Below are 72089 nucleotides of genomic sequence, written 5' to 3'. Positions count from 1 at the left end.
CAAATAGAATTTTGATTTGAGATAGCACCTTTTTTTCTAAGAGTATACCTTACTGGTGGTAACAAACCCCCAAATATGTAGAATTTGGCCAATGTGGTTTTCAATTACCCCTTCACAGTTCCATAGGAGCTGAGGTCCAGGGTTGGAGAGGGACACTGTCACACTGTAAAACTAATCTCCCAAACTGAATAATAATTGATGCTGGCCATGGGGATACTGAATAGTAATTGATACTTTTTACAGACAGTTCCAGCATACCTTAAATCCTGTGTTGACACTGGTGAGAAGATATAATTGTTTCTGAGGCTCATGGTAGCCTGTGTCATGCAAGGACATGCACACTAAAACCGTCCATTCGGTACGGCACATATTTTAAATAGCCATTAGACCAACTGACACCAGCTTGATTAATGGGCGCTAATGGGCTCATCCATCCCGAACAAATCAAAACCACAAAATGAAAATGATGTGAATCTATATGAAATCATAATTAGTAAATATTAGTAATATAGTAATATACTTGTGCTGCCAAACATACCCTCGTAAAACTGACTATCCTACCGATCCTTGAATTCGGTGATGTAATTTACAAAATAGCCTCCAACACCCTACTCAGCAAACTGGATGTAGTCTATCACAGTGCCATTTGTTTTGTCACCAAAGCCCCATATACTACCCACCACTGCGACCAGTATGCTCTCGTTGGCTGGCCCTCGCTACATATTTTTCGCCAAACCCACTGGCTCCAGGTCATCTATAAGTCTTTGCTAGGTAAAGCCCCACCTTATCTCAGCTCACTGGTCACCATAGCAACACCCACCCGTAACCCGTGCTATTGCAGGTATATTTCACTGGTCATCCCCAAAGCCAACACCTCATTTGGCCGCCTTTCCTTCCAGTTCTCTGCTGCCAATGACTGGAACGAATTGCAAAAATCACTGAAGCTGGAGACTTATATCTCCCTCTTTAACTTTAAGCATCAGCTGTCTTAGAAGCTTACCAATCACTGCACAGGCAATCTGTAAGTAGCACACCCAACTACCTCATCCCCATATTGTTATTTATATTTTTGCTGTTTTGCACCCCAGTATCTCTACTTGCACATCATCATCTGCACATCTATCACTCCAGTGTTAATGCTAAATTGTAATTATTTCACTATGGCCTATTTATTGCCTTACCTCCCTAATATTCTACATTTGCACACACTGTACATATAATTTTCTATTGTGTTATTGACTGTACGTTTGTTTATGTGTAACTCTGTGTTGTTGTTTTTGTCGCACTGCTTTGCTTTATCTTGGCCAGGTCGCAGTTGTAAATGAGAACTCAACTGGCCTACCTGGTTAAATAAAGGTGAAATAAAAAAAAAGTAAAACAAATATTATGAGAAACATCTAGTTCATAGTAGATCAGCAGGGCCAGTTTAAGGGACAGACAATATATAGCTGTGTACTCCTTAATTACACCATTATGTCATGTCCCAGTAGCTGAACTGTCTTGTTGATGTAGCTGTCTGTGTATCCTCCTCTACAGTGTACTGGCCCATAGGGACACATAGCTTCCACTCAATGAATTATTACTGATACATCAACACATACACACACACACACACACACACACACACACACACACACACACACACACACACACACACACACACACACACACACACACACACACACACACACACACACACACACACACCCCCGCACACAATTGTACATCTAGCTCCATAGCCCATCCCCATGAGGCCATTTAGAATGCTCTATCAGTCAGAAGCCATGAGCCCAGTGATGTGGAGCTGGGAATGTGTCAGACTAACTGAGAGGAGTGTAACTGCACCACTCAGACTACTAACCATCCTTAGGATTAGGATCTTACTTTCTGTAATTAACCACACACACAAACACATACTCTTCCTACTTCCGGGTTAAGTTTGCACGCACGCATGCATGCACACGTACACACACAAACACACACACAGTGGGTGGCAGGTAGCTTAGCGGTTAGAGCAATGGGCCAGTAACCGAAAGGTTAGTAGATTAAATCCCCGAGCCGACTAAGTGAAAAATCTGTCCATCTCCCCCTTGAGCAAGGCGTTCAATCCTAATTGCTCCAGGGTAGCCTAATTGTTTCAGGGTCGCCATCAATAATGGCTGATCGCTAGCTGTGTTCCCATTCTCAGGGATATGCGATGTTCATTTCACACCACACACTTGTAAAGGTTACCTTTACTGACTTTATTGTCCCCATGGGGAAATTTTGTTGCAGTGTCATGTACAAGTTTAAAGTGGCATTTTAAATACAAAAACAATTGACAATACAACTTTCATAACAGATACATACCAATAAAAATAGACTAGCCTGCTGGCATTACTGGGTTGATAGGAACATTAGCCCGAGCTATTTAGGAGGGATATCATACCTGGCACAAATTTTTGTCTAGTTCTGTTTTTCCTGCCGAGGGGTACCCTGTATCTGCACCCAGAAGGGAGTAGTTCAAAGTCCGGGTACAGGGGGTGGCTTGGGCCTGAAATGATTTTATGAGCCTTGTAGTCTGACATGATTAAAAAAATCGGAGCAACAGGTAACTCCTCCAAATCGATCCATCCTTCAAATCGATGCATCCCCCAAACCTTCCCACCACCTCATCTACAAAGGGCCAATGTGATACTTCAATAAGTGATGAGGCCTTTATGAATGATGCATTCATTTGTTCAATAAAATATAGATAGGCAGAACAGTTTTGTTTACTGTTGCATTTTAGCCCTGAAGAAAATGACTAGGTTGACATCCTGAATTTGTTCCAGTCTCATGCTCTCTAAATGGTTCTGCTTTTAGAGAACAGTAAATAATACATCTATAGAACTAGAGACCATGAGCTTCTAGTGCTTTCTATCAAACCTAGCTGATAATTAGCTACAAATGTGTCCAACATAATGGTCTGTTTTTGACTAAATGTTTCTATCATGGACAATGATCATAGCTAGGGTTGCAAAAATCCGGTTACTTTCCCAAAATTACAAGGTTTTCCAGAAATCCTAGTTAGAAGATTTCCAGAATCAGGAGGGAACAAGAAGGGAATCCAACATTTTTGGAAAACCTGAAGATTTTGGGAAATGTATTGAATTTTTGCAACCCTAATCATAGCCGTTGGTTGTTGGTGGGAATCAGCTAACTATGTAATCTATACATAAAACTCTGGCAACATTATCACCCAAATCAAAAGTAACATTGAAAAATAGTCATCAATATATAGAAAACCCAGAATCCCAAACACCAAGCATGATGTTCATAAATCTGAGTGTTGTGTAGTGTATACACTTATTATGTGTCATTTGAACATGTTTATTTGCTAATTGCAGTTGTACACAATGAGAGAATGAGACAGATCTGGGTGTCTGCTGTAGACATGAAACTGTCAGTAATTTGCATGTTTCATCATAGAGATACAATGTAATATATTGAACTATGTGGTTTTCATAGTAAAGTGCAGTGCAATAATGATCAGTAATGCTGGCTTGTTCCCAAGGGCTGAGGGAGGGAAAAACGAGAACATCAGGCACTGCAGAAACCCCTCCCACTTCCATTCACATTCAAATTTCAGTTATTGTCCACAAATAAGTGACTTCATTTTCACAGCTTGAGGAAAACAATGAGACGCATGAGAAATAACAACCGGCAATTTTCCCACAAGGCATTTCAGAATTCCAAGTAGAAGCAAACAATAATGTTCCAAATGATTCACTGCAGTTGATCTAAAATTCCTACGTGGGCCATATTGCATCAGAGATATGCATATTAAACCAATAGCATAGACTAGAAACATGTCTTCTAGCTAGGGTGAGACACTGATTTATGTTGTCATCTGGTATCCCAGTCTGTATCCAGTGTCAAGGATTACTTTTGTATTGACATGTCGAGGTTCAGAGATCCACAGTTAAGACACTGAAGCCTCCAGCCAGCAACTCCTGGCTTTACAGGCTAAACCACTCCACTGCAGCCTTAGGTACCCCCACAGCGAGACTAAGACCTGAGTCAATGTGAAGAGATACAGTAAACAATTGGCAAAACGAGTGAAGTGGAAGATGAGGTGTGAGCAGAATAACCTTAACTGCAATATTTCCTCACTCTGTAAGAGAAGATTTCGTGCTGTTTGTAATCTGCTCTTTGTAGAGATGCCATCAATCGGGGGAGGTGATTTCTCTGAGACAGAGAATTGTTGCTTAATGCTTTGAGGTAGGGTATAGCAAAAACCTACTCACGTATACACACGCACAACTACCTCTCCCCCCACACACACACTCCCCCAACACAGCTTTATCCTGTATCCTCCCATGAGGGCCCAGGTTGCTGCAGGTCTAACAGGTGTGCACCAGTATCAGCAGGGTTCCCTAACCCCCGTCAAGGCTGCTTCCCCCTGGGGTAACACCTAGCCTAGCGGAGTACCAGGTCTCATCCCCTCAGCAGCTCTCGTTCTGTCAATCACCCAGATGGAGCCAGGAGACAGGCAGAGGGATAGGAGATAGGGGGGTCTTCCTCTCTCAGTATGAAAGCTGTGGGACTCCCAGAGTGGATGGGAGGTAAGCCAGTGGAAGAGCATAAGTTTCAGCTCCTACTCAGGCCTTTTCATTAGCATACTCCCAAGCCAATACTGACAACCACACACACACCATGTGGGCTAGCAAGTATAAAGAGAGTACATAGTCATTATGGGTACGAAGATGCTAAATGTTTTAGTACAACTCCATATGAGTGCTGAACAACTCATGTCTGTATAACTCACATGACCCTCAATCTGCTGGAACATGTGTACTTGTTGTCCATAGAGACAGGACAGCATCAAGGTTGGTTATTTTGATCTCTATGCAGATGCATTCGTTTTTGTATTACGCACTGCGGACGTGACCAAACTCATGAATACAGACACATTAACAATGTGAATGTGAACACGAGCAAAGTGACTTTAGCTAACATGAACATGATTTCCCTCCATTCAGCCTCATGTGTCTCCTTTTCATGTGCACATTACACGTCTGCATTCGTCGCTGTAATATGGATGGACACTTTCAAAAGGTTTGGGCCAGAGCCGAGGAAAGGAAAGTAAAATCATCCCCAGGGATAGGTTTCCATTGTCCTGTCTGCTGTTATGATATAGAGTTGAGTCCAGTACAGTAGAGTTATGACATAGAGTTGAGTCCAGTACAGTTATGAATAAAGTTGAGTCGAGTTATGATGTAGAGTTGAGTCCAGTACAGTAATGAATAAAGTTGAGTAAGGTACAGTTATAGAGTTGAGTCCAGTACACTACAGTTATGATATAGAGTTGAGTCCAGTTATGATATAGATTTGAGTCCAGTACATTATTTATCTGTTATTTTACCAGGTAAGTTGACTGAGGAAGGGGATGAATGAGCCAATTGTAAACTAGGGATTATTAGGTGACTGTGATGGTTTGAGGGCCAGATTGGGAATTTAGCCAGGACACCAGGGTTAACACCCCTACTCTTACGATAAGTGCCATGGGATCTTTAATGACTTCAGAGAGTCAGGAAACCCGTTTAACATCCTATCCGAAAGACAGCAGCCTACACAGGGCAGTGTCACTGCCCCTATTTTTTTAGACCAGTGGCCACCTCTAGCAGCATCTGGTCTCCCATCGAGGGACTGACCAGGACCAACCCTGCTTAGCTTCAGAAGCAACCCAGCAGTGGTATGCAGGGTGGTATGCTGGGTGGTATGCTGCAGGATGGTATGATATAGAGTTGAGTCCAGTACATTACAGTTATGATATAGAGTTGAGTCCAGTACATTACAGTTATGATATAGAGTTGAGTCCAGTACATTACAGTTATGATATAGAGTTGAGTCCTGTACAGTACAGTTATGATATAGAGTTGAGTCCTGTACAGTACAGTTATGATATAGAGTTGAGTCCAGTAGATTACAGTTATGATATAGAGTTGAGTCCAGTACAGTACAGTTATGATATAGAGTTGAGTCCAGTACAGTACAGTTATGATATAGAGTTGAGTCCAGTACAGTACAGTTATGATATAGAGTTGAGTCCAGTACATTACAGTTATGATATAGAGTTGAGTCCAGTACAGTACAGTTATGATATAGAGTTGAGTCCAGTACAGTACAGTTCAGTAGCGGATGTAATAATAGTGGCCTGGACTTCCTGCTATGTCCCCTGGCTTGTTCACTCAATTATTTAAGAGAGATCTCTATCTGTGTTTTGTCAAAGGGTCAGAGGACACACAGCAGCCTGACTACAGCCTGTTAATAGTGCCAGTCTCCTATTTCACATTAGTCAGACAGACGGCAGAGTGGACACACACATGCCCATATGCAGATAGGCAATCAGACTGACAGGATGCACACACTCACACAGACACATACACACACACACACACACACACACACACACACACACACACACACACACACACACACACACACACACACACACACACACACACACACACACACACACACACACACACTGAAACCATTATACAGGGGTAACATTTGTTAGACTGATGGATGTTTATAATTCTCTTATCACGAGGGGGATGAAATATGCCATAAAACTTAGTCTTTCAATTCCACCGTGGAACGCTATTTAGCTCCATTCATCACAGGCCCATTGATACTGTGTGGAGGTATCTTCCACCAAAGTACAGTGGAAATGGAGAGGCATCTAAATGGTGTCTATCGCTATCAGGTAATGGCATTGAAAGGAGCGATCTAAAGGAGATAGTGTGTAATATCAAATTCTATCTAATTATCTCTGCTTGTTACACAGAGAATAAAAGATGCTGGGTCTATTTTTAGCATCATTCAGTCCCTTTCCTCCACGCTGCGCCCTGAAGACACTACTACCATGTGTGAGAATGCATCCATTCAATTAGCATTGGGTTTTTCAGGGTTGACGGCTGTTCACGGCAAGTTAAAATTGCTTATTTTTAATTTGCGTCTTTGGTGCTTCCACGTTCCCGTGTTCCCAAACATCCCCTCCCTCTACCAACCCCATTCTCCTGAAAATCTGATAATGAGGTTTTCATTTTAATTTTTTAAGTGGCCTAGTTTTTAGCAGAGAGCCGAGGAAATGGGGATGCATTGTGTTGCTCGCTCTAACACAAAACTACAGTATGAGAATGGTGGGGGAGGGATTCTGTGTGTGTAACTGTGTCTGTAACACTGGTGTATATCCACATACTTTCTTAGTATTTAGTGTGGGTAGTGTGGGTCCAACAAATCCCGGTCTGTTATGAGGGTATTGTGTCTGGTAAATGGCCAGGAGAGGAGCTGGCCTGGGGGACTCATAGATTAAACCTTACAATACAGTGGTGGTCATCTCAGAATATAAATGAGGCAGTTTTCACTCAAGGGACGCGCTCTGTTCACAGAGAGTCTCTTCTCTGATTTCTCAGCTCTTGTACAGGGTAGTGAAATGCCTGTTGGATATTTCAAGATGGTTGTGTGTGTATAAGCATGTTATGATGCATTTAATATACACATTTCACAATAGATATCTTCCTTGTTTTACTATACATTATTAATAAATGTGTTATACATCCATACTGTATTGAGAGGTATGTATACCTGGTGTAGAAGCGTAAGTATTATATACAATGGAGTAAACACATAAGCTACTGTGAATAGTGAAGGTTGTGAGATGAGAGAGTGTACCAATCGGCCACACCTCAGGAAGATGGGATAATGAGTGGGCTACAGGAAAGCTCAGGCCAGCCAGATGATTACCGATAGATCACAGGAGGCTCAGAGTGCTTTACTGTAGAACACAAGGGAGCCATTTTACATCTCTCAGTCTCCTGCTAGCTAAAAAGCCTAGCGCTGAAGATGTGAGTGAAATGCAAACAGGTTTGTTAAGACATGAGGTGAGATGCTAGATAATGTTTTATAGAGAAATAGTCATCAGTTTCCACCAATGGAGGAACGACTCATACATGGAGGAATGTGATGGTGATGTTTGGTTTGCTGGAAGTAATAGAGGTTTCATTCCAGATATGAACTCTAAAGTGAAAAGGTTAGCTAAAGCTTTCAGCGATGCAGGTCTCTGTCATGCATACTAACTACAGACAATACAGCACAGTTATCACAAGCCAAATCAGTAACAAACAGAAACAGCTCTTGATGAAGTCTCAATGAGACAACAGTGTCTTTCTTTAGGGCTGAGACACAGAGAGAGGTATCTGCCTACTCATTTGCTTCAGATGTAAATGAAATGCACGATTGTCTGACACACGTGTTCGGATTGCCTCAGAGAAGTCGATGTAGTGTTTTACACAAGGGGATTCAGGCAACCACAGAGAGAGAGGAGGAAGTAGAGCCTGCAGTGCAATGCTCTCTCCTCTGGAGAAGATTGTGTTCCTCATCGCAGCTTCGCTACTCCTTCTCTCGGTCTCTCCAGGGAATACGTTGATGAAAAAAATAAATATGTTTACGGCTAAAGCTCTTTGGTTGCGTGCGTGTATTCCCTGGGGTTCCCGCTTTAGCGTGCTGGTCTTCTGGAGGGAGAGAACAGACAAGGTGGGTGGCGCCAACACGTGTTGTCAAAACACCCTCAGGGCGACCTCTTAGTCCTAAACCACAATGCATGTTTCATAAATCCATACGCACACATACATACATACACGTAAAGACAAACAAACATGCCTTTTGAAATGTATTGCCATATAAAAAGGGCATTAGCACCTCGGAAGCTGGCATGTCCTGAAGCCTACTGTGTCTTTGTCCTTTATCAATGTAACTGATAACAGGTGTTTGCATGCTGGCCCTATGCATGTGGCTAGCATAGAGTGAAGGCTCTGAGACCAGCAGGAATCAATGGTAGACAGTATTTGTATAATTTTGCATTCCGAGCTATGGAGATAGCCAGGTGCAATGTCGGCCAAATACTCTGAATGGTGATTGGGAGCAAATCACTCAAATTAACTGCAATTACGGCACTGGCACTGCCAGGTGAAGGTCTCATCTCCCTAGTTAATCAGGCAAGGGGGTTGTGGCGAAATTACCATAATGCCTCTAGCCAGTGGGCTCTAAGCATGGACATTGTCATGACCAGCTGTGGTCAATGGTTAATGACTGCCTGCTGCCAGATCAGTGGTCCTTGGCTAAGCAGAACAGGTTACCTGTGGAATTCTTCTTCACATATAATTATTGTGATAGAGAACCTGCTGGTTGTGTAACACCAGCCTTTGTTTAAGACATGGAGTTAAGAGGCTTGGGCACCGCTTGTGCGCTTCTGCTCCCAATAAACAGCAATGAATCATTTGAGTGATGAGATGCAGAACCTTCTCTCTCTCTCTCTCCTCACTCATCCCCCTCTCCCTCTCTCCTCCCTGCCTGCTGCAGATAGACCCTCTGCCAATGGGAGGCTTCTAATCCATCCTCTCTTTTTTAGAATGAAAGAGAAGAGGAAAGCCTAGTCAGGCTCTGACATCGACACCTTTTCATGGCATCCAAAGATGCTTCTCTTAGTCACTGCCATCCAAAACATTTCAATTTCTCCATTTGACATTTCAGAATCCCCTCACTCCGTCCTACCTTCTGACAGTGATGGCTTAATTGTGTACTGCACAGAACAGCACAGCCATTTTGGTTAAAGTTTGTATTTGGAGGGAATTTCTTTTATGTATAATTATCCTCTTTCTGCAATTTGCATATGGGTTACATCAAAGGGATATTTGTCATCAACTTTATTACTCTTATGTTTATTTGATGCGATGATGCATCAGAGTATTTAAGATTGAACACTTAAAACCATACACACCAACTGCAGTAGAAAAGAGCCAGAAGCACAATTCAGCCTAGCTTCCTAGCATAACACACCTTGAAACGGTTATAGTGCTCAATAGTGCTTAAACCCTATACACCACAAGCCCACAGGAGAGAAGGAAATAGAAAAGGAGTGAGATCCATAAAACAAGACAAAAAGAGAGAGATCCATAAAACAATATTAAGCACTCATTACAGAACGTCGCCATCACAGCAGAATCAATCAGAAAGTGTTTAGAGAGGGGCCTGGGGAGCCAGTCTATTGGATTAATGTTACAATAATCAAAACACATGGTCAAAACACAACAGAAAGAGCCATATATCCTGGTTGTATTGTGGCACTGATTAGTTTTGAATTGATCATGCCATATGCTTTGTTTTAATAAACAAACACCAATTGAACTGCACAATCTGTACATTTATATAATGTATACAGTAGGCATTTTAATAATGTCTTCTTGGTTTCCCCTCATATGATTACAGCTTAGATCATCACTTTCTATATTGGCTGGAGCCATATGCTTTCAGTGCCCAGAGTTAAATGTTCTCTTAAAATAGAAACTTCCGCTATCAGCCGAGCAGGGCTATCTCATAGCCTCTGAGAGACTACAGTATGAATGTGGGTTTGAGGGCTTTCTCCTCTATTACTCCATTTCTCATATCTTCCCCATTGCTGGGGTGGGCTGGAGGAGGTTAAGGGTTAGGGTGAAGCGGCGATGAGGATGGGGATGCAGGCTGTGTGTGCCCGGGGGCTCTGTAATGGGTATTTTGTGTGTGTGTGTGTGTGTGTGTGTGTGTGTGTGTGTGTGTGTGTGTGTGTGTGTGTGTGTGTGTGTGTGTGTGTGTGTGTGTGTGTGTGTGTGTGTGTGTGTGTGTGTGTGTGTGTGTGTGTGTGTGTGTGCGTGCGTGCGTGCGTGTGCGTGTGCGATCGGTAAGGCTCTGTGGGTGCATTCCACCAGCCTTTTATCACTGTGATGCTCTGCCCCATTGAGCTGCTTCTCAGCTACAGCCTGTAACACACTGCCATTACTGGAGCAGGAGAGAGAGGGGTGGAGATTGAGATAGATGAATAGAGATATGGATACAGATGGGATTATGGATAGGAAAGAGTTGATGAGAAGAAAAAGGAGACAATGTGGATGATTGAGCCTTAGAAAAGCTGGAGGGATGATGGGAGAAGGTGCAGAGGGATAGATAGAGTAAAGAGGAAGAGAGAGGAGGCAGGGTAGATATAGAGAGGAGGGAGATATGGGAGTACGGGATCAGGTATAGAATATGCTGTAGAGGAAAAGAAGAGGAGGAGGAGGAAGAGAGGGTAATGGAAGATGAAGAGGTCGATGAGAGGAGGGAAAACAGAAAGTAGAGTGGGAAGAGGAGTGGGAGTGGGAGGGTAATTCCCCACTTGAGCTACCTCATTTCCCTAAACCCAACCATCATATTGGCTGAACAATAAAGGAGGATAAGTAGCTTACTGTAATAGACAGATGAACATACACATATTTTCTATGAAAGAGAGAGAGGAAGAGAGAGAGAGACACTATAGAAGAGACAGACAGATATTCATAGAGAGGCCCTAGTGTCTCTTAGTTGCCATGGACACCAAGAAAGCTGACTTGAGGCTGTGCAGAAAGAATGTCTCACAATTAACACACACCAACACACACACATACACACAGCACCATTGCCACCACCCACTTCTCGCTTCAGCTTTCTCCCCTCCTTCAATGGGGGATGGTGGAGTTTTGACACAGAAAAATGCCTGTATGAGAAAGAAAAAATGGTATACAAATGATGTGCTTTTAACAGAACGACTGCGGTAACCGGCGCACAGTTCTCTGCTGTTCTTGTGTGATAAGTATGCAGTGTAGGATAAAAAAAAATCTTTATTGAATGCAGGAAAGCACAGCACGCCATTGGAGAAGCGGAGGAGGGCAAAAGCGGGAGTGCGAACACAAACTGGTTACAGTTCACTGTGAGTCGTGCATGTCTTTGATGGCATGAACACTGCTGGAATCTGTGTTCTTATTCGAGAGCAGGCAGAAAGCACATGAAGGCTCACTCATCTCTCCTATACTCCCTCAAATTCTTATATATTCTGTGTGTGTGGGGGAGTGGGGTGTGAGTGTGTGTGTGTGCGCACGTGTACGTGTTTGCGGGGTGGGTGTGGTATGTGTGTGTGGGTTGGGTGTATGTTTGTGTGTGTGTCTGTGTGGGGTGTGTGTGTGTGTGTGTGTGTGTGTGTGTCTGTGTGTGTGCGTGCGTGCGTGCGTGCGTGTGTAAAAAACCAATTCAAATGTCACCATATTTGCAAAGCTTATACCTTCACTGTATCTCCTACTCGACAAACGGGGATAGAAAAATCATAATTGAAAGATGATATTGTTTTCTCAATAGTGATACTGCATTTAGTGTGGATACACTGAGATGGAAGGCTCTGATCATGTGTCTCACAGATTAAACTTCATACAGGCTATGAAATGACCCCCTGATCATTCAGTCTGTTCTGATGTAGACTATGAATTGACCCCCTGATCATTCAGTCTGTTCTGATGTAGACTATGAATTGACCCCCTGATCATTCAGTCTGTTCTGATGTAGACTATGAATTGACCCCCTGATTATTCAGTCTGTTCTGATGTAGACTATGATTAGACCCTCTGATCATTCAGTCTGTTCTGATGTAGACTACGATTGGACCCCCTGATCATTCAGTCTGTTCTGATCTAGGCTATGATTGGACCTTCTGATCATTCAGTCTAGTCTGATATAGGCTATGATTGGACCCCCTGATCATTCAGTCTGTTCTGATGTAGGCTATGATTGGATCCCCTGATCATTCAGTCTGTTCTGATCTCGGCCTTGATTGGACCTCCTGATCATTCTGTCTCGTCTGATGTACATGTAGGCTATGATTGGACTCCTTAATCATTCGGTTCAAAGTAACTGACATACCAGATAGTTATTTTTATCCTGTCAACCATGTTTTCATACTGGTGTTCAGACAAATGGTCAGCATAGTTGTTTCTTCGCAGCACATTATGTATAACAAAGCCAACCTACAAAGACACTATGTCAGAAGTGGAAGCCAAATTAGTGCTGTGTCTGCTTCCTATACTGTTTACTGTTTCATCATGTCTTCCTCCATCTCCCAACATCACTAAAAATGTGGTTTCTCTCCCTTCCTGTGATGTAGAAGAATTGTTTGATGTGCTGTTGCATAATAAATTATTGCACATACTGTAGATCATAATTTTTCTATTTATTATCCCTTGTGGTGACCTAGGTTCGAACCAAATTATTACAGTGGCTTAGTATATGGTATGTGCTGTATGTACAGTGCATTCAGAAAGTATTCAGACACTGACTTTTTCCACAATTTGTTACGTTACAGCCTTATTCAAAAATTAATTAAATTGTTTTTTTCCCTTCATCAAGCTACACACAATACCCCATAACGACAATATTTTTTTGATTTATTTACCTTTATTTAACCAGGTAGGCCAGTTGAGAACAAGTTCTCATTTACAACTGCGACCTGGGAAAGATAAAGCAAAGCAGTGCGATAAAAACAACGACACAGAGTTACACATGAGATAAACAAACTTACAGTCAATAATACAATACAAAAATCTGTATACAGTGTGTGCAAATGAAGTAAGGAGATAAGGTAATAAATAGGCCAATAGTGGCAAAGTAATTACAATTTAGCAATGTACACTGGAGTGATAGATGTGCAGATGAGGATGTGCAAGTAGAAATATTGGTGTGCAAAAGAGCAGGAAAACAAAAACAAATATGGGGATGAGGTAGGTAGTTGGTTGGATGGGCTATTTACAGATGGGGTGTGTACAAGTTTTGAGAATGACACAAATATTAATTTTCAAGTCTGCTGCCTCAGTTTGTATGATGGCAATTCGCATATACTCCAGAATGTTATGAAGAGTGATCAGATGAATTGCAATTAATTGCAAAGTCCCTCTTTGCCATGCAAATTAACTGAATCCCCAAAAGACATTTCCTCTGCATTTCAGCCCTGCCACAAAAGGACCAGCTGACATGTCAGTTTCTGCGCGGGGTGCAGAGCTGTTGGCTGGGGTTGTGGTAGACAGGTGGAAAGCTCGGCCAACCGTAGAGAAATGCTTATTGAAATTCTCGATTATCGTGGATTTATCAGTGGTGACACTGTTTCCTAGTCTCGGTGCAGTGGGAAGCTGGGAGGAGGTACTCTTATTCTCCATGGACTTTTCAGTGTCCCAAAACGTTTTGGAATTGGTGCTGCAGGATACACATTTCTGTTTGAAAAAGCTATCCTTTGCTTTCCTAACTGACTCTGTGTATTGGTTCCTGACTTATTGTATGGGGTATTGTATGTAGATTGATGAGGGAAAAAAACTACGTAATATATTTTAAAATAAGGCTGTAACGTAACAAAATGTAGAAAAAGTCAAAGGGTCTGAGTACTTTCCGAATGCACTGTATATGACAATGTTCCATTGAAATACACTTGGATCATGGGAATAACCAAACACTGGTTCCTCTTCAAATGAATCATACGAAACAAAGATGTCTATGAGTTCACTGAATGCCTATTACATACATTTTTTTTGCCCTTTGGTGCAATTTTCACTCTTAGTACAAAACTCAAAACAGATCATCAAAAAGGCAGTTGTTTCAAAACTCTAAGCACAATTTCAATTGACAAAGTACAATACACAAAATCATACAGTTACTTTTTTACCTAGAAATACATGTTTGACGTTCCAATACATGTTAATAGAAAGTAATTGCTTTTCACAATGCAGTGATCACATTACTTTTGATATGATTATATTCTCTTTTGTTAAAATTCATTTTACTATTACTTAATCCGACTGCTCTTAATTGATGGTCACTTAAACGTTTGGTTTAAAATTGCATTACCCATGTCGTCCAAAAAGTTATACTTTTGACTCATCTGTCCATAGAACATTCTTCCAAGTGTCTTGATGATCATCAAGGTGATTTTTTGGCAAACTTGAGTCAACATTTTGGACTAGATAGGTCCCATTATGTCTGGTGAAAACCAAACACTGCATTCCACAGTAAGAACCTCATACCAATGGTCAAGCTTGGTGGTGGTAGTGTGATGGTTTGGGGATGCTTTGCTGCCTCAGGACCTGGACGACTTGCCTGTAGCATATTACATCCAAAGGGCAATTTATCTTAAAAGTTTTGCTGTTGGATGAACTGGTTGTTAAAATAACGACATTGAGAAGATATCATTATGTTGTGTTTTGGTGATTAAACCAATGTACTCATTATATTTTACATTAAACATTAGTTTGGATTGTTAAGTGTTAAGTGAAAAGCTCTTAAGTGAAAATAGTACCAAACCGCCAAAAACAATGTTAACATGTATCCAATGGTGCTAAGCTGTACAGGTCCAATTGTTGCTCTTTATGAGGTAACCATGCCCTTCAGCATGGAAAGGGTTTGCTCTCATTCATTATGGAGTCTGATTCTACTCCTGTATAAGACTCTATGGGGCTGGTAGCTTTAGCTCCATTGTGCTGCTTAAATAACTATTTGGTGCACAGGCTGTTTTCATTCATTTTTACAAAACTGTCTGGACAAGGGTTAGACAGGAATGTATTACATACACCTCAATTCCCCTATAGTTCCATCTTTAGATATATAGATCAAATACATATACTGTACATGCATGCATGCACACACACACACACACACACACACACACACACACACACACACACACACACACACACCACACACACACACACACACACACACACACACACACACACACACACAGGCACACACACGTACACACTCATACAAACACACATTTCCACATGGTTAATACAGTGCCTGTCAATCACTGAAATGGATTGAGAAATTATTAAATTGACTGCACAATAAAAGAGGTGCATACTGATCAATTGTGCAAATCTATAATAGAATTAGTCATCAACCAGCCTCACCATACAGCCCTTAATGGCATTGACATAGTGTATATCCCAAGATAAACAGGTAGAACAACAATCCTACCTGGCCAAAGGATAAACAGAACAGTATAGAATACAACTGAGACAAACAATAGGAATTAATGCAGTAGCAGAAAACATGCACTTAATACTAAACAACGTGCACAATCAACACCACTAATTAGTTCGTTCTCAGGGCCAGTTGTATTGAAAGCCAGTTGGGCGTCACTCTTGACGTGCATTTGGATGACAGCCCTGGGGTCTCGGCGCAAAGAGAGCATTGGGGGTTTAGTGTTGGCGGCGCGGTTAATAAGCGGAGCGCTTTGAACTGTGGAGAGTCGGGATCGCGCTCGCTCATTGCTTGATGGTGAATTGAGCGACTGGCTGCGCGGCGCCGGTCATTCACGCATCGAAAGAGCGCATGCACTTTTTCAGCACCAATTGAGTGTGGACAGCGCACGGTGCCTCATAGCCTCCTGTGAGTGGTCGGACATTCAACCTGTGGCTAAATTGTACGATAGGCTACTTTTGATGGGGAAAACCCCACAATTGAATACTACACACTCGAACAGGGATGCCCGACGTTTGGAAAGAAATAAAGGAATATGATGGGTTTTTTTACCTAGTATACTTACCTGTTCCTCCTCCGCTACCCTGGTTTTCAGACAGCGAGAGTGGTGCTGAGCTGCTGGGTGTTGGTGACTCCGCTTCGGGTGGAGTGGTGCGCTGCTACTGGGGCTTTAGTTGACTCTGTGCCGGGAGGATTAGTGTGATTCTGCGGGGGCTAGTCGACTCTCTGGTGGGCGGGGTGGTGTGGTGGTGCCATAGGAGCCCCTCCATTCAGAAGGATGCTGGTGGGAAATGCCTGGCGACAGAGAGGACGAGATTTGTCAAAAAGCACTAGAACTACTGTCTGATCTGTGCTCTAAAGGGGAAGTACAGAACGAGAACTGTCTGGATTTCATTTACCATTTCCGGGACCTCGCCAGACCACGCTACACGGACTCAGGTACCAGTCAATCCTATCCAATTAATCGGCCCTGAGAGCAGTGTATGTGTATGCAATGCGTGTGCGCTTTTCGGTTTGAATTATACAGATGTAACTTGCTCTGAAACACTTTGATCTGAATATATTTTTTTTACACATTAAGTTTGGAGAGATAGGGTTCCATTTCTGCACAGAACTTGTTGCATGGAGATTAGGAGTGGGGAAAATTATTTTATATAGGGTTTTGCAGGAACAAATGTTTGATAAAAACAAAAAGTCAGTAGGTTATATTCAGCCTTGCCAATAAATGTAGTGTGGGATATGCAGTGCGCACTATGGATTTGTTATATGTGCATTTATTTCTGGTGCACCTGAGGTGGATGGGGTGTTAAGTGGGGGATGGGGACTAGTGCGAGTTTGCGTAATCCTTGGTCGCATTCATTGAAGCTTGAGCTCGCGTGATACCCAATGCTATCTCATTTTTTTGCATTGGCACATGCGATGCAACACTCGGCCACACTAAAGTTCTCAGCGGATTCGTTTTGTAATCCCTTACCCATTTACCAAGGGTTAGTGGTGAGTGCATGCATATACGTGCTAGCCTCAGCAAGAGAGGGCGACAGTGCTAAGGGTGGAGCGGGAATTTTGGGGAACCTAGCACGCCGTGCGAGCGCGCCTGGAGACGAGGGAGGAGTGCATTCTTAGTAATACCGTATCACACTAACCCACGCGAGCTGTTTGTGTGTGTGTTCGTGCGTGCGTGCATGGACGTGTTTTTCACTCTACCCACTGATCCATGGCTGCCTGTTGCAGACCCTTGTGATTACTAGAAGGTTCACAGGAGGTTTCTGGAAGGCATAAAATGTTACATATTGTGAACCCAATGGCCTGAGCTTGATCTAATAACCCAAACTTCTGCATTTCTCACATGCCCCTGATTGCTGAATTGTTCAAGATGTGGCCCGTAACCCCACCCCCATCCTTTCAGTCAAAACCTCTCTTCACTCTCCCATCTCCTTGCTCCCTTCTTCTTTCTCCTCTCCCCTCCCCTTCCCCCTATACCCCCTCTCCTCACCCCTTCTCATTTCTGCATACTATCTGTCCCTGCTCCTCTCCCCTATGCACCATTTCTTCTCCCTTCAGCACTATTCTCTGTGAACTCTCCCTTCTCCTCTCTCCATTCTCCTTTACCTCCATTCTCCCCTCTGCATTGACAGCCAGGTGGAGTGTATGGTGGGGTTATTGAACTGCGATCAGAGGCAGGGTCCCTTGAGTCCACAGTCCCTGGTTTTATTAACATATCCAGCTGAGCCATGTCATCCTGTCCTGGATGACTGGCACCTCAATAAAACCAGAGAGAAATACGGATGAAAGAGAGAAGAGAAAAAGATATAGGAAGATTGACAAGTCTTTTTGCGTTAGTCTCTGGCATTCAAAGATAATATGTGACCCAAACGGAGAAGAGTGTGTGTGTGTGTGTGTGTGTGTGTGTGTGTGTGTGTGTGTGTGTGTGTGTGTGTGTGTGTGTGTGTGTGTGTGTGTGTGTGTGTGTGTGTGTGTGTGTGTGTGTGTGTGTGTGTGTGTGTGTGTGTGTCTGTTTCTGTGTGGAGGGTTAAAAACCAACCATGGCTAACACATTTGCAGTGTTTGTACAGGCCAAGCGACCCCCTCACACCAGATCAGGTCAAAATGAATGTCTGCACCATACTCAATGTTAATGCCCCTGTGAAGCTTATTATTTTAAATCATCTGGAGAATGAAAAAAATATCTTACAATTGATCTCTCACCTTTACCAAAATAACTTCACAGACATCTGCCTGCTGTCTATACATTAATGTAGTGCTGAGCATGTTGCTAAGCACTCAGACCCATTATGCACATGGATGTGATTCTGGGCTATATGTGACGAGCTTGTGTTTAGAGGTAGGTGAAGGAGTGAAGCGCAGGAGAGCAGAGATGTCCGAGATGCGTTATTTAATAGGCAAGTCCACAAACATACAGGTCAGGTACAATACCAAAATAAACGCCCTAGACAACAGAGGAACCAGTACTCACGGAAGGAAGGGGGAAAAACAACGCTCCTAAACTTATACACACTTGGTATAATATGTGAAAACAAATAAGGCACAACCTTAACGAGCAACATCACATGAATAATCCCGCACAAACCTAGGCAGGCAACAGGGGTAATTATACACACAGGAATTATGGAAAATGAAACCAGGTGTGAAAGAACCACAGACAAAACAAACGGAAAAGGAAAAAAGGATCGGTGATGGCTAGTAGGCCGGCGACGCCGACCGCCGAGCGCTGCCCGAACAGGGAGAGGAACCACCTTTGGTGGAAGTCGTGACACTATATGTATAACATATGCCATTTTGAGTCCTCAGTAATAGCAACCCCGGGGGAAATTAAGCTATTCTATCTTAAGCCAGATCATGGCCATACAGCGAGTGGCTGGGGAAAGAGAGTTTTCCAGCAACATGTCCCCCTGCTGTGCTCACCTTGTAGACTTGATATATAGACTGAGAGCCGGACTCCCAGCTACTCAACACTGTTTAGGTGTCATTGCCACAGTATTATCAAACTCTACTTATACAGTTGAAATCGGAAGTTTACATACACTTAGGTTGGAGTCATTCAAAATCTTTTTTCAACCACTCCACAAATGTCTTGTTATCAAACTATAGTTTTGGCCAGTCGGTTAGCAGATCTACTTTGTGCATGACACAAGTCATTTTTCCAACAATTGTTTACAGACAAATTATTTCACTTATAATTCACTGTATCACAATTACAGTGAGTCAGAAGTTTACATACACTAAGTTGACTGTGCCTTTAAACAACTTGGAAAATTCCAGAAAATTATGTAATGGCTTTAGAAGCTTCTGATAGGCTAATTGACATAATTTGAGTCAATTGGAGGTGTACCTGTGGATGTTTTTCAAGGCCTACCTTCAAACTCAATGCCTCTTTGCTTGGCATCATGGGAAAATCAAAAGAAATCAGCCAAGACCTCAGAAAAAAATTGTAGACCTCCACAAGTCTGGTTCAACCTTGGGAGCAATTTCCAAACGCCTGAAGGTACCACATTCATCTGTACAAACAATAGTACGCAAGTATAAACACCATGGGACCACGCAGCCGTCATACCACTCAGGAAGGAGACGCGTTCTGTCTCCTAGAGATGAACGTACTTTGGTGCAAAAAGTGCAAATCAATCCAAGAACAACAACAAAGGACCTTGTGAAGCTGCTGGAGGAAACAGGTACAAAAGTATCTATATGCACAGTAAAACAAGTCCTATATCAACATAACCTGAAAGGCCGCTCAGCAAGGAAGAAGCCACTGCTCCAAAACTGCCATAAAAAAGCCAGACTACTGTTTGCAACTGCACATTGAGACAAAGATCGTACTTTTTGGAGAAATGTCCTCTGGTCTGATGAAACAGAAATAGGACTGTTTGGCCATAATGACCATCGTTATGTTTGGAGGAAAAAGGGGGATGCTTGCATCATGAAGCCTGGGGGTGGCAGCATCATGCTGTGGGGGTGCTTTGCTGCAGGAGGGACTGGTGCACTTCACAAAATAGATGGCATCAGGAGGCAGGAACATTATGCGGATATATTGAAGCAAAATCTCAAAACATCAGTCAGGAAGTTAAAGCTTGGTCGCAAATGGGTCTTCGAAATGGACAATGACCCCAAGCATACTTCCAAAGTTGTGTCAAAATGGCTTTAGGACAATAAAGTCAAGGTATTGCAGTGGCCAACACAAAGCCCTGACCTCAATCCCATAGAAAATGTGTGGGCAGAACTGAAAAGTGTGTGCGAGCAAGGAGGCCTACAAACCTGACTCAGTTACACCAGCTCTGTCAGGAGGAATGGGCCAAAATTTACCCAACTTATTGTGGGAAGCTTGTGAAAGACTAACCAAAACATTTGACCCAAGTTAAACAATTTAAAGGCAATGCTACCAAATACTAATTGAGTGTACAGTATGTAAACTTCTGACCCACTGGGAATGTGATGAAATAAATAAAAGCTGAAATAAATCATTCTCTCTACTATTATTCTGCCATTTCACATTCTTAAAATAAAGTGATGATCCTAACTGACCTAAGACAGTTAATTTTTACTAGGATTAAATGTCAGGAATTGTGAAAGACAATGAGTTTAAATGTATTTGGCTAAGGTGTATGTAAACTTCCGACTTCAACTGTAGATAATGCCTGTGGTAGATAATGCCTGTGAGGTTTTTGGTTGGTAGCAGCTCACTCAGATTCACATACAGTAGCTAATTTACACTGAGTGCACAAAACATTAAGAACACCTTCATAATATTGAGTAAAAAAACATGTCTTGCCCATTCACTCTCTGCATGGCAGACATACACAATCCATGTCTCAATTGTCTCAAAACTTAAAAATAGTTTTTTAACCGGTCTCCTCCCCTTTATCTACACGCATTGAATTGGATTTAACAAGTGACATCAATAAGGATCCTAGCTTTCACCTGGATTCACCCGGTCAGTCAAACTATGTCGTGGAAAGAGCAGGTGTTCCTAATGTTTTGTAAACTCAGTGCATATTGACTGCTGTTGCTGTTGATGAGTTATTGAGGAGAGGTGTAGGTAATGTAGATTATTACATATCAGTTTGCAATAGGGGCACACTAATTAGTGCTTCCTAACTAATCTCTCACTAATTCAACACCGAACAATCTGTAAGGCATCTTAGAGCAACACAAGGGAATACTACTGTAGGTCCAAGGAAATGCTTAAATCGGCAATATCCCCCCTCTCTCTTTCTGTTGGATGTTTTTGTTAGCTATCGGGGTTATTTGAGACTTTTCAGATATACTATGACTCTCTACCTCCTCAGGCAGTACCAGGGCAACCTGCCAAGTAAACCACCACTAGGCCTCTGGATCAATGTGCTCTCAGGCTACAGGGCTGCCCAAGTCAGTCTATCGCCCTCATCTCTGAGCTCAATAGCCACAGTTCGATCAGATGCCACAGTGTGGTCTAAACACAGCTCACCCCTGGTGTACCATGTCTTTGGCTGGTTGTGACATGGCCTGTGGTTTCACTGATTGACTTATTTCATCAGGAATAGTGACTGATTCTATCAGTAGCTTTGTGATTCAGAGAATGGGATTTGTGTGTTCAAATCCTCCATTCATGTTCAATACTCCACTGCTGGTCTGTGACGGTCACATGTGATGTGTGTACAGAGGACATCAGGTGGACATATGGACAATGCTCTCTATCACTCCAGTATCTCTGCACATTATACATATTGTATTGGAACTGTATGTAGCTTACTTACTTCTTGGGTGTTCTACCTTATGTTATTTTCAACATTACTACATTGATATTGATTACTGCATTGTTAGGTTTAGAGCTTGCAAGAAAGGCATTTCACGTGACTTGCAAACTTGAAGATTTAAATGTGTCCTACACAGCTAAAGAGGAGCTTCAGCACAGGTGACAGGAGTGGCATGACATTAATTTTACAACAGCAAAATGGCCACCCTGCTTAGTGGCATTGCAATGGCATTACTGTCATGAAGCACTCAATCAGCTGATAAAAAGAATGCAGGTACATACAGTATATGAACGCGGAGGTACATTTTCACACAGTTGGTTCTCCGTATTGCAGTATTTTGTGATCCTGGATCATGTTAATAACAGCTTGGAGGAGCTTGAAAGGAGGGATCAGCCCAAGAACATTCATGATTGTTTATGAAGGTTTTTTTATCTTCATAATTGCCTAGAAACACAAATTGAGATATTATGTGTGTGGTATGTTGGTATGACATCATCAAAGCAGAGTGGCCTTGTCCCATTTACCCGCCATGTACATTGTCGACTGTACACACGTTTTGATGAAGTGTTTGCAAGTGCTCTGAGAAATGCAAGAGCGGTCAAGGCTCTGAAGATAATATTTTGGGACAGACTTCATCATTCACCTTCTTCACACTATCACAATGTAGGCCAACTCACTGCAATATTTGAAGTGACACAATTAAGGGTGCATTTATTTTAGACTGCTGTGGGCTATAATCTATTATTTTACTCAACTGTTTGATTACTGATTGACGTGAGAGCTATCGGAACAGTATAATTATTGACTTTGATGTGTGAAAGGTGTTCTATCCCTGACATATCAGAGGGGTATGCACAGGTGAGGTTAAGGAGGAAGAGGGGGAGGGTAATAGAAAGTTAGCGAATGAGCATGTGAAGGAGGAGACAGCAATAAGAGGAGGAAGAAGAGGGGTAGGTGGTGTGCAATACTAGGCTCATTAAGGAAGCCCCAGACTCCCAGCTTGCTTTGCCTCAGCATTCTGAGGGAATATGTAATGGAAGGGGCCATGTCAAAAACAACCCTTTTGCTTTTTACTGCAATCAAAGGTGGTCAGCCTGGCCTTTTACCCTGCATGTGATTTCCCTTGGTCCGCCCAGCAGATTCCACATCCATTAGTGCTGAGCGATTACTGCTTTTTGAGGTTGGTTTGGTTTCTGTTCTATTATTTGGGTGGAATGCTGTAACAACACAGAATAAAACAATTAATAAAAGTCCCGTGATGGTAGTGACTGAACATTACTGTTTATCACTTATTAACCATCATTTAATAAAATAATTCAGTTGTGTATACTACATTTGTTTTATTTGATGACTTTATTATTTAATTCCAAGTCATCATCTCATCTCTGTAGAGCTGCTGCCTATGCTGTCTGACAAAATCAGCATTTTAGTCGTTCTTCAAAATAAATAAGGCATACTTTTATGACTGCTGAATACCAACTATCAATCACTTTGGTCATGTATTTTCAGGTAGAGATACCTGGCTAAGCAGCAGCTGCGCTCTATATCACCTCAAGATCACACATTCTTCTCTCTTCCGTAGCAGGAGTAAAAGAAACACAGATTGGCTAAGTAGATTCACAATGGATTATGGTCATTGTAGTTAATTACTACTGTTTATACTGAGCAAAAATGTAAATGCAACATGTTAAGTCTTGGTCTCATTTTTCACGAGCTGCACAAAAAGCTAATTTCTCTCAAATTGTGTGCACAAATTTGTTTACATCACTGTAAGTGAGAATTACTCCTTTGCCAAGTTAATCCATCCACCTGACAGGTGTGGCATATCAAGAAGCTTATTAAACAGCATGATCATTAAACAGGTGCACCTTGTGCTGGGGACAATAAAAGGTCACTAAAATGTGCAGTTTTGTCACACAACAAAATGCCACAGATGTCTCAAGTTTAGAGGGAGCGTGAAATTGGCATGCTGACTGCAGGAATGTCCAACAGAGAACAGATAATTTAATGTTAATTTCTCTACCATATGACGCCTCCAACGTTGTTTTAGAGAATTTCTCTGTACGTTGAACTGGCCTCACCATTTAAAAAAAAAATCATTCTGATTGGCTGGGCCTAGCTCCCCAGTGGTTGGCCTAGCTCCATGGCTGCACCCCTGTCATGTGAAATCTATAGATTGGGTGATAATGAATTTATTTCTATTGACCGATTTCTGTCTATGAACTGTAACTCAGTAAAATGTTTGAAATTGTTGGATGTTGTCTTTATATTTTTGTACAGTATAGAATATTGGCCTGTTGGAAACTACAACTCCATACTACATCGCACAGTTCAGGCTGGATCTGATTTATCTTTAGAGAAATTGTGCAATTTGCGCATTGAGCTCACAGACAAAAAAACAAACTAAATGGAATTAAAATAATTGAATCGATGTTGTTTAAAAAATGAAAAATAACCAACATTTTGATTAATCGCTCAACACTAAAATCCATGAAACAGACGAGGCATCAGGAGCTGCAACTCTCAACCTGAATGGTAATTAAATTTCAAGAGATTTGCCGTGTTTGTAATTTTGTCTTTCCACGGCTGTGCATCATTTTTACTGTTACTGATGATTGCCAAACAGCTGTCTTCACTATTTTCACTTTCACCCCTGTGGAGGTACAGTATGTAAAAGGTCTACGATAAGATTTCATTAAGATGTGGTCAGTGAGATCCAGAGAAACATGGTATCTCACAAACCCAGACCTTGTTTTAGACAAGATAACATCCTGAGTGTTCTCTTGCATAGCCCTATCTGTGCTTAGTCATTTAGCATACATATATAATTAAACAAATAACTAAAAAAAGCTTTCTCCCAGTGGATTAATTACACAAATCATAATTTCATAATTTCCTACGCCTCAGTTGATGTAAACCCACAGGGTTTCATTAACAACAGACAAACAGGGCTGGAGAATGGGACAGCATATGGCAAAATATGGTGAACTACACGGTACAATACTGTATGGTGCAAAACAATTTACAGTTGAGTGGGTCTGTTTTATAAATGCCTCTAGACAATCTGACCATTTAACTCCTATAAAGATAGTTAGGAAAAATGCCCGGCCTCTGCAGGTGTGCCATTATGTGTAGTAGTGATGAGTGGGGGAGTGCTGATTTGCTCTGTAGTTCGGAAGGTGTACGTTAGTTAGGTGTCATGCATTGTGTTACATTGTGTGACACTAATGTCTGAGAGTTTGCCAAGTCCTCCAAGTTCAAGGGGTGACAGCTGTGCCAAAATGATGAATTCCCAATGACACTGATTCATCTCTTTGAAGATCTCTCTTTGGCGGAACTTCATCCTCTTCAGAAGAATTCCCAGAGAGGGATATCTCATCATCACTTCACTTCCTAGGATTGCTTAGGAGGCAAACGCCAAGATGAATCAGAAGGCTCTTCGTGATTGTCTTTCTGTTCTCCCCCTCCCGCGGTGACTGGTGGACCCTGTGCCAGTGTGAATGAGCACACTTTATTATTCATCACAACACTTTGAAATCTTAATCTTTTATTTTGTGATATTTGAGGCTGCCTTGATATGGCCAAAAAGTGCCTGCAACCGATGTTGCATGGAAACATGGGAACACAGTAAACCCTAAACAGTCTCTCTAGCTCTCATTCTGAATGTGAGTAGTACCACGATGCTCTGTAATTATGATGATGTTGACAGCATTGTAAAGACAAATTTCACATTCATAGGACTGTCACTGCTTCCTACAAGACCGTTATGGGGACAACAAAGTGCAACACATCAATAGCATCATCAACATACAACTACACAACATGTTGCAAGTCATGCTGTAAAAGCTGTCACATGAAAATATAATTACAGGATTACTCGCAGCATTTTCACAAGGCTTCTCACACTGTATACATACCTGTAGTATCTCAGTTCAAACTGTGTAGAGGATGAGGACCAGCCTAGATATAGGGAGATTCTCCATTGGGCATAAATCCATCCTCTCCTCGACTCCTCTGTCCTCCTCCCTCCTGACCCGGAAGGAAACCGATAAGTCGTTACTATATGTAGGAGAATGTCATTTTGTTCATTGGTGAACAGAGAAGTTTGCACCTCTCCTCGATAGCCTTTCCCGGCTGAGAATTCTTACGTATATCCTGCCGGAGTCCTACCAGGAAGAGTTTTGTAATCCGCCACACCCCCTTTGAATCAACTGTTTTTTTCTCAGAGGAGAAAAGCACGCACACGTTTTAAAACCCCCACTTTTAGTCTATAAAATGTCTGTTACAACTAGCAAAATGTGTTTGAACCACTTTATACACAGTTTGCCTGATGACAAGCTTGTGGAGGGGAGTCTCATTTCATCAAGCACATTTGTTTCCACATTTCCTCTCCTCGATTACATTGACATTTTTCAAAAGGAGGCAGGAGAGGACGGAGAGAGGATGCATCCTTCCATGATTCACAATTTCTTCAAAAATAAGTTGAAATTGAAAACGTTGGTGTTCACATGTGTATTTGTCTGATTTACAACTACACAGGACCAAACGCTTTCATTAAAATAAGTACTGAAATTGATTCTCAGCATGTCACGTCCTGACCATAGTAAGTTGTTATTTTCTATGGTAGAGTAGGTCAGGGCGTGACAGGGGGTGTTTGTCCGTTTTTGTATTTATATGTTTAGTTTCTAGTTTTGTATTTCTAGGTTAGTTTCTGTTTGGTATGACCTCCAGTTAGAGGAAGCCGGTTGTCATTGTCTCTAATTGGAGGCAATATTTAAGTTGATGTTTGTCCCACTGGTGTTTTGTGGGTGATTATTTTGTGAGTAGTGTATGCCTGCTCTGCGTCACGGCTTTCTTGTTTTTGTATTTGAAGTTTATTGTATATTGCATTCGTTTCATGACTGAATAAAAGATGTGGAACTACGATCACGCTGTGTATTGGTCCTTCCGAAAGCCCTGACACAGCAGGTGTAATTTATCTCACCTGCGGTAATTTGCAGGGCCAACGGGGCAAAAATAGCCATTAAACCAGCCATTCAACCAGTTGGGTTGAAATCTGGTGACAGAGACGGCCATGGCATATGGTTTACATAATTTTTATGCTCATCGAACCTTAATTAACTCAGTTTCCACACCAGTGTGGAAGCTCATGCTTTCAATATACTTTGTATCCCTCATTTACTCAAGTGTTTCCATTTACTTTGGCAGTTACCTGTATGATGTGATTAGTTGGTACGTAAAACACCTATCCAGGCGTAAGATCTGGCATGTGTCAGCAACGCCTGGGCAGAGGAGTGTGCCTTTTACCTGCACCAACAGCTCTCCTTAGATGAGGAAGAACGTTGGGCATCGTAAAAGGACCTGGCATAAACCATTCAAACCTCTAAACAGGTATTCTGTTCACTATGAACATAGCCTTAGTTAGTGTAAACCTTTATACTGTTCATACGGTCCATGTCTATGGCATAAACATTAGAGTTTCCAATACTAAGGCTAAACATTTCAAATGAAATTACATTATAAGAAGACACACTCGCCGTTTGTTATTTTATATTACCCTACAAAGCACAATGTTTTATCTTGAATTAGATATAAAGTTGAAGTTGGAAGTTTACATACACTTAGGTTGGAGTCATTAAAACTTGTTTTTCAACCACTCCACAAATTTCTTGTTAACAAACTATAGTTTTGGCAAGTTGGTTAGGACATCTACTTTGTGCATGACACAAACCATTTTTCCAACAATTATTTACAGAGAGACAATTTCACTTATAATTCACTGTATCACAATTCAAGTTCCAATTCCAGAGTCAGAAGTTTACATACGCTAAGTTGACTGTGCCTTTAAATAGCTTGGAAAATTCCAGGAAATTATGCCATGGCTTTAGAAGCTTCTGATAGGCTAATTTACATAATTTGAGTCAATTGGAGGTGTACCTGTGGATGTTTTTCAAGGCCTACCTTCAAACTCAGTGCCTCTTTGCTTGACATCATGGGAAAATCAAAAGAAATCAGCCAAGACTGGTTCATCCTTGGGAGCAATTTCCAAACGCCTGAAGGTACCACGTTCATCTGTACAAACAATAGTACGCAAGTATAAACACCATGGGACTACGCAGCCTTCATACCGCTCAGGAAGGAGACGCGTTCTGTCTCCTAGAGATGAACGTACTTTGGTGCGAAAAGTGCAAATCAATCCCAGAACAACAACAAAGGACCCTGTGAAGATGCTGGAGGAAGCAGGTACAACATTATCTATATCCACAGTAAAACAAGTCCTATATCGACATAACCTGAAGGGCCGCTCAGCAAGGAAGAAGCCACTGCTCCAAAACCACCATAAAAAAGCCAGACTACGGTTTGCAACTGCACATGGAGACAAAGATCGTACTTTTTGGAGAAATGTCCTCTGGTCTGATGAAACAAAAATAGAACTGTTTGGCCATAATGACCATTGTTACATTTGAAGGAAAAAGGGGGGCTTGCAAGCCAAAGAACACCATCCCAACCATGAAGCACGGGGGTGGCAGCATCATGTTGTGGGGGTGCTTTGCTGCAGGAGGGACTGGTGCACTTCACAAAATAGATGGCTTCATGAGGCAGGAAAATTATGTGGATATATTGAAGCAACATCTCAAGATATCAGTCAGGAAGTTAAAGCTTGGTCGCAAGTGGGTCTTCCAAATGGACAATGACCCCAAGCATACTTCCAAAGTTGTGGCAAAATGGCTTAAGGACAACAAGGTCAAGGTATTGGAGAGGCCATCACAAAGCCCTGACCTCAATCCTATAGAAAATGTGTGGGCAGAACTGAAAAAGCGTGTGCGAGCAAGGAGGCCTACAAACCTGACTCAGTTACACCAGCTCTGTCAGGAGGAATGGGCCAAAATTCACCCACTTATTGTGGGAAGCTTGTGGAAGGCTACCTGAAATTTTTAACCCAAGTTAAATAATTTAAAGGCAATGCTACCAAATACTAATTGAATGTACAGTATGTAAACTTCTGACCCACTGGGAATGTGATGAAAGAAATACAAGCTGAAATAAATAATTCTCTCTACTATTATCTCTCTACATTCTTAAAATAAAGTGGTGATCCTAACTGGCCTAAGACAGGGAATTTTTACTAGGATTAAATGTCAGGAATTGTGGAAAACTGAGTTTAAATGTATTTGGCTAAGTTGTATGTAAACTTTCAACTTGAACTGTAGCTAGTATGTTTGTGGCAAACAATTTAGCAAACAATGAGTTCTGTGAGGAGAAATGAACAGAGAGGTCCGACGTCGTCACACCAATTTAAACTCTTTCAGAGGATCCATCACATACTTTAATCGCTCAAAATGGCTGTTAAATATCACCTGCTCCCCAGGAAAATCTAAATATTGAAGATTTAAGTGTGAAGTTTCTTGGAACTTGTTCAAGTTGGGTAAATTGATTCCCATAGAATGTTTCTCCACAACACATTTTCTTGCTCTATTCCTATCAGTCAAGGTCAGTGGATTACAGCAGCACTAAAATCGGGACCCTGGCCGCATATGGGACTCCAGAGGAGATAATTAAACAACTTTGGATAATTCCTAATTAAGTTTGTCACGCTCTCTCTTTAAGAGAATATTAAGGGAGAATGAGAAAAGTTCCCGCAAAGCACACTTGTAATTAACCAAGCAATGTTTTTTTTTTAATTAGCGCACAGTGATTTAATCAGTCTTAGGCCGTTCCTTATGGTGTGTCTTTAATACACACAGCTAGAGAAGCCCAAAGGCAAATTATAACATACACTACATGACCAAAAGTATGAAGACATCTCATTTCAAAATCATGGGTATTAATATGGAGTTGGTCCCCACTACGCTGCTATAATAGCCTCCACTCTTCTGGGAAGGCTTTCCACTAGATGTTTGAACATTGCTGTGGGGACTTGCTTTCATTCTGCTGAAACAGGAAAGGGCCTTCCCCAAACTGTTGTCATAAAGTCGGAAACACAGAATCGTCTAGAATGTAATTATGTGCTGTAGCTTTAAGATTTCCCTTTATTGGAACTAAGGGACCTAGCCCGAACCATGAAAAAAAACAGACCATTATTCCTCCTCCAATGAACTATGAATTGGGACAGGTAGCATTCACCTGGCATCCGCCAAACCCAGATTTGTCCTTCGAACTGTTAGATGGGGAAGCGTGATTCATCACTCCAGAGAACGTGTTTCCAATGGCGGCGAGTTAAAAATGTTGTTAAATAATGATGTGATGATTCATTCTCTCCCAAGCCTCTGTCTTGTACATGTGTCATTGATCTTTGTTTGTCTCACTGTGCCTCTCACATCCTTGTATAAGTAAAATTACCCTACTAACTCTCTCCCTTTCTTTCCTCCCTCTCTCCCTCTTTCCCCCCCTCCCTGCATTCTGTAGATGTGTCGGTGAGCCTGCTGTCCCTGGTGGTGACAGCCTGTGGCCTGGCCCTGTTCGGGGTCTCAATCTTCGTCTCCTGGAAGCTCTGCTGGATCCCATGGAGGGAGCGTGGCCTCTCCCCCAGCATCAAGGAGCCCACCCACGGGCACCACGATTCCCCCATGGCACCTTTGCAACCCTACGTCCCAGCCAGGGAGCCAGTCTACACGGCCGTCGACCCTCCCGTCCCTGCCCTCGACCGCCGTGAGTCCCATCGCTGCTCCATTGTCCCTGTGGCATCTGGGACCGTGACGGGGCCGGCGACCCCCGTATCGCCACCCCCCATAGCGGCAATCATCCCCATCCCAGAGGCAGCCATGAAGATTAGCCACACGTCTCCAGACATCCCCCTGGAAACCCAGAGTAAAGGCCGGGAAAACGGGGTCCACACCAACCCTCGTACGCAGAGGCAGACCACTGAGCCCTCACCCTCTGTCCGGTCAATGTCTATACACACAGAGATTGGGCGAGTACTATATCACAGTCCTCTACTATGATGAAGTCGCTATTGTGCTATGTACTGTGCTTGTATACTGTAGTTTTTTATTTTTATTTATTTCACCTTTATTTAACCAGGTAGGCAAGTTGAGAACAAGTTCTCATTTACAACTGCGACCTGGCCAAAATAAGGCAAAGCAGTGTGACACAGACAACAACACAGAGTTACACATGGAGTAAACAAACAAGCCAATGAGACAATAAACAAGTCAATGATACAGTAGAAAAAAAGAAAGTCTATATACAGTGTGTGCAAAAGGCATGAGGAGGTAGGCAATAAATAGGCCATAGGAGCAAATAATTACAATTTAGCAGATTAACACTGGAGTGATAAATGAGCATATGAAGATGTGCATGTAGAGATACTGGTGTGCAAAAAGAGCAGAAAAGTAAATAAAATAAAAACAGTAAGGGGATGAGGTAGGTAGATTGGGTGGGCAATGTACAGCTGGGCTATGTACAGCTGCAGCGATCGGTTAGTTGCTCAGATAGCTGATGTTTAACCTGTTAGGGCTAGGGGGCAGTATTGACACGGCTGGATAAAAAACGTACCCGATTTAATCTGGTTACTACTCCTGCCCAGTAACTAGAATATGCATATAATTATTGGCTTTGGATAGAAAACACCCTAAAGTTTCTAAAACTGTTTGAATGGTGTCTGTGAGTATAACAGAACTCCTATGGCAGGCCAAAACCTGAGAAGATTTCAAGCAGGAAGTGGCCTGTCTGAGAAGTAGTGTTTCATCTTGGCTCTTTTTATTGAAGACTCAGGATCTGTGCAATAACATGACACTTCCTACGTCTTCCATAGGGTCTCAGAGCCCGGGAAAAAGTTGAACGATATCGAGGCAGGCTCTGGCTGAAACACTTTATCGCTTTTGGCAAGTGGCCACTCAGAGTACTATGGGCTTAGGCGCGTGCCCGCTTCGACCGAATGCTTTCTTTTCCTTTTTCTGTTTATCTAAACGCAGATTCCCGGTCGGAATATTATCGCTTTTTTATGAGAAAAATGGCATAAAAATTGATTTTAAACAGCGGTTGACATGCTTCGAAGTACGGTAATGGAATATTTAGAATTATTTTGTCACGAATTGCGCCATGCTCGTCACCCTTATTTAGCCTTTAGGATAGTGTCTAGAACGCACGAACAAAACGCCGCTGTTTGGATATAACGATGGATTATTTTGGACCAAACCAACATTTGTTATTGAAGTAGAAGTCCTGGGAGTGCATTCTGACGAAGAACAGCAAAGGTAATAACATTTTTCTTATAGTAAATCTGACTTTGGTGAGTGCTAAACTGGGTGTCTAAATAGCTAGCCCTGTGATGCCGGGCTATCTACTGAGAATATTGCAAAATGTGCTTTCACCGAAAAGCTATTTTAAAATCGGACATATCGAGTGCATAGAGGGGTTCTGTATCTATAATTCTTAAAATAATTGTTATGCTTTTTGTGAACGTTTATCGTGAGTAATTTAGTAAATTCACCGGCAGTGTTCGGTGGGAATGCTAGTCACATGCTAGTCACATGCTAATGTAAAAAGCTGTTTTTTGATATAAATATGAACTTGATTGAACAAAACATGCATGTATTGTATAACATAATGTCCTAGGGTTGTCATCTGATGAAGATCATCAAAGGTTAGTGCTACATTTAGCTGTGGTTTGGGTTTATGTGACATTATATGCTAGCTTGAAAAATGGGTGTCTGATTATTTCTGGCTGGGTATTCTGCTGACATAATCTAATGTTTTGCTTTCGTTGTAAAGCCTTTTTGAAATTGGACAGTGTGGTTAGATTAACGAGAGTATTATCTTTAAAATGGTGTAAAATAGTCATATTTTTTAAAAATTGAAGTAATATCTTATCTAAGGATTTGAATAACGCGCCCATAGAGGTTAAAGTTGGTGAGGGAAATAAAAGTCTCCAACTTCAGCGATTTTTGCAATTCGTTCCAGTCACTGGCAGCAGAGAACTGGAATGAAAGGAGGACAAATGAGGTGTTGGCATTGGGGATGATCAGTGAGATATACCTGCTGGAACGTGTGCTACGGGTGAGTGTTGTTATCGTGACCTGTGAACTGAGATAAGGTGGAGCTTTACCAAGCATAGTCTTATAGATGACCTGGAGCCAGTGGGTCTGGCGACGAATATGTAGCGAGGGCAAGCCGACTAGAGCATACAGGTCGCAGTGGTGAGTGGTATAAGTTATTTGGTAACAAAACGGGTGGCACTGTGATAGACTGCATCCAGTTTGCTGAGTAGAGTATTGGAAGCTATTTTGTAGATGACATCGCCGAAGTCGAGGATCGGTAGGATAGTCAGTTTTACTAGGGTAAGTTTGGCGGCGTGAGTGAAGAAGGGTTTGTTGCGAAATAGAAAGCCGATTCTAGATTTGATTTTGGATTGGAGATGTTTAACCTCTATGGGCTAGGTGGGACGCTTGCGTCCCACCTACTCAACAGCCAGTGTAATCCCGTGGCGCGATATTCAAATACCTCAATAATGCAAAAACGTCAATTTCTCAAACATATGACTATTTTACACCGTTTTAAAGACAAGACTCTCGTTAATCTAACCACACTGTCCGATATCAAAAAGGCTTTAAAACGAAAGCAAAACATTAGATTATGTCAGCAGAGTACGAGCATGGCGCATTTCGTGACAAAAAAATTCGAAATATTCCATTACCGTACTTCGAAGCATGTCAACCGCTGTTTAAAATCAATTTTTATACCATTTTTCTCGTAAAAAAAGCGATAATATTCCGACCGGGAATCTGCGTTTAGGTAAAAAGAGGAAAGAAAACAAAGCACAGGGTCGACTCGTGCACGCGCCTAAGCCCACTGTCCTCTGATTGGCCACTTGCCAAACTCGATAATGTGTTTCAGCCAGAGGCTGCCTCGATATCATTCAGCTTTTTCCCGGGCTCTGAGAGCATATGGGAGCCGTAGGAAGTGTCACGTTACAGCAAAGATCCTCAGTCTTCAATAAAAAGAGCCAAGATGAACAACAACTTGTCAGACAGGCCACTTCCTGTAAGGAATCTTCTCAGGTTTTGACCTGCCGTATGAGTTCTGTTATACTCACAGACACCATTCAAACAGTTTTAGAAACTTTAGGGTGTTTTCTATCCAAAGCCAATAATTATATACATATTCTAGTTACTGGGCAGGAGTAGTAACCAGATTAAATCGGGTACGTTTTTTATCCGGCCGTGTCAATACTGCCCCCGAGCCCTAACAGGTTAATATGAGTCTGGAAGGAGAGTTTACAGTCTAGCCAGACACCTAGCTATTTATAGTGGTCCACATATTCTAGGTCGGAACCGTCCAGGGTGGTGATGCTAGTCGGGCGGGCGGTTGCGGGCAGTGAATGGTTGAAAAGCATGCATTTGGTTTTACTAGTGTTTAAGAGCAGTTGGAGGCCACGGAAGGAGTGGTGTATGGCATTGAAGCTCGTTTGGAGGTTAGTTAGCACAGTGTCCAAGGAAGGGCCAGAGTATACAGAATGGTGTCGTCTGCGTAGAGGTGGATCAGGGAATCGCCCGCAGCAAGAGCGACATCATTGGTATATACAGAGAAAAGAGTCGGCCCGAGAATGGAACCCTGTGGTACCCCCATAGAGACTGCCAGAGGTCCGGACAACATGCCCTCCGTTTTGACACACTGAACTCTGTCTGCAAAGTAGTTGGTGAACAAGGCGAGGCAGTCGTTAGAAAAACCAAGGCTATTGAGTCTGCCGATAAGAATACGGTGATTGACAGAGTTGAAAGCCTTGGCCAGGTCGATGAAGACGGCTGCACAGTACTGTCTTTTATCAATGGCGGTTATGATATCATTTAGTACGTTGAGCGTGGCTGAGGTGCACCCGTGACTGGCTCGGAAACCAGATTGCACAGCGGAGAAGGTACGGTGGGATTCGAAATGGTCAGAGATCTGTTTATTAACTTGGCTTTCGAAGACTTTGGATAGGCAGGGCAGGATGAAAATAGGTCTGTAACAGTTTGGGTCTAGGGTGTCACCCCCTTTGAAGAGGGGGATGACCGCGGCAGCTTTCCAATCTCTAGGGATCTTGGACGATACGAAAGAGAGGTTGAACAGACTGGTAATAGGGTTTGCAACAATGGCAGCGGATAGTTTTAGAAAGAGAGGGTCCAGATTGTGTAACCCAGCTGAATTGTACGGGTCCAGGTTTTGCAGCTCTTTCAGAACATCTGCTATCTGGATTTGGGTGAAGGAGAAGCTGGGGAGGCTAGGGCGAGTAGCTGCGGGGGGTGGGGGGGCGGAGCTGTTGGCCAGAGTTGGAGTAGCCAGGAGGAAGGCATGGCCAGCCGTTGAGAAATGCTTATTGAAATGTTCAATTATCATGGAATTATCGGTGGTGACCATGTTACCTAGCCTCAGTGCAGTGGGCAGCTGGGAGGAGGTGCTCTTGTTCTCCATGGACTTTACAGTGTCCCAAAACCTTTTGGAGTTAGAGCTACAGGATGCAAATTTCTGCATGGCAAAGCTAGCCTTTGCTTTCCTGACTGACTGCATGTATTGGTTCCTGACTTCCCTGAACAGTTGCATATCACAGGGACTATTCGATGCTATTGCAGTCCGCAACAGGATATTTTTGTCCTGGTCAAGTGCAGTCAGGTCTGGAGTGAACCAAGGGCTATATCTGTTCTTAGTTCTGCATTTTTTGAACGGGGCATGCTTATCTAAGATGGTGAGGAATTTACTTTTAAAGAATGACCAGGCATCCTCGACTGACGGGATGAGGTCAATATCCTTCCAGGATACCCGGGCCAGGTCGATTAGAAAGGCCTGCTCGCAGAAGTGTTTTAGGGAGTGTTTGACAGTGATGAGGGGTGGTCGTTTGACCGCGGACCCATAGCGGATACAGGCAATGAGGCAGTGATTGCTGAGATCCTGATTGAAAACAGCGGAGGTGTATTTGGAGGGCAAGTTGGTCAGGATAACGTCTATGAGGGTGCCCATGTTTACGGATTTGGGATTGTACCTGGTGGGTTCCTTGATGATTTGTGTGAGATTGAGGACATCTAGCTTAAATTGTAGGACTGCCGGGGTGTTAAGCATATCCCAGTTTAGGTCACCTAACAGAACGAACTCTGAGGCTAAATGGGGGGCGATCAATTCATAAATGGTGTCCAGGGCACAGCTGGGAGCGGAGGGGGGTCGATAGCAGGCGGCAACAGTGAGAGACTTATTTCTGGAGAGATTAATTTTTAAAATTAGAAGTTTGAACTGTTTGGGTATAGACCTGGAAAGTATGACAGAACTTTGCAGGCTATCTCTGCAGTAGATTGCAACTCCTCCCCCTTTGGCAGTTCTGTCTTGATGAAAAATGTTGTAGTTGGGTATGGAAATCTCAGAATTTTTGGTGGCCTTCCTAAGCCAGGATTCAGACACGGCAAGGACATCAGGGTTGGCCGAGTGTGCTAAAGCAGTGAGTAAAACAAACTTAGGGAGGAATCTTCTGATGTTGACATGCATGAAGTCAAGGCTTTTTCAATCACAGAAGTCAAGAAATGAGGGTGCCTGGGGACACGCAGGGCCTGAGATAACCTCCACATCAACCGAGGAACAAAGGAGGAGTAGGATGAGGGTATGGCTAAAGGCTATCAAAACCGGTCACCTAGAGCGTTGGGGACAAAGAATAAAAGGAGCGGATTTCTGGGCGTGGTAGAATAGATTCAGGGCATAATGTGCAGACAGGGTATGGCGGGGTGCGGGTACAGCAGAGGTAAGCCCAGGCACTGAGTGATGATAAGAGAGGTTGTATCTCTGGACATGCTGGTTATAATGGGTGAGGTCATCGCATGTGTGGGAGGTGGGACAAAGGAGGTAACAGAGGTATGATGAGTGGAACTAGGGGCTCCATTGTAAACTAAAACAATAACTAACATAAGCAACATTATACAAGTCATATTGACATTTGAGAGAGACATACAGCGAGGCATAAAGTAATCACAGGTGTTGATTGGGAGAGCTAGCTAGACAACAACGGGTGAGACAACAGCTGATCACCTAAAACAACAACAACAACAGGTAAAATGGCGATGACTGGACAGAGAGGGTCGGTTAACTACACACACAGCCTGAGTTCGCGGCTGGGGCTGACAGATAAACAAATAATAAACAGAATATAGTACCGTGATTAATGGACAGTTCAGCAGGCATCGGCTATGTAGCCAAGTGATCATAGGGTGATCGTAGCTATGTAGCCAAGTGATCGTAGTAGCAACTATACCAGGGTCCCTTACAATATAAGACTGCTACTTTCTTTTCATAATACATAGTATTTAATTAGTTCACCACAATGGTTATCAAAGTAGGAATAAAGATTTCAATACTGTACATTGCCATTACATGAGTACCACAGTCCACCAGAATTGGAGTTAATTCCACAAATGTAATTCTAATTCAATTCTCTCTCCCTTTAAATTCCATATAATTTGTTCGAATTCCAGGTCAGTCTTTGAATTCAGAGATAATTACATTCCCCTAAATTCCAATGTTAGGTTTAAATTCCAAGAATTCCACAAATTCAAATTCAAATTAAATTCCCTCAGGCTTTCAGGCTGATCATGTCAGACAGCCTAGCTATACTGGAAATATAGGAATGCAGGTTGAAATTATTAGAAATAAATCCCACTGTAAATTTGTTATACTATTTGTGATCATTCCTTTAATTGCATAATGTAATAATACTGAATTCCAATTAAATTCCAGAGGTTATATGTTCTTACAATTCCAATTCCATTCCAATTAAAGAAAGTCCAAACAGTCTAATTCCAATTCCGTAACTTAACATTTTTTCAATTTCAATGTAATTCAATGTCAATTATCCATCATGAGTGAACTTATGAATTGAATTGGAATTTCTAATTAAATTGGAATTTACCCCAACCCTACTGTACAAATATTTATACTGTCCTTCTGAAGTACAGGCATCATAATTGGTTTGCGACTTTGGTTTGCACAATATTTTGCAAGAGTGAAATATACCCCGACAGCCCATTCATTCATTTGAAATAATTTTCTTCCGATTTTTAATTTCACCTTCAGAACATTGTAAACTCTTCCACACTTAGGTAGAAACCATGACTCACTCAATTGTTAAAGCCCTGTGTGACACAAAAGAGGCAGTTGGGAAGTTCTGGCATTAATCAGGTTTAGAGTACTGAACAGAAGCTCAGACATAGCAACCCAGCAGCTGTAGGGCAGCTATCCCATTGAGTCTTGTGGAGTCAAGTCCTCTACAGCAAACAATGTTCTATGAGTAATTCTAACCACAGACACACTCTTTATATCAATGAGTTTCACTTTAGTTTTAAGTAATTTGTTTGTGTTTGACGGAAAGTCTATCCACTGCTCAGCCAAAAACCAAGTACAGTGAATTGTTATTTTTGCCGATTGTTGCTTGAGCCGTAATGGTCATAATTGCAGAAAGCCTTTGTCTATTTTATTCAGGTACTCTGTTGTTGTATCAAATACACATTTGCTGTCTCTCTGTGTGTCTCCTCTCACCTATGCTGACAATGGTAATGTGTCTCTTTCTGTCTGTCCTCTACACAGGTCTGACTCTATTCGTAGATTATCCGTAAACAGGTCCAACCCGGACTTTAACGTGGCCCAGTTCCAGAGACAGGACTCCCTGACTGGGATGGGCCTGGGTCTGGGCCGTCTCAAACCAGAGCTTTACAAGCAGCGCTCCCTGGAAGGGGATGAGGGGGGCCGGCGGGGCGGAGGCTGTGGACGCCTACACTTCATTCTCAAGTTCGACTGTGACCTGGAGCAACTAATCGTCAAAATCCACAAGGCGCAGGATCTCCCCGCCAAGGACTTATTGGGCACCTCGGACCCATACGTCAAGATCTACCTACTACCGGACCGGCAGACCAAGCACCAGACCAAGGTTCACCGCAAGACGCTCAACCCCGTGTTCGATGAGGTATTCCTGTTCCCAGTGGAGTACGCTGAGCTGCCGACGCGCAAGCTGCACTTCAGTGTCTACGATTTTGATCGCTTCTCTCGCCACGATATCATCGGCCAGGTGGTGGTGGACAACTTCCTGGATCTGGTGGACTTCCCTGCAGAGACAAAGCTTTGCCGGGACATCCAGTACGTCTCCACGGTGAGTCAACACGTCCTGTTTGATCACTTCCTGTTTCTGGCTTGTAGGGGAATGATTGTTCTGCTTAAAACCTGTTAGGGCTAGGGGGCAGTATTGACACGGCTGGATAAAAAACATACCCGATTTAATCTGGTTACCACTCCTACCCAGTAACTAGAATATGCATATACTTATTACATATGGATAGAAAACACCCTAAAGTTTCTAAAACTGTTTGAATGGTGTCTGTGAGTATAACAGAACTCAAATGGCAGGTCAAAACCTGAGAGATTCCTTTACAGGAAGTGGCCTGTCTGACCATTTCTTGAACTTCTTTTCCATCTCTATCTTTTACTAAGGATCTCTGCTCTAACGTGACACTTCCCACGTCTTCCATAGGCTCTCAGAGCCCGGGAAAAAACAGAATGTCGTCATTCCAGCCCCAGGCTGAAACACATTATCGCCTTTCTCAAGTGGCCGATCAAGGGACTCTGGGCTTATGCGCGTGACCCGACCGCCCCCGCCTTTGTGATTTTTTCCTCTGTTTGCCGAAAAGGAGATTCCCTGTCGGAATATTATCGCTTTTCTACGAGAAAAATGGCGTAAAAATTGATTTTAAACAGCGGTTGACATGCTTCGAAGTACGGTAATGGAATATTTAGAATTTTATTGTCACGAATTGCGCCATGCGCGCGACACTTCTTTACCATTTCGGATAGTGTCTGGAACGCACGAACAAAACGCCGCTATTCGGATATAACGATGGATTATTTTGGACCAAACCAACATTTGTTATTGAAGTAGGAGTCCTGGGAGTGCATTCTGACGAAGACAACAAAAGGTAATCAAACTTTTATAATAGTAAATATGATTATGGTGAGTGCTAAACTTGCCGGGTGTCTAAATAGCGAGCCCGTGATGCCTGGGCTATGTACTTAGAATATTGCAAAATGTGCTTTCACCAAAAAGCTATTTTAAAATCGGACATATCGAGTGCATAGAGGAGGTCTGTATCTATAATTCTTAAAATAATTGTTATGCTTTTTGTGAACGTTTATCGTGAGTAATTTAGTAAAATGTTAGCGAATTCCCCGGAAGTTTGCGGGGGGTATGCTAGTTCTGAACGTCACATGCTAATGTAAAAAGCTGGTTTTTGATATAAATATGAACTTGATTGAACAAAACATGCATGTATTGTATAACATAATGTCCTAGGGTTGTCATCTGATGAAGATCATCAAAGGTGAGTGCTGCATTTAGCTGTCTTCTGGGTTTTGGTGACATTATATGCTGGCTTGAAAAATGGGTGTCTGATTATTTCTGGCTTGGTACTCTGCTGACATAATCTAATGTTTTGCTTTCGTTGTAAAGCCTTTTTGAAATCGGACAGTGTGGTTAGATTAACGAGAGTCTTGTCTTTAAATAGCTGTAAAATAGTCATATGTTTGAGAAATTGAAGTAATAGGATTTTTAAGGTTTTGAAAATCGCGCCACAGGCTTAAAGTGGCTGTTACGCAAGCGTCCCACCTAGCCCATAGAGGTTGCTGTAGATTTACTAAAATAAATGGTAAATTATAACTATAGCAGGATATTAATTTCAGATTAGCCATTTTTACGGCACTTTCCTCTGGTTGAATGCCTCATATACATTTCTCAAGGTGAGCCACAGTAAGCTCTCAGTGAGTCGCTTCATCTGCAATAGAGAAAATGGGCTCTATTTTCGGCGTCGTTATTAAGGCGGCGCTTGTGTCAAACGTGTGTTAGTTTGCAATTTCGTCATGTAAAAACTGCCGCACTGGCGCACTGGTTCACCAGTGCACAATCACAGCCCGGTGCGCTCGGTGCAAGCTCCTCACCGTTGCCGTGCTAGAGTTGGCCGTCAGCCAGGAAGAAGTGCGCCGGCTCAGCGTATCTGGTCTCCAGTGCGTCTCTACGGCCCAGGTTATCCTGCGCCTGCTCTATGCACGGTACCCCCCGTTCACCAGCGCAGCACAGTCTGTTCTGTACCAGTGCCCCGCCCTTGCTGGGCTACAGTGACCATCCAGCCAGGACGGGGTGTGCCAGCCCTGAGCTCCAGACCTCCGGTGCGCCTCCACGGCCCAGTGTGCCCTGTGCCTGCTCTGCGCACCCAGTCTCCTGTGTGTCTCCCCAGTCCGGTGAGACCGGTTCCAGCTCCACGTAGGAGGCCTCCTGCGATGCTCCCCAGTCCGGAGCCTCCAGCTACGCTCCTCAGCCCGGAGCCTCCAGCGATGCTCCTCAGCCCGGAGCCTCCAGCGACGCTCCTCAGCCCGGCGCCTCCAGCGACGCTCCTCAGCCCGGCGCCTCCAGCGACGCTCCTCAGCCCGGCGCCTCCAGCGACGCTCCTCAGCCCGGCGCCTCCAGCGACGCTCCCCAGCCCGGAGCCTCCAGCGACGCTCCTCAGCCCGGAGCCTCCAGCGACGCTCCCCAGCCCGGAGCCTCCAGCGACGCTCCCCAGCCCGGAGCCTCCAGCGACGCTCTCCAGTCCGGAGTCTCCAGTGACGCTCTCCAGTCCGGAGCCTCCAGCGAAGCTCTCCAGTCCGGAGCCTCCAGCGACGCTCTGCAGCCCCGGAGCCTCCAGCGACGGTCTGCAGCCCCGAGTCCTCAGCGACGGTCTGCAGCCCCGAGTCTTCAGCGACGGTCTGCAGCCCCGAGTCTTCAGCGACGGTCTGCAGCCCCGAGTCTTCAGCGACGGTCTGCAGCCCCGAGTCTTCAGCGGCGGCCTGCAGCCCAGAGCCTCTGGCGCTGATCCATGGTCTGGTTCCTCCGGCGACACAGAAGTGGGGGGATCAGCGGGCGGTGTGGGGGCTACGCCGCGAACCAGAGCCGCCGCCAAGTATAGATGCCCACCCGGACTCTCCCCTATAGCTTCAGGTTTGCGGCCGGGAGTCCGCACCTTTGGGGGGGTACTGTCACGCCCTGACCTGAGAGAGAGGGTTTGCTTCTCTATGTGGTTAGGTGAGGGTGTGGGGTGGGCATTCTATGTTTTATTTTCTATGTTTTGGCCGGGTATGGTTTCCAATCAGAGGCAGGTGTCTGTCGTTGTCTCTGATTGGAAGCCATACTTAGGCAGCCTTTTTCCACCTGTGTTTGTGGGATCTTGTTTTTGCATTGCTGTTAGTAGCCTGCAAAACTTTTCGTTCGTTGTGTTGTTCATTGTTTTGTTTTTGCTGGTTCACCGTTAAATAAAATATGATGAACCCAACCCACGCTGCGCCTTGGTCTACCTTTAACGACAGACGTTACAGACTGTCAGGGATATGTAAGACGAATCAAAAGCTGGTTTTAGCATTAACGCAGTTGGTTAAGGCATGTATTTTGATAGCAGAAACGCAGCCTGTCCAGCTGTGACACACACTGCCCATATGCGCATGGCACAAGATTAGCCTAATGTGCTTTTGGCACATGCATATACTTCGTATTTAGAAACAGAAAAAAACATTGATACATTTTTTTCATTTTATTTGGTTAGAACCCAAGCATAGCCTCACCTCTCAATCAAGGCTTTTTGTAGTCCTGCCTAATGCAATTGCGAAGTAGTCAAAACTCGATAAAGGGTTTGGCTCCTGAGACCGCTTGGTTATAAATCTTAATTACCAAAACTTTATTAAAGTATAAAGTTTGAGAGGTGTAAAACTGAGCTGACATTCCCTTTTTATCTATGCATTGTAGGCAAGCCCACATTATTTTAGCTATGCAAGTCCCGTTTGGACGTGTTTAGAAAAGAAATGTTTGATGTAGGCTATGTGTCAATGCCCATCATGAATAGAGAGATGAGAACCTTGGTGAATACCGGTGAACCTTGTATTTAGAAGTTATCTGTACCTGAAAATTGCTTGTTTTCCGTTTTATATGTTCAAAACCCAAGCGCTCCCTTAGGCCTACTATAATGAAGGCTGGTTCAACTGCAATGTGTGTCTTTTTTATCCTGGAGATTTTATGATATAATTACATTTTATATTTCTTTATTGTTGTTGTTTAAAAAAACTGATTGCTGTTTTTTTTTTCGTTTAATTTTATTACAACCAATCTTAATGGAATGATTCACCTGTCTGGTTTAATGGTTATAATGTCTGGCACACCTGCAATGCAACTTCTGCAGATGTGTGAATGGACCCTGATCTGTAAGATGGATCCGATTATGTTCATAAAAAATAGGCAGATTTGGGAGCAGTATGATGGTGAATGGACATTCTCCCTTTCGCTTTATATTGGATCTTTGTCCAGCTACTGTGAAAAGTTACGATGTTCCGTTAGTCTGATTTGTTTTAATATTATATGGCCACGGGGAGAAATGATGGTGCTTGTAAGTGTGACATAGCCTATTTAAAACAAGTTGTTATTTCATTTTGTTTAAAATTTGATTATAATTATGTGTTCTATTTTTAGGCCTTATCAATAATGAATTTAATCTTGCTTATTGACAATATTTGGCATGTCCCTGCTCAGCCATAATGCAATTTACAGTAGGCCTAGCCCCTATATCATTGTGAATGCTTTTGAAGCCAAGCAATAACTTGGAACAATGTAGACTGCAAATGGGTTCAAGTTAACGTGTTTAGCAAAGATAGGTCTACATTTAGTTATTTAGTTTCTGTAAGCCATTTAAGCTTTAATGGACTAACATTGGAATTGGAGTTGACTCCAAGGCAATACATAAAATACAGTAAATACACAACTTGAAGCAACCACATATTTCACCAGGGAGCACGTTCAGGGAGCACGCCAAGACTCGACACACCCATAACTTGTTTATTCATCAAAACACAGCCCTTTCGCACCAACGCCAGCAAATGCGCCGATAATTGTAATAGTGATAACAGCAAAAATATTTTGGACACACCACTGAACCTATAGTGCTACCGCTTGCACTTACATTTACCATTGCATTAGGTTTGTTAAAATAGAGCCCAATGTGTTTCATTTGTGAGAGAAATAAGTCGGCAGGAAACATCTGACAGTGAAGACGCACAGTTGAAGTTGGAAGTTTACATACACCTTAGCCCAATACATTTAAACTCATTCTTTTTCACAATTCCTGACATTTAATCCTAGTAACAATTCCCTGTTTTAGGTCAGTTAGGATCACCACTTTATCTTAAGAATGTGAAATGTCAGAATAAGAGTAGAGAGAATTATTTATTTCAGCTTTTATTTCATCACATTCCATCATATTTCATCACATTCCCAGTGGGTTAGAAGTTTACATACACTCAATTAGTATTTGGTAGGATTGCCTTAAAATTGTTTAACTTGGGTCAAATGTTTTGGGTAGTCTTCGACAAGCTTCCCACTTTAATTTGGGTGAATTTTGTCCCATTCCTCCTGACAGAGCTGGTGTAACTGAGTCAGGTTTGTAGGCCTCCTTGCTCGCACACACGTTTTCAGTTCTGCCCACAAAGTTTCTATGGGATTGAGGACAGGGCTTTGTGATGGCCACTCCAATACCTTGACCTTGTTGTCCTTAAGCCATTTTGCCACAACATTGGAAGTATGCTTGGGGTCATTGTCCATTTGGAAGACCCATTTGCGACCAAGCTTTAACTTCCTGACTGATGTCTTGAGATGTTGCTTCAATATATCCACATCATTTTCCTTCCTCCTGATGCCAGTGCACCAGTCCCTCCTGCAGCAAAGCACCCCCACAACACGATGCTGCCACCCCCATGCTTCAATTCTCATCACTCATCTTGAAAAAACGTATACTAAAAACTTGGAAGTCAATCAACCCGACATCATTGACACAAAGGAAAAATCTAATGATTTATTATTTACATTTTGAAAGGGAAAGGGATACCTAGACAGTTGTACAACTGAATGCCTTCAAAAATAGCATGCACAACCGAGAAAAATAAATTGGAACAATTTAAGGCCAAGTGGCAAACAATAAGGCAGGCACTAGGGATGGAGGTGTGAGCATACAGGTCTGGGAAGATTAGATGTAGTCATTGTGTGTGTGTGTCTGTAAGTTGCTGTTCATATGTATAAGTTTGTATATGGAGGAATGGTATAGGCCTATGTTAGGAAATTTGCCTCTTAAGCTGCAGTAACAGTGTCCAGCCAGCCAGAATAATCATATTTGTTATATTCTAATTCATTGGCTGCCTTCCACTCAGTGACTCCTCAGCTTGATTCTCGCATCTCACAACTCCTCAGCTTGTGCTCGCAACTTAATTCTGCCTTCTTTACTGATCGATCCAGTTTAAATCTTTCTATTCTCCAACAGTGAGGCATGGAGGTGAAGACTTATTGTGGTCCATTTAGCTGATGATATCCTGCGGTAGAGAAATTACAGCATTGCTGTTTACAGTAAATGTGCCAATTAGCACATACTGTATGTTCATTTTACAAGGCTTTTTTTTCGAAACGGGACTGTGCATCTCACTGAGTAATTATGAGGTTGTATCCATTTTTTCACACTGTAACATTAACAGGAGGCACTGCTAGTGTACATCCATTGTTTCTTCAGGATATTGATTTTGTAGTTTGGACTTTAGACACTTTTACCTTGAATAACCTACAAACTTCCATAAAATCATAACCATCTATAATTCCCATCCAATCATAACACTGGGAGCTTCCAGAATACTCAGAAGGTAATGTTCCTCCATTTCTGGAGCTCTGATTTTGTGCTCTGATTAGCGGGCAGATTTACACACTGACTTCTGAATAGTAGCTAACCTTTTACACTCCGATTCAAACTATTGAGTTGATTTCAATCATGACTCCAGAAAGCACCGTGGTTCCAGATCTCATAGCCTCAAATTTGGGTGAAAATAATATTATTTTCTTGTCTGTGTAATAACTAACATTAGACTTTAGCATTGTGCTCAAAATAATGGAGTAATGGAAATGTCTCTGCTTAAGTGTAAGGTGTGTACACTATATTAGACAGTAGAGGCCACTTTCTGCTTGTCTCAATGCATGTCCACCCTCATCTCCCTAGCCTCAAAGACAACCAATCACAGCTAACATGTCATATGTCTTTGTGGATGTAAAAGGCACCAGGCCTCGACATACATGTTCTCAAAAAGTCTTTAACAATAACTCTAAAACGTTTCAGCACTGTAGTGATTCCATGGCACATGGTTTATGAACTTATACACAAAGTGACACCAGATTCAAAACATAGAGTTTTTCAATTAAAATAATTAGAAGGTTATATGTATGGGGGATACAACCATCCCAGCTCTGCAGATGTTGCTGCGAAGAGACAGAATCATTAGATCATTTGTTTTGTTACTGTCCATATGTAGCTACATATGTAGCTTGTTTTTGGTTGCAGGTTCAGGAATGGCTGAAGAATTGCAACGTTTACCTGGAGCTAACTCTGCAAATAGCACTGCTGGGTGATTTGAAAAGTCATAGTCATAGTCAATCGATCAATAATTTAATAATACACTTAGCAAAAATGTTTCATTTACAATCTGTATGAAACTATGAGAATAGAAATGTTCAGAACTTTTGTAAAATATCACAGTTGAAAAATATATGGCAAATAGAAATCAAAACTGGATGGTGTTCAGAGACTTGAAGGAGGCTGTAGGGAGGGACTAAAAATAAAAAATAAAGCAACATAACTCATGTAAAAATACTGTGTCCGTAAAATGTACAGTTGAAATCGGAAGTTTACATACACCTGAGCCAAGTACATTTAAACTCAGTTTTTCACAATTACTGACATTTAATCCTAGTAAAAATTCCCTGTCTTAGGTCAATTAGGATCACCACTTTATTTTAAGAATGTGAAATGTCAGAATAATAGTAGAGAGAATGATTTATTTTAGCTTTTATGTCTTTCATCATATTCCCAGTGGGTCAGAAGTTTACATATACTCAAATAGTATTTGGTAGCATTGCCTTTAAATTGTTCAACTTGGGTCAAACGTTTCGGGTAGCCTTCCACAAGCTTCCCACAATAGGTTAGGTGAATTTTGTCTCATTCATCCTGACTGAGCTGGTGTAACTGAGTCAGGTTTGTAGGCCTCCTTGCTTGCACACACTTTTTCAGTTCTGCCCACAAATTTTCTATAGGATTGAGGTCAGAGCTTTGTGATGGCCACTGCAATACTTTGACTTTATTGTCCGTAAGCAATTTTGTAAAAACTTTGGAAGTATGTTTGGGGTCATTATCCATTTGGAAGACCCATTTGCGACCAAGCTTTAACTTCCTGACTGATGTCTTGAGATGTTGCTTCAATATATACACATAATTTTCCATCCTCCTGATGCCATCTATTTTGTGAAGTGCACCAGTCCCTGCTGCAGCAAAGCACCCCCACAACATGATGCTGTCACCGCTGTGCTTCATGGTTGGGATGGTGTTCTTCAGCTTGCAAGTATGCCCCTTTTTCCTCCAAACATAACGATGGTCATTATGGCCAAACAGTTCTATTTTTGTTTCATCAGACCAGAGGACATTTCTCAAAAAAATACGATCTTTGTCCCCATGTGCAGTTGCAAACCGTAGTCTGGCTTTTTTATTGCGGTTTTGGAGCAGTGGCTTCTTCCTTGCTGAGTGGCCTTTCACGTTATGTCGATATAGGACTCTTTTTACTGTGGATATAGATACTTTTGTACCTGTTTCCTCCAGCAGCTTCACAAGGTCCTTTGTTGTTGATTTGCACTTTTCGCACCAAAGTACGTTCATCTCTAGGAGACAGAACGCGTCTCCTTTCTGAGCAGTATGACGGCTATGTGGTCCCATGGTGTTTATGCTTGCGTACTATTGTTTGTATTGATGAATGTTGTACCTTCAGGCATTTAGAAATTGCTCCCAAGGATGAACCAGACTTGTGGAGGTCTAAAAAATTTTTCTGAGGTCTTGGTTGATTTCTTTTGATTTTCCCATGATGTCAAGCAAAGAGGCACTAAGTTTGAAGGTAGGCCTTGAAAACCATCCACAGGTACACCTCCAATTGACTCAAATTATGTCAATTAGCCTATCAGAAGCTTCTAAAGCAATTATATAATTTTCTGGAATTTCCCACGCTGTTTAAAGGCACAGTCAACTTAGCGTATGTAAACTTCTGACCCACTGGAATTGTGATACAGTGAATTATAAGTGAAATAATCTGTCTGTTAACAATTGTTTGACTAATTACTTGTGTCATGCACAAAGTAGATGACCTACCCGACTTTCCAAAATGATAGTTTGTTAACAAGAAATTTGTGGAGTGGTTGAAAAACAAGTTTTAATGACTCCAACCTAAGTGTATGTAAACTTCTGACTTCAACTGTACCCAAGGAAGAGCATCTTAAAGTGGAAAAAACAGAAATGACTGCTAGCCAGCTCACTGAGCTGACAGTTGGGGAGAAAGTAGAGGAGTTAGCTGGTGTGTGGAGCGAATGGATCTCCACTTTTTCAAAGAGGATTTCTCTTATGATGACTTTGTTCTGTCTTACTATAGTTCTGGTGCTGGTGAAAATAATGTTTCTTCAACCTGGAGTATAGTATCAGATCATTGTTACACCACTGAGCCTAATGAGAGACTCGGATGTATTATTCTGACAATATGAAGTTAATATACACTGCTCAAAAAATAAAGGGAACACTTCAACAACACAATGTAACTCCAAGTCAATCACACTTCTGTGAAATCAAACTGTCCACTTAGGAAGCAACACTGATTGACAATAAATTTCACATGCTGTTGTGCAAATGGAATAGACAACAGGTGGAAATTATAGGCAATTAGCAAGACACCCCCAATAAAGGAGTGGTTCTGCAGGTGGGGACCACAGACCACTTCTCAGTTCCTATGCTTCCTGGCTGATGTTTTGGTCACTTTTGAATGCTGGCGGTGCTTTCACTCTAGTGGTAGCATGAGACGGAGTCTACAACTCACACAAGTGGCTCAGATAGTGCAGCTCATCCAGGATGGCACATCAATGCGAGCTGTGGCAAGAAGGTTTGCTGTGTCTGTCAGCGTAGTGTCCAGAGCATGGAGGCACTACCAGGAGACAGGCCAGTACATCAGGAGACGTGGAGGAGGCCGTAGGAGGGCAACAACCCAGCAGCAGGACCGCTACCTCCGCCTTTGTGCAAGGAGGAGCAGGAGAAGCACTGCCAGAGCCCTGTAAAATGACCTCCAGCAGGCCACAAATGTGCATGTGTCTGCTCAAACGGTCAGAAACAGACTCCATGAGGGTGGTATGAGGGCTTGACTTCCACAGGTGGGGTTTGTGCTTACAGCCCAACACCGTGCAGGACGTTTGGCATTTGCCAGAGAGCACCAAGATTGGCAAATTCGCCACTGGCGCCCTGTGCTCTTCACAGATGAAAGCAGGTTCACACTGAGCACATGTGGCAGACGTGACAGAGTCTGGAGACGCCGTGGAGAACGTTCTGCTGCCTGCAACATCCTCCAGCATGACCGGTTTGGCGGTGGGTCAGTCATGGTGTGGGGTGGCATTTCTTTGGGGGGCCAGACCCCTTGTGAGACCATATGCTGGTGCGGTTGGCCCTGGGTTCCTCCTAATGCAAGACAATGCTAGACCTCATGTGGCTGGAGTGTGTCAGCAGTTCCTGCAAGAGGAAGGAATTGATGCTATGGACTGGCCCGCCCGTTCCCCAGACCTGAATCCAATTGAGCACATCTGGGACATCATGTCTCACTCCATCCACCAACGCCACGTTGCACCACAGACTGTCCAGGAGTTGGCGGTTGCTTTAGTCCAGGTCTGGGAGGTGATCCCTCAGGAGACCATCCACCACCTCATCAGGAGCATGCCCAGGCATTGTAGGGAGGTCATACAGGCACGTGGAGGCCACACACACTACTCAGCCTCATTTTGACTTGTTTTAAGGACATTACATCAAAGTTGGATCAGCCTGTAGTGTGGTTTTCCACTTTAATGTGGAGTGTGACTCCAAATCCAGACCTCCATGGGTTGATAAATTGGATTTCCATTGATTATTTTTGTGTGATTTTGTTGTCAGCACATTCACCTATGTAAAGAAATGTAAAGAAAAAAGTATTTAATAAGACTATTTCTTTCATTCAGATCTAGGATGTGTTGTTGAGCAGTATATTTGGGCAGATATTTAAATACCTAGTCTTGGAATCCCACAAAGGAAAATTGGAGTCATTAATCCATACAGTGCAAAGCATGTTATTAAATTGAGTCTAATTTCAGTTAGCCTACACATCATTATGTTTCTCCTCAGATTTTTCCTGCACATATGTGACTGGTTACAAGATCCTATGCATTTGATGCTAGTTCCTACTTCAAAAGGGAGCCGTTTGAAAATAATTGCATATAGGGAGAAATACAGGATTCTTCCAGGCTATCCATGATTGGCTGAGATAGTGGAGGGGCTGGAAATGCCGAGAGATGAGTCCTTATTGGTGTGTCATGTCACAGGCTTCTGTGTAACAATGATTGGGGGCTCCCCTGGTCAGTACGCTACAGCTTTGGACAACTGCAACGGTGTTGCTAAAGCTCTCAATAATATTGCTGCTCTGAATTTAACTGGTGCCATCAAGAAAGCTCAGTAGCAGAAAGTTGTGAGAGACTACTTTCTAGATGACAATGCCATGCTGACTCCCAGGTGTTTACATTTGAATTCTTAAAGAGATGGGTGGGGCTAAGGCTTAAGAGGGTGTGAACGATGCTGAATACCCATAAACAAAGAAGAGCTCACAAGCAAATGTTAAATCACATCAACAACTTTGAAGTGCTTTTTCTCAAAAGTGGGTAAACAAGTACATAAACTTTCATAGCAGCATTCCTTTCCAATTCCTTTCACCAGTTGCAGTGTATGATACACCATTTTGAAGATCTAAGTCTTTTATTTATTTATTTTATTTTATTTCACCTTTATTTAACCAGGTAGGCCAGTTGAGAACAAGTTCTCATTTACAACTGCAACCTGGCCAAGATAAAGCAAAGCAGTGCGACAAAAACAACAACACAGAGTTACACATAAACAAACGCACAGTCAATAACACAATACAAAAAGCTATGTACAGTGTGTGCAAATGTAGAAGATTAGGGAGGCGAGGCAATAAATAGGCCATAGAGGCAAAATAACTACAATTTAGCATTAACACTGGAATGATAGATGTGCAGATGATGATGTGCAAGTAGAGATACTGGAGTGCAAAAGAGAAAGATGGTAAGTAATAATATGGGGATGAGGTAGTTGGGTGTTGTAACGGCCGTCGTTGAAGAGAGAAGGGGACCAAGGCACAGCGGGTACGTGAATACTCATACTTTAATTTATTTAATTAAAGTGAACACAAAAACAATAAACAAAGAACGACAGACCGACAGTTTCACAGGCTAACAATAACAGCAGTGCAAAATACAACTACCCACAATCAACCAGGTGAAAACAAGCTCCCTATATATGACTCTCAATCAGGATCAACGATGTACAGCTGTTCCTGATCGAGAGCCACACAGACCAAAAAATAAATATACAAACTAGAAAAACCTAGAATACCAAAACAAGAACATACACCAAAACCCCGGAACACATAAATAAAACACCCCTCTACATACACATAACCCCCGAACCACATAAAACAAATAACCCCTGCCGCGTCCTGACCAAACTACAATAACAAATAACCCCTATTACTGGTCAGGACGTGACAGGTGTGCTATTTACAGATTGGCTGTGTACAGGTACAGTGATCGGTAGGTAAGCTGCTCTGACAGCTGATGCTTAAAGTTAGAGAGGGAGATATACATTTCCAGCTTCAGTGAAGTCTGTACTGTTATAAACTGTATAAAAGAACAGTTTTTGTCAAGAATTACAATAAGCCTAGGATCGTGTTGCCAGTCACATATAGTAGACTATCTATTTTAATGTGCAAGGTAATGATGGAGTATATGATCCTGGTTTCCAGGGCAGTGCACAGAGGCATGCGGGGGCAGGTGCTCAAACTGAAAAAAGGCACCCCTCCCCCCAACATAAAACAAAACATGTACAGCAACAAACTTCCACACTCACAGTGGCAGAAAGGCAGGGGAGGTGACTTTTTTCAAGATTCTTAAGTTTATGAGAAATTATCTAGTTTGGTGGGCAATTCATTATATTTACAGTTACAATTTTTTTTATTTAACCTTTATTTAACTAGGCAAGTCAGTTAAGAACAAATTCTTCTTTACAATGACGGCCTACCCCGGCCAAACCCTAACCAGGATGACGCTGGGACAATTGTGCGCTGCCCTATGGGACTCCCAATCACAACCAGTTTTGATACAGCCAGGAATCCAACCAGAGTCTGTAGTGACACCTTTAGCACTGAGATGCAGTGCCTTAGACCGCTGCTCCACTTGGGAGAAGAGACAAAAAATAAATAGGAAAAGAGACAAAAAATAAAACAAGAAGTAATTTGTAAAAGAAAAAAAACACCACCAAAATGGGCAGGTGCTCCAGCACCACTAGGGTTCTACCTGAACACGTGCATGCTAGTAACTCATCTCTCAGTAGTGAAGCATTGTCTCCGTCAGGAAGATAACTCATAATCTCTTTCTCTGCATTGTTCCATCCAGTGGACCCTGGTGAAGGACACAGAGACATTTCCATTAGTATTAGCATTAAGCCCTAATCTTTCCAATTCACCCCATCTCAGCTCCTTTCCAACAGGTCCTAACCTCATTCAGCAGAGCTAAATGGGCCCATGGTGATGATGACTGAGGTCGTCAGTAATGAGTGCTCATCACAGTGCCACACAAATTAGACAACTGACAGCTCTGTGTGTGTTTGTGTGATGGAAAGTTCAGTGTGTGTCTGTAAAAATACACTACCATTCAAAAGCAGCCAACAAGTGCTAAGCATATGTGGGAACTCCTTCAAGACTGTTGGAAAAGCATTCCAGGTGAAGCTGGTTGAGAGAAGGCCAAGAGTGTGCAAAGCTGTCATCAAGGCAAAGGGTGGCTACTTTGAAGAATCTCAAATATAAAACATATTTTGATTTGTTTAACACTTTTTTGGTTACTACATGATTCCATATGTGTTATTTCATAGTTTGTATGTCTTCACTATTATTCTACAATGTAGAAAATAGTAAAAATAAAGAAAAACCCAAGAATGAGTAGTTGTGTCCAAACTTCTGAATGGTACTGTATGTTTGTCACTCTTAGGACTGGCACAACTACAAGTACTGTATAACCTTGTAACCGACTGTTATGGATGAAGACCATGAAAATAAAATAGCTGTCTTAAGAAAAAATAAAATGGGACGGGACAGCCGGGCATTTGTGCGGTCGAGTCAATTTCTGCTGTACATTTTTATTTATTTTTTATTTCACCTTTATTTAACCAGGTAGGCCAGTTGAGAACAAGCTCTCATTTACAACTGCGTCCTGGGAAAGATAAAGCAGAGCAGTGTGACAAAAACAACAACACAGCATTACACATGGGATAAACAAACGTACAGTCAATAACACAATAGAAAAATCTATACACAGTGTGTGCAAATGTAGAAAGGCAATAAATAGGCCATAGTGGTGAAATAATGACAATTTAGCATTAACACTGGAGTGATAGATGTGCAGATGATGATGTGCAAGTAGAGATACTGGGGTGCAAAAGGAGGTGTTGGCTTTGGGGATGGCGAGAGAAATATACCTGCTGGAGCGTGTGCTATGGGTGGGTGTTGCTATGGTGACCAGTGAGCTGAGATAAGGCGGGGCTTTACCTAGCAAAGACTTATAGATGACCTGGAGCCAGTGGGTTTGGACTTTACAATGTGAAGAAATATTGTTGCTCCTTGCTGAAACAAGCAAGGTGTTGTAGCAAACAAGTATTTGGTTGCTTAGGCAATGCCCCCCTTCCTGCAGCAGCACATACAGTCGAGGAGAGGAGAAAATGTACATTTAAAAAAAAAGTTTATTTCTCTCTCTACTTTTTTCTGTAGACTGCTGTCTCCTGCATTTTTTTACATGACAGCCTCCAACCTCTTCTTCCCATTAAGTCTTCTAAGAATAGAGATGTTTAATCATCTCCTCACAGCAATCCTTTTCAAAGCGGTGTAAGATCAGACAGACCTGTCTTGTTGTGGACAATCGCAGGTAGGCCCTGTCTTCAGTGATTGCATTGATTGACCAGCACCTTTCTCAGTGTGTAAGTGTGTGAGCTACAGTAGCTGTGATGATCCTGTCTGTTTTTCATGTCGTATGGAACTGGCATTTATCAGAGCTCTGCCCTCCCATTGATTATAAAATACGATTCATATTATTCCAGAGAGGTCAATGCTGAATCAATGACGCATAGCTGATGAAGAGAACACCCTCACACACACTGGCATATGACATTTGTCACAGATGATTTAACACCCACTCAGAGCATTCCTGTACACACAGGTTTGCGATAAAGTCACAAAGCAAGGACAGCATGCAAATGTTGACAGCATGCATAATAATAATTCATGAGCTGGTTATTCTGTCCTCTGTGTTGGGGTTCAGGTGATTCTGTACATTTAATAGTGATACAAGTCTTTGTAGTTTGTCTGAACAGCGACCATTTTGACTTTCATGAGTTTGGAACACAGGTGACCTGACTCTAGGTGACTCATTATTCCTTCAGGATGACTGTGTTAGAGCCCTGTGCGCTGTTGCCTGGAGAATAATAGGGATAACTAATGAACTGTCCTTCCCTTCAACCCATATCAATGGAACTCAAAGGCACCCCTGGTGGTGGTCAATCCTACTCTGGCCCTGGCTGTCGACTTTTGTTCCAGCCAATGTGGCTGGTTGGATAGTGTAAGTCAGGGCTGGCCAGCCCTACTCCTGCGAACATACATAGAGGGTGTGCAGACTTTTTTCCCAGCACTGATTCAACCAATGCCCTGCTGATTGGTAGAACCCTGTGTTAGTGCTGGGCTACATTCAAATAAAGATTTTTTATTGAGGCCCTGGGGTTTTGGATGTAATGGTTGGGCTTCAGAGTGTACTCAGTGGTAATTATCTGAATGCAGGCCCTCTGCTGCCTTGTTAACATCAGCCGTCCTCTCCTGTCCCCTCTCCTACTCTGCTCTCTCTCTTCACTGCTCTACTCTCCTCTCCCCTCTCCTCATCTGCTCTCTCTCTCTCTCGTCACTGCTCTACTCACCTCTTCCCTCCACTGCTATCTTCTTGTCTCACATAATTGGTTGTCTAACATATTGACCACGTGTGTGCGTGTGTCTGACTGTCTCACTGTGGTTTAATTGGATGCTCTGTGACACAACTGAACCCTACCTCCATCCCCTCACCTCCTCTTCCTCCTCTCTCTCACCTCCCTCCTCTCCTCAGCTCTGCCTCCTCCACCTCCACCTCACCTGTCTGTTAATCAGGCAATTGGTTCTCTCTCTCTCTGGGTGATGACAGTGAAATTCCGCTGTACCCACCATCTCTGATGAGCTCTACTGTAACCATGAATACTAATGTTCGACTAAATAATAATATGAATACATTCTTATAAAAAACAGTTCTACCTGGAACCAAAAAAGGGTTCTAACTGGAATCCCAAAATATTATTTTTCTAAGAGTGTACAGTGGGACACAATGAGGGTGGTAGTAGGCTTGGCAGAGAAATACAAGTATATAGTGGAGGGCAGACTCAGTGTAGGTAGTAATTAATAAATGGTTACTCATATTGAGTCTTTGATAAGTTAAATTAAACTTTAAAATATCTTTGCCACTTTGATCCAGCCATTATTTAGGAAGATTACCTAAATAATGTGCCAGTGAGGGGTTGTCTGGTAACATGGGTCATTAGCTCTGAGTGTATCTATATTTGGGAAGGACAAAAATATCAGTCTCAAGCCTATGGCATTTAATTTGACAGCAGGCACATGATTGAGAGCAGTGGTATTTGGATGTATGTGTGTGTGCATGTGTGTGTGTGCGTTTGTGTGCGGGAGTGTGAGTGTGCATGTATGTGCCACATGTGCTTCGGTGCATGTTTATGTTTGCATACACATAGCAGGATGGAGGGCTTAATTTCAGAGGGGAGTGACCTACATCTCGGCTGTCAGTGAGAGAGAGGCAGCTTTGACAGGTTGACACAGAGATGGTGATGGCACCCATTAATCACTAGAGCCTGTCTAGGGCTGGACCGGGCCTCCCACTAAGTCTGGAGCCCCAGCTACAACAGGGAACAGCCCTACCCAAGACCAAGACCAAGAAATCATACATCCCTCATGACTAAGACCAGGAGGTTTCCTGACCATGTAACCTGACCAGGAAAAACTCTAGGCCTAGTTATATCCTGTAAGTTATACATTTATAGTTTTTCTCTTTATATTTTATTTTCACAATGATATTACAATTGGATTGCAATAGTCTTGTTTGTGTTGAGCTGCCTGTGGTTAGCGATCCTTAGCCTGAGGACACATGAAGCTCTCTGGAACAGTTCAAAACCTAAACCAAACCACATGATATCTGTCTAAGATGCTCTGTCAAGCTAAGGACCCTGGGAGTAAACACCTCCATCTGCAACTGGATCCTGGACTTCCTGACTGGCGCCCCCAGGTGGTAAGGGTAGGTAACAACACATCCGCCACTCTGATCCTCAACACGGGGGCCCCTCTGGGGTGCGTGCTCAGTCCCCTCCTGTACTCCCTGTTAACTCATGACTGCATGGTCAGGCACGACTCCAAGACCATCATTAAGTTTGCCGATGACACAACAGTGGTAGGCCTGATCACCGACAAGGATGAGACAGCCTATAGGGAGGAGGTCAGAGACATGGTCGTGTGGTGCCAGGACAACAACCTCTCCCTCAACATGATCAAGACAAAGGAGATGATTGTGGACTACAAGAAAAGGAGCACGCCCCCATTCTCATCAACGGGGCTGTAGTGGAACAGGTTGAGAGCTTCAAGTTCCTTGGTGTCCACATCACCAACAAACTATCATGGTCCAAACACACTAAGACAGTTGTGAAGAGGGCACGACAAAGCCTATTCCCCCTCAGGAGACTGAAAAGGTTTGGCATGGGTCCTCAGATCCTCAAAAGGTTCTACAGCTGCACCATCGAGAGCTTCCTGACTGTTTGCATCACTGCCTGGTATGGCCTCCGACCGCAAAACACTACAGAGGGTAGTGTGTACAGCCCAGTACATCACTGGGGCCAAGCTTTCTGCCATCCAGGACCTCTATATCAGGCGGTTTCAGAGGAAGGCCCTAAAAATTGTCAAAGACTCCAGCCACCCTAGTCATAGACTGTTTTCTCTGCTACCCCACGGCAAGCGGTACCAGAGTGCCAAGTCTTGGTCCAAAAGGCTTCTTAACAGCTTCTACCCCCAAGCCATAAGACTCCTGAACAGCTAATCAAAGGGCTACCCAGAACCCTCTTTTACGCTGCTGCTACTCTCTGTTTATAATCTATGCATAGTCATTTCAACTCTACCTACATGTATATACTACCTCAATTACCTCAACTAACCAGTGCCCCCGCACATTGACTCTGTACCGGTACACCCCCTGTATATAGCCTCGCTTGTTATTTTACTGCTGCTGTTTAATTATTTGTTACTTTTATTTTCTATTTTCAATTTTTTCATTATCTATTTTTTACTTAACACTTATTTGTATTATTTTCTATCTTAATTAACTTCTTAAAGCATTGTTGGTTAAGGGCTTGTAACTAAGAATTTCACTGTAAGCTCTACACGTGTTGTATTTGGCGCATGTGACATAAAACATTTCATTTTATTTTATTTGAGAACAGTTCACAGACCCAGCCCAGTGAAATGGCTTTCTCTTGACTTTCATAAGCAAGCACATGGCCCCAAACACAACAATTTACTGCAAATGACAACCCGCTCACACAGTCTAGCTACAGTATATTATGTACACTTGGGTTAACCGCTCACCGTGTACTGTGACATGAATACACATATCGGAGGAGGTTGTTAGGGTCTTGAAGGTAAAACTGTTGTGGATGATGAGGGGGCTTGAACCAGAGACACTCCAGTTATAAGTAACGCATTACCTCCAAAGCTATCATGTAGCCAGTCAGAGTCTGGACCCAGTGAAAAAGGTCAGAGCACACTTATATTAGCACAGATCAGAAGAAACAAAGAAACCTGACAGGACTACTCTCTAGTGTCTATAACACTCTGTGTCCACCCAATATATTCTATCTTCCCTCTCTCTGAACCACTACTCAAGGGGAAAAGAGAAAGAACAAAAAACAGAGTGAGATGAAGGGTGAGACAGTATGAAACAACCCCGCTGAAGCGTTACTGAGAAAGAGGGAGGAGTGTGTCTCATAGAGCTGACAAGATCATTCATCTCTCCCTTCTTTCACAACCTGAGGCAATCAGATCCAAATCTCCTCACATAGCTGACAGAATCACATAGGCGAATCCTCACTGACCAGCTGTATCAGTGCTTGGCATGATGGGGAAGATATACATGGGGACGGAATGTTATTCTTTACAACATGCCAGTTGCACTGAAATATCACAATTATTGTAAGATAACAACACGCCTCAATTACTTTGGAAATGTAGCAGTTTCTCTGAAATGGAACAGTTATTGTAAGATAGCAACTTGCCTTGAATGACAAAATAACTCCTCATCCCTTTCATCATTAGCTAGACACAGTTGTATTGTACAGTTGTATTGTTCAATGTTATTTTCACAGCCTTTCGGATCTGTTGTAAGTTGCTGTTATGTTTGCCAGCTGCGCGTTAACTATGAATATGTGTAGACATAGTGTGTGTTACTACTGCACTCTGATACCACTGCACACCAAACATAGACGAAGTCGATGACAGTCATGGCTCCCGAAATAGGAGAGCAGTGATGTTGTTCAAATGACATTCCAGAAAACGTCAGAGAAACAGTGAAAGTACAGTTTTATTTGTAGGTTGGCCTATTTCGAGTACGTCAAACAACACATCGTTGGTTGGTGGATATAAAGTCTAAGATCTTTGATAGGCTGATGAAGATTTTGTGCCAGGATATAATCAGTGCCACCTATTGAGGTTAGCATAGGGCTAATGTGTGCCATATTATCTGATGGGACCAGCTGCAACTTACCGTTCTGTAATGTGCAAGTAAATCGACAATTTTAATTGGCTGATACGCATTTTGTGCCGGAGAACCTGTTTATATTTAAATGGTTCCTTGTGGTCGCAAGTTGCACCCTGTGTGTTTGCACTTATGTGATGAGCATTGCTATTGTGATTTTCTAACAGTGAAAAAAGTAATTTTCACAAATCCATCTTTCTTGGAGGAATAGCCTTGTGGTTGCCATTTAAAGACCATCCAAGGTGGTTGTGGGGAACGTGACCTGTTATTTGTGTTGTTGTAGATGAGTGGCCCCCATTAACTCCCATATGATGGTGGGTAGCGTGATGTGTCTGTCTGCCTGACAACCAATCAGAGGGAAGGATTCCTGATGGAGGTCGATAAGAGTGACTGACAGAAAGCTGGAGCAGAGATGGGGTAGGAGGGAGATTCAGGGTTACATCTGACCTCTGCTTATAGTTTGAGTACACAAATTGTTACTCGAACAGCGTCCTGTGGGATACATTTATTATGTTCATATTGATCTGTTACCCCGGATATTAAGTTTACCTGGGATTTTAAAGCAAAGTAATTCGAAATGCATTGCTTGTTGTGTGGCCTTAGTGGCATTTCTGCCCATTTCTATTCTCTGTCTTGGGACCAGCCCAGTTTGACAGGGATGATTGAAGACTGTAGAGGAAAACCGTAACAGAGACTGTGAAGTCATCTGGATGTATTCCTGTGTCTTCCTCTCACTGGTTTTCCTCATCAAGCAATGTGAACATGGGAGGCTGGTGGGAGGAGCTGTAGGAGGACAGGCTCATTGTAATGGTTGGAATGGAATATGGAACGGAGTCCAACCTGGTTTCATTATGTTTGATAGCATTCCATTCCAGCCAGTATAATAAGTCCGTCCTCTTATAGCCCCTCCCACCAGCCTCTTCTAAATGTGAAACATCCTGTATTTTATGCTTTGGCACATTCACTCTTCCTTATTCCCTCCTTCAGGTTCTCTACAATCCTTTGGGGGTTGTCTCAACCAAGTCTGGCCTTCTGTTGTTTGCCAATGGATAGTTTTACATTTTAGTCATTGAGCAGACACTTATCCAGAGCAATTTGGGTTAAGGGACAGATTTTTCACCTGGTCGGCTCAGGGATTTGAACCAGCAACCTTTCAGTTCCTGGCCCAATGCTCTTAAGCGCTAGGCTACCTGCCGCCCCGCACGCACATACATGCACGCGGACAGGAATGTGCACACACATGCACACAGACACACACAAACACGCACACTCACACACACACATACACACACACACTCATACACACACACGAACACACACACAAAACCAATATCCGCTTAGTTGAAGTATAACTGATTGTTAGTCCCGCGGGAGAGCAGCCCTGCTAGTCATAGAGGGGTGTTTGCTTATCTGCTGCAATATTGGCCATTTGTCAAAATCACGGCACAGCATAGGCTTCTATTGATGGTGAATGCAGAGTCATTGTTATAAATGAAACAGAGACAGCTTCCCTGTATAACTGACTGGGTGCTATTTTAGGTTTGTGCTCCTCTGCTCAGGGAAGATGCAGCACCAAGGAGGCAGCAGCATTGTCACATTGTAATGATTTAGAGCTATGAGCACACAATAAGAAGACGTCTCTGACAAACACAGGATCCAGTACATTTGTTGTTTGTCTCTAGTGTGAAGGGCCTATACAGTTCAATGGAAGTGCAGCTATATTCCACATCTGTGCTGAGGCCATGACCATAGAAGTAATCCTTTTATATGTAAGACTGTAGGACTTACTTAGCTTCTCCTAGGCAGAGTAGTAGCTACTGTAAGTAGATTATGTTACCTGAAACCATGGCTATTTCTTTGATCATTAGCATTAGCAGTGTATTGTCTGTACTAGGCTGTACTTTAGCTGGGCTGTGTAAAGCCAGTGAGATTTGGGGCTGTGAGGCGACGTGATGACCAGAGACTCTCAGTAGAGCACAGTTGTCACCTTCTCCTACATCCGCTGTTGCCTCCTACACCTACTGTTACCCCCTTCCCACCCATGCCCTCTTAAAATGCAATTTCCTGCTGGCGAAGGCCCTACGGGGGGTCCCCGGGTGCCTGGGACACGGATCTAACCCTTCTCATCCTGCTTGCACCCCTGAGCAACCCGATAGGAAGACAATTAGGGAGAGGCGTGTAAATGTCACAGGACGCAGGGACCTCATCATGGAACACCGCAGGGGGTTATGGGAGAAAACAAACGCCCCCCCCTCGGGCAAGGTAGACGGCAGAGAGAGACCTGCAGAACGCACTGCTATTAACAGTCTGAGGGGCATTCTGTTTGTGTTCACTAATCTAGTTTGGGAAGGAGAAAGTAACTGTAAAAAAAATGTTTCCGAGTTTTTTGATGGAGTGCAAGGCTGCATACGCATCAAGATGCCTTAGGAATGCCTAGTGGTATTCATTAGTGGGACTACAGTACTATATACAGTGGTTCCTCCTTTAAATGTTGCGAGCTTAGACCGCGGGACTTAGAGGTAATTTGTGGTTTAGTACGGTACCCTGCGTCACCACTTCATTGCTTCAGACCAGCGCAAGGGGGAGTTAGAGCACTGATTATGCTTTTGGGTCCTACTGTGTCTCCAACTGACAATGAATGGGCGACATAAACCTAAATAGAAAGTGATAATTGTGCACGACTTCAGTATTACTTACTAAAACTATTGTTACACTAAGGTTTTTTTTATTTTATTTTGTTAGGATTATTTTGCTCTTACTGTAGTACTGTGTGCCACTCCCGACTGGTCATGTTGTACAGCACCTGAGTGGCGCAGCGGTCTAAGACACTGTGTTGCTACAGATGCTGGTTCAATACCTGAGGTGGCCTTGACTGGGAAACCCATGAGATGACTGTAGGTTTTTGTTAAGTCTCCCTCGAAAAACAGAAATAAATCATTCTAAATAACAAACTGGCTTTATTTACAAATTAGTAATAATGTCAAGCCCCATGTTCAAGAATGGCCTTTTTCTCGCTCATTTTACATTATTTGAAAATGAAATAATCTCCAAAATATTGTTATTTTTTAAACAAAGCGATTATTATTATTATTATTATTAATTTAGAATTATATAAAATCCTGTTGGATATTCTCACATATATATATATATATATATATATATATATATATATATATATATATATATATATATATATATATATATATATATATATATATATATATTATTAACCCTGTTATTAGCAGTACAATATCATGGCTCCCAAGAGGCGCACAATGGGACTGCCTTGCAGTTCTCCAGCTGTATCTACTGAAAGAGTGCAAGGTTCAAGGCACGAGGGCAGGGGGCACGGGATGGGCCGCAGAGCCGCACACAGAAGTCCGACCTAGCCCATGGGGAAGGGAGGAGGAAGGGGGAGGGGGTGTACCCCCACCCCGCCACACTGGCAACACTTTAAGGGGCATTGCACTTATAATGGCGCTGACTAGGGAAACGTTCTCACAGTTCTGTTCTTAGTACCAGTCTGCAGGTTCACACTAAAATGATGTAACTAATAATGGCATCTTTATGCTTTCATTAATAAAAGAATTATAAAAATACTCTTTCAAAAGGCCGATGTTTAGTTAGTTGGATAGTTGGATCCATAACGAATTACTATGGGAATAAATATCACTGAATTACAGAAATATCCTCCAATCCTCCAATCCTCTATATGTAATTATTGGCGGAGAGTCACGTCATATTTTTCAATTTACTGTAGGCCTACCATAGGCGACATGAGTCTCACTAGTGTTGAGTAATGTGCTGTTAAAAGTTTATTTATATAAAGAGTATATTGAAGTTAAATGCAATCGCCTACAACTATTTTAGCACCGTTTTGCGCTGCTCTGAGACAAGCATGGAGACTGGTCTTGATAAATCAAAGAGATTTTTATTTTCACTGAATCTCCGTTTAGGTATTTGACTAGAATTAGAAAATGAGGGTGTAGAAATGTTATACTCTTACTGTATCCTTCATTTAACTAGGCAAGTCAGTTAAGAAAATATTCGTACTTACAAGGACAGCCTACTTCTTCCTCCCTGTCGGGGAATTGAACCCCAGTGTCCCGCGTGCCCGCAGGACACTGCATTTTTTAGTTAAATATCCCAGAACAGTACTCCCGACCGTCCGTTGTACAGCTAATGGAAACCCAGAGGGTTTTTCGTTTTCTTTGGAATAGAAACACCATAATATTAATCAAATTAATCCCAAACTCTAAAAGTAATTGGAAAGGTAGATACAAATTATTTGTGACGTGGTTACAATAAAGAATGTAAACAAGATGTAAACAATATGCTGTGTTTTTATTTACAGTCGTGATGGACAGCTGGTGGCATTTTGAAAACAGGTTTTCAAACACTTGTAGCACGATTAGCAGGACAATAGACTCTTAATAGCCCGGCTACTGTAGGTGTGAACATCCCCCTACCTGCAATGTATTCGATGCTTAAGTACTCTGAAGTGTTACATTTCTAACTCAAAACAGCAGTACAGTAATTCTTCATCAACATCTTTATGCTTTAGTTAATAAAAGAATGATAAAAATACTCTTTCAAAATGCTGATGTTTATTTAGTTATGGATCCATAACGAATTACTATGGGAATAAATATCACTGAATGACAGAAATATTGGAACAAAGTTGTTTAATGAAGGTAAACAAATTGTTGCTTACTGAATACTCTTTCAAACACGTTGTACAGTACCATTATGGCTATTAGCAGGGCTATATTTTGTGTAAGTTCGGTAACGTTTTTATGAAACCTTTTATTGGGTTAATCAATTAAAATCTTGCATAGAAAGTTATTGCTCTCCCATTAAAATGTTCCAGTGGAATTCTCAGTGTGTAAGAGAAGATCACCAGGAGGAGATCTCACCAACTCTACGGAGTTATTTTCAGAACAGGGTGATAATTGAGCTGTTGCTTTTTACAGCCGAACACAAGTCTTCTCTCTCGGGTAGCATCAATGTTTATTATTGGAAATATGAGAGGGTGTTTTCCAGACCAGTGACTGGGAAGGGTTTCAGATAAATCTATCCTGACATCTTTGCTACTACACCGTTACCTGTGAGTGAATGTTTTTATTTTTTATTTCACCTTTATGAGTTAGTGATGATACTTATGAGGACATGTCAGTGATGAGTTCTCCTATAAATTAACAGCATATTAGTTATAAAGAGAGTGAGGGAATTTGCCATTGTTAATCTCATAAGAAAAAGCTCTTCCTACCCGTCACTGAAACTAACTAGAGAGTTGCCATGATGGGGTTTTTGGTCAACATGTTGGCTCAAGTCCTTGTAAAATCCCAAGGCAATGGTTTGAGCTTGTTGTGATAGCGTTCTATTCCATCCTTATTCTAATGATATTGAGGGTAAGAACGATAAGTATCTTGTCCTTGACCAATCCTGACCGTATGTTGATTATTTTGAGATTATTTATTTAGTGGTTGATATAGTGGTGTTGTGTTTCCACCCTGCAGGATACAGTGGTTGATATTGTTGTATTGTGTTTCCACCCTGCAGGATACAGCGGTTGATAGTGTTGTACTGTGTTTCCACCCTGTAGGATACAGTGGTTGATATTGTTATGTTGTGTGCTTCCACCCTGCAGGATACAGTGGTTGATAGTGTTGTACTGTGCTTCCACCCTGCAGGATACAGTGGTTGATAGTGTCGTGTTTCCACCCTGGACACAGTGGTTGATATTGTGGTGTTGTGTTGTGTTTCCACCCTGCAGGATAATGTGGTTGATATTGTGGTGTTGTGTTGTGTTTCCACCCTGCAGGATAATGTGGTTGATAGTGTTGTACTGTGCTTCCATCCTGCAGGATACAGTGGTTGATAGTGTCGTGTTTCCACCCTGGACACAGTGGTTGATATTGTGGTGTTGTGTTGTGTTTCCACCCTGCAGGATAATGTGGTTGATATTGTGGTGTTGTATTGAGTTTTCCACCCTGCAGGATAATGTGGTTGATATTGTGGTGTTGTGTTGTGTTTCCACCCTGCAGGATAATGTGGTTGATATTGTGGTGTTGTATTGTGTTTCCACCCTGCAGGATAATGTGGTTGATATTGTGGTGTTGTATTGTGTTTCCACCCTGTAGGATAATGTGGCTGATATTGTGGTGTTGTATTGTGTTTCCACCCTGCAGGATAATGTGATTGATATTGTGGTGTTGCATTGTGTTTCCACCCTGCAGGATAATGTGGACCTGGGAGATCTGATGTTCTCTCTGTGCTACCTGCCCACTGCTGGCAGACTGACCATCACCATGATCAAGGCCAGGAACCTTAAGGCCATGGACATCACTGGGGCATCAGGTAGAAGTCAACACTACCTCACACCATAACAACACTACCACAAAAGCACATAATATCTCACTGTGTATTTCTATTCAGCACTTTAACACTGTGTTTCTATTCAATACTACCTAACATCAACATATGCTGTATATAACAAAAATAGCACAGCGGACTCTTTCTCAGTCTCTATGTCTCGGTCTCGGTCGGTCTCAGTCGGTCTCAGTCTCTTCCTCTCTCTCTCTCTCTCCTCCTCTCCTCTCTCTCTCTCTCTCTCTCTCTCTCCTCTCTCTCTCCTCTCTCTCTCTCTCTCTCTCTCTCTCTCTCTCTCTCTCTCTCTCTCTCTCTCTCTCTCTCTCTCTCTCTAGACCCGTATGTGAAGGTCTCTCTAATGTGTGACGGTCGGAGATTAAAGAAGAGGAAGACCTCCACTAAGAGGAACACTCTGAACCCTGTCTACAATGAAGCCATAGTCTTTGATGTCCCCCCAGAGAACATTGACCAGATCGGCCTTATGATCGCCGTCATGGACTATGACCGGTGAGTAAATGGGCGTTAACTCAGAGATCCAGTTGTTGTTAACTCAGTGACTCAGTAGCTTTTAACTCAGTAGCTTTTAACTCAGTGACTCCATAGCTTTTAACTCAGTGATTCAGTAGCTTTTAACTCAGTAGCTTTTAACTCAGTGACTCAGTAGCTTTTAACTCAGTAGCTTTTAACTCAGTGACTCAGTAGTTTTTAAATTGTGGTTCTTATGCAGTATATATCTTTGTGCTACTTGTCAGTCTATCAGGCTTCTTATAGCCCTTTGAGAGAGTAGATACCTCCAGTCAAGACAATACTTATTCAGAATTGATGCAAGACCTATAGAGGGTTAAAAAGCTTTCAATGCCGATGGGAGTGAAATAGAGAAGGTTACGTTACTCCAGGGCCTCCTATCTTGTGGGTAGCAGTCCAACATCTTCTCGTCTTTATCTTCCTTCTATTCTTTCTCTTATCAATTCTCATTTTAGTACCGCTATGTTTTTCCACCATGACAAATGTATCATCATTACTGTGAAGGCAGACATATTCACACGATCACCTAGCTTTGCAACACCCACCCGTAGCACGCGCTACAGCAGGTATATTTCACTGGTCATCCCCAAATCCAACACCTGCTTTGGCCGCCTTTCCTTCCAGTTCTCTGCTGCCAATGACTGGAACGAATTGCAAAAATCACTGAAGCTGGAGACTTATTTCTCCCTCTCTAACTATAACCATCAGCTGTCAGAGCAGCTTACCAATCACTGTACCTGCACACAGCCAATCTGTAAAAAGCACACCCAACTACCTCATCCCCATATTGTTATTTATCTTTTTGTTCTTTTGCACCCCAGTATCTCTACTTGCACATCATCATCTGCACATCTATCACTCCAGTGTTAATGCTAAATTGTAGTTATTTCACCTCTATTTATTGCCTTACCTCCCTAATCTTGTACATTTGCACACACTATACATAGATTTTTCTATTGTGTTATTGACTGTACATTTGTTTATGTGTAATTCTGCTTTATCTTGGCCAGGTCGCAGTTGTAAATGAGAACTTGTTCTCAACTGGCCTACCTGGTTAAATAAAGGTGAAATAAAAAAAAATGTTAAAAAATCATGAGTGTTCTGTCACACCGTTATTGAAAAGATACTCTCATTCTGTCACATCATTTAGTTCTGTCACACCTTTCATACAGACGCAATATGAATGTTCTTTCCTGAGATTTCACATCCCATCATACATTTTGGTTGATGCCCTATTTTTCACTGAATTCACACATTTTCAATTAGTCATGTGATTCACTTTTAGATCCACACAGGGTTACTGTAATGTTACTTTAATGTTCTATCTAAAGTTAGGAATAAACTTGTAGGTTTATCTTACTACCCAAATAAATGTTAAGTTTAGTTAGAGACAGTACTCCTTCATCTCCCGTCCAAAGGCAGGAGTAATGAAGGCCTCTGTGTGTTTCCCTATCCAGTGTAGGCCATAATGAGGTCATCGGGGTGTGTAAAGTGGGCAACGATGCAGAGCACCTGGGCCGAGACCACTGGAGCGAAATGCTGTCGTACCCACGAAAACCCATCGCCCACTGGCACCCGCTCATAGAGGTAAAGCCAGTGTTCGTTTGTGTGTGTGTGTGTGTGTGCCCACATATGTGTATTTGTTTCCAAGTGCAACATTTTCAAGGTTTGTCTCAGCTGAAATAGGTTTGTATTGCATATTGTCAAAATGACTCAAATACCCGACATCTTGAAGTTGACTAGTTTGACCTATGTCTGGTGGTTTCAGATTTCAGACGGTAGAGTGTCGTTACCTGCCACAGAAACTCATTCATCAAAATTATCCTACTCTTTTCTAAGGCCTCATTCTTCTCAGTAATCAATACCCTAAGAGGCTCTCAACCTCTCTACCTCCCAGCGCAAAAAATCCTCCATTGTTAAAAACAACCACAGCTGAGAATTTCCAAGGCTTTCAGCGAGTAGAACTACCTTGATTTTTTGTTGTTGTTGTTGAGCCAAATCTACTAAGGAAAAATACAATTAAAATCAGACTTTCATGTGTACAGGTGGTCAATGGTAGTTACTTCCCAAGCATGGCAGCAAGAATACTGTTTCTTCTGAAGAAAAATCTAGGCCTTTCTACATTTCATGTATACATTGGATTGTATAAGATGTTGCTATGTACAAGTTAGCTGAACAACGGTATACATACAATAGCTGACATTAATTGGAAAGATATAATAACACATCTATTTTTATTATTATTATGGCGGATAAATTGAGTGAAGAGGAGTGTTGAGGAGTTGAAGGAGAGAGTTTGTGACCTGTGCACTCAGCCTTGCGTAATGGCTTTATTGTGTTGGCATCAAAGGAGACGGTCTTCCTTTAGAACACAGCTGAGTGAACCACCAAGGTTTAGAGAGGGAATGAGGGAGAGAAAGAGAGAATGAGACAGACAGATAGGGAGAGACATACTGCAGATAAAGTGAAAGAGACAGTACGAGAGCAAGAAAAGAGATAGACAGACAGACAGAGCAGGATTTGAGAAAAGGAACAATTAAGCGGACTATTGTGTTTGCTTCAGGGTTACTTACTTAGTTAGTTACATTATGTGACTATGCTTTGAAATCCTAATTTGAGCCCCCAGGAAAGCACATCTATTATTTAGCAGTCTGCCTCACCAGCCATTTGAATCAATGTTGTTCTGCCTTCACAAGACCCTCCCCCCAAAAATCACATATTCAAAACACGCCCGGGACGCAAAAGGACTTCAAACGTAACTATGTTTATTTGTGTTTGTTTGCTCAGTAACTCATCACTCTCTCCCTCACTCTCTTTCTGTAATGGCTTCTGTCTTTTTGCTTTTTAGCCAGCAAACAAAACAATTACTTGCAAGAAGAACTGACCCTTTCACTGGAAAATAGATCTGACCTCGATGAGATGAAAAGAGAGGAAGACGTTTTTCTGCTTGCTTAACTAACCGATTCTGAGCGGCTAGATTTCTGCAAGCGAAATAATCAATCAAGTGCTTTCATGTTGAAGTGCTGGGAGTTTGAGAGAATCTCTGCTTTCACTACGGGTGTTTTAGAGAGTAGTTCTGTTTGGCAGTCCTCTAAGGAGGATTCAGAGGCAATGAAGATTATTTCAAAAACAGATTTTAGTTTGGCACAGCTTGTTGCTTATCACCTACAATTAGTGAGAGAGTCTTGAATTTGTGAGCTCTTATTAATGTCTTTATGTCACAACTGCTACTATTAAGCTTTAACTAAAGTGCAGTGAACTTCACCTACTAACAGAACTCACAACTTAATCGGTTTATCAAAGTAGCAGATTTGGTCAATACCCTGACCCGAAATGATCTGTTATCTTCATCCCCTTTACAGAATGTCTCTAAGACTACTAATCTACATGTACACAGCTATCTTTATTGGAGGTTAATCTCTCTCATCTCTCTCTCTCTCTCCCACAGTACCAAGGCACCACAGGCGGGAGCCAGGCAGGGTCCTGTAATTCCCTGAAGACTCCTCCGTCTCCGTAAGCTTAACCGTCTGGTCCCTCCCAGAATATGACCACAAGGAGAAGAGCCAGGCGGCCCAGCCCAACCATAGGAGCACCATCCTGCTGAGTGGTCGACATACTGTTATACGTCACGACCGTGTGCGGTCGATCTTATGGTTGTCAGAGACCAATTATTGTCTGCTCTGTGTCTCTGGGACAGGACGTTTGCATGGGGAGTTGGATTGATTCAGTTGCATGTTGAGTGACCACATAATATGGTTGTTTTCTTTTTATTCAGTTCCAAAAAGAAAATTGATGACAAAAACAACCAGGAGGTTTTAACAGTTTGCTCTAAGCCTGAGTTTGAAGTAACCGTTTTTTACATTAGTCTTGCTCTACCTGTTTTTAATGGGGTGTGTCTGTATTGCACAGTGTACTTAAAAACAACCAGTCGAATTGACATACATATTTCATTTGGAAACGGTGCATGAGGTCATGGTTTTTGGTGGAATATCTTCTCCTCAGTTTCTTTCGGTTTCTGTTCTTGGAATAGAATGTTTTGTCGGATGATCACATGACATGTGCAGTGGCTATTCATTTCTTAGACTTAGTACCTGTACGTAAAAATGTCCTTTCAAATGTTATCAATAAATATTTATTAATAAAAACACAGCTGGATGGTCAATGTTAATATTCCTCACCTGTTGCTATGACAACCGCAGATTATCGTGAGGCGATAAAAGGCAAGTGTAAAACTAGATGGTAATGAAAACCAACATGCCTAATCTGATCATGTAAATTAATACAATTATTGTGTGTAATTGGGGGACGGTGATTCTATTAAGTTATTACAGTAAGCTAAATGTCCAAATAAAATAGGTAAAGGCACAAACTGAGTGACTGTGAAATACTGTAGAGAGAGGGGGAGAGACGACCAAGAACAGAGAGAAGGGGTATCAAGAGATAGTCATATGACATTTAAAAAAAAATAAACAGCGAAATGTGTGTGTGTGTGTGTGTGTGTGTGTGTGTGTGTGTGTGTGTGTGTGTGTGTGTGTGTGTGTGTGTGTGTGTGTGTGTGTGTGTGTGTGTGTGTGTGTGTGTGTGTGTGTGTGTCTAAGTGTTTTCTGAGAGATGGAGATGGGGTCTAGTCATTTGTTTTGTACCTTGTCGATGATCCGTTGTTTATTTTTGCATATTACAATTCCAATAAATGAGATTGCAGCCGAGTGGATAACCATGACAGGAAGAAACGCCTGTATTTGTGAGAAGGTTACTAATGAATCCACATAGAAACCAATCCCAAATGAACATCTGCTCGGAACATTCACAGATGATTTATCAATATGGTTTAGAATAATCTGGATACATGCCTAGTTGCTAACTACTGTTTCACTTTGTCAGCTGGGTTCAGCCAGTAATACTGTGTGGCTATGCATACCTCTTGGGGATACATGTACTTGTACATTTGAGGCTCTGACAGAATATTGACTCCACTGTTTCCTTCAGTGTCAAACAGGCTCGTCAGTTTTAGAGCAAGCTGATTGGCTATCGAACCATTAGCTCCTTATTGCGTAGGCTGCATGTTCTGGGGCTAAATTGGTCCACCGTCGCTCTCCATGGATTAGCTGCCTCCAGTGATGATGAGCTGTGATTTGTCACTGTCAGAGAGGGTGTTTTCAATTAGACATGCCTGCCCCTCACAAAGTGCCATCAGAGTCTGATGGAGTTGTACCTACTCCATATGCTGTTCTCAGGTCAATTTAGCATGTTCCTCCAAATAGTAAAGTTAGGGATTAGGAGGGTAAACTGATCCTAGATCTGTGCCTGCTACCCGCAGCACTAGAAGTGTGGTGTTCTAATCTAATCAATTGTACCTCGTGTATTGAGCCAGTTTATCAGATATACTGTAGATCAGAAGAGTTCTACCGTGACTGTCTTTTGAATATCCATGTTTCATTATCTGATGCTTTTAGTGATTAATGACTTTATATATTGAACTCTACCTGAATGATGGCTGCCATTGTATTGACTTTAGTCATGGGAATTACGTAACGTCTGTTGTACTATGGACTTTTACCATTTCTGGAAATCACTCTTATGGCTACTGTGAAGGTTAACCACATTTACCAGCAGGACTTCATAGCTCCATACACATCTATAACAAGCCAACATTGTGTACGTTTTGAATATGACAAGATAGAACACTAGGAACTGGAGCCATCTATTTATTTTTTAGCTGAGCATGTCATCAGCAGTGGTGGAATGTATTTGAGTAAAAATCATTTAAATTACTACTTAAATATTTTTGACAACTTTTCCTTGGCTACATTCCTAAAGAAAATAATGTTATTTTTACTCCATACATTTTCCCTGACACCCAAAATACTCATTACACCCAAAATACAGTGCTCAGCAGGACAGGAAAATGATCCAATTCACTCACTTATCTAGAGAACATCACTGGTCATCCCTACTGCCTATGATCTGGTAGACTCACTAAACATACAGTACATGCTTTGTTTGTTAAT

At 42.4% G+C, this 72089-nt stretch overlaps 1 protein-coding gene across 1 annotated transcript; it reads left to right on the top strand.

Annotated features, from left to right (window-relative positions):
• Positions 1-16084: 16084 nt before the first annotated feature.
• On the top strand, positions 16085-70228 carry LOC106587460 (synaptotagmin-9). The gene is made up of 7 exons (XM_082969536.1): positions 16085-16803; positions 30519-31023; positions 38646-39204; positions 65424-65544; positions 65892-66063; positions 67539-67668; positions 69530-70228. Exons 1-7 carry the CDS (start codon positions 16656-16658, stop codon positions 69596-69598), a joined length of 1704 nt encoding a protein of 567 aa, XP_082825662.1. The 5' UTR covers positions 16085-16655; the 3' UTR covers positions 69599-70228.
• Positions 70229-72089: the final 1861 nt, after the last annotated feature.

Source organism: Salmo salar, chromosome 26 (genome assembly GCF_965601325.2).
Source record: "Salmo salar chromosome 26, fSalSal1, whole genome shotgun sequence".
In the NCBI taxonomy this organism is placed as follows: Eukaryota; Metazoa; Chordata; class Actinopteri; order Salmoniformes; family Salmonidae; genus Salmo; species Salmo salar.
Note: the sequence above shows the minus strand (reverse complement) of the source record. Positions and strands in the feature narration are given on the sequence as shown.

What these genes read in the sequence shown, in the direction of transcription:
- LOC106587460 (XM_082969536.1), top strand. Translation starts at nt 16,656, where the DNA reads ATGCCTGGCGACAGAGAGGACGAGATTTGTCAAAAAGCACTAGAACTA. An exon ending in GCCGTCATGGACTATGACCG is followed by an intron (nt 66,064 to 67,538) that starts GTGAGTAAATGG and finishes TTCCCTATCCAG; the next exon opens with TGTAGGCCATAATGAGGTCA. An exon ending in ACTGGCACCCGCTCATAGAG is followed by an intron (nt 67,669 to 69,529) that starts GTAAAGCCAGTG and finishes TCTCTCCCACAG; the next exon opens with TACCAAGGCACCACAGGCGG.